Source organism: Callospermophilus lateralis, chromosome 4 (assembly GCF_048772815.1).
Source record: "Callospermophilus lateralis isolate mCalLat2 chromosome 4, mCalLat2.hap1, whole genome shotgun sequence".
NCBI lineage: Eukaryota > Metazoa > Chordata > Mammalia > Rodentia > Sciuridae > Callospermophilus > Callospermophilus lateralis.
The window spans coordinates 158,387,816-158,456,640 of NC_135308.1; the positions used below are offsets into that span (position 1 = coordinate 158,387,816).

The 68,825-nt window shown below is 55.5% G+C and overlaps 2 protein-coding genes, 4 non-coding genes and 1 pseudogene across 8 annotated transcripts in view; 2 read left to right on the forward strand and 5 right to left on the reverse strand.

Moving 5' to 3' along the window:
* Window positions 1-20,624: 20,624 nt before the first annotated feature.
* Rpl3 (ribosomal protein L3) lies at window positions 20,625-26,802 on the reverse strand. The gene is made up of 10 exons (XM_076855185.2): window positions 26,721-26,802; window positions 25,422-25,614; window positions 24,797-24,965; window positions 24,063-24,198; window positions 22,871-23,057; window positions 22,454-22,614; window positions 21,780-21,881; window positions 21,325-21,420; window positions 20,861-20,980; window positions 20,625-20,722 (listed from the first exon to the last, which is right to left on the reverse strand). The coding sequence occupies exons 1-10, from the start codon at window positions 26,721-26,723 to the stop codon at window positions 20,678-20,680; spliced, it is 1,212 nt and encodes a 403-aa protein (XP_076711300.1). The 5' UTR covers window positions 26,724-26,802; the 3' UTR covers window positions 20,625-20,677.
* On the reverse strand, window positions 21,545-21,624 carry LOC143398741 (small nucleolar RNA U83B). Its single transcript, XR_013091336.2, has one exon. It is a non-coding gene; the product is annotated as a small nucleolar RNA U83B (small nucleolar RNA).
* On the reverse strand, window positions 22,720-22,812 carry LOC143398740 (small nucleolar RNA U83B). Its single transcript, XR_013091335.1, has one exon. It is a non-coding gene; the product is annotated as a small nucleolar RNA U83B (small nucleolar RNA).
* On the reverse strand, window positions 24,199-24,253 carry LOC143398746 (small nucleolar RNA U82P). The gene has a single exon (XR_013091341.1). It is a non-coding gene; the product is annotated as a small nucleolar RNA U82P (small nucleolar RNA).
* LOC143398711 (small nucleolar RNA SNORD43) lies at window positions 26,199-26,262 on the reverse strand. Its single transcript, XR_013091311.1, has one exon. It is a non-coding gene; the product is annotated as a small nucleolar RNA SNORD43 (small nucleolar RNA).
* A 2,031-nt stretch (window positions 26,803-28,833) lies between the features above and the next one.
* On the forward strand, window positions 28,834-30,070 carry LOC143397246 (heterogeneous nuclear ribonucleoproteins A2/B1 pseudogene; annotated as a pseudogene).
* Window positions 30,071-49,708: 19,638 nt separating this feature from the next.
* Syngr1 (synaptogyrin 1) overlaps window positions 49,709-68,825 on the forward strand; it is a 23,437-nt gene continuing 4,320 nt past the window's right edge. For 2 of the 3 annotated variants that reach the window (XM_076855187.1, XM_076855188.1), the window contains exons 1-3: window positions 49,709-49,870; window positions 64,551-64,788; window positions 65,901-66,046. In XM_076855187.1, coding sequence (XP_076711302.1) covers window positions 49,772-49,870; window positions 64,551-64,788; window positions 65,901-66,046 — 483 coding nt within the window. In that variant the 5' untranslated portion in view covers window positions 49,709-49,771. Of the gene's footprint in view, window positions 49,871-64,550; window positions 64,789-65,900; window positions 66,047-67,264; window positions 67,532-68,825 lie in introns of those variants that run through there. The other variant, XM_076855189.1, reaches the window with a different exon arrangement.

Here is a 68,825-nt window from a genome sequence, read left to right on the forward strand (position 1 = left end):
GGGCCAGTGTTCTCAAGAAACGCCTGGGCTGCCCCTCGCTGTGTGAGGCTGGGCCCGTCACTCTACCTCTCTGAGCCTCAATGTCCTCAGCTGTTGAATGGAGTACCTGATGAAGCCTCCTTCACCACAGTGTTCCTGGGCTGGTGACACCTGGGCCCCAGGTGTCACCCCACCCTGCAGCTTGGCCTGGGCTGGGACTGTCCCGTGGAGCCGCCTACCCGCCCAGCCCAAGGTGCTCGGCCTGCAGCCCTGGGGCCTTCGGGGTCGGGGCTCCACTGAGCTCCACAGCGTCATGGGGTCACATCCCAAGTGGGCTACTTCCTGCTGGGGACTTTGAGCCTGTCACTCACCCTGTGTCTGGGTTTGGGCCTCCTCTCCTGTATAGGAGGACGACGGTGACTGGCACCCTCTGAGGGGACACGGTGTGAACAGGGATGGGACAGACACACTTCCGGCCCTTCGGCAGCTGGGCCCCGGACCGTGGGAGCCCCTGGGGGAGCCGGGAGGACTTCCTGAGGACAGGGCACACCTTGGGCAGCCGCTACACGGGGCGCTCTCCTGGGGGACGGGCGTCAGCTGTCCTGGGCCACAGGCGCCCCAGGCCAAGCAGGAAGGTGGAGGGCTTCCTGGGCTCCTCAAGTTGGGGGACGAGGCCAGAGCAGGGCCAGCCTGGCAGGTGGTTCCTTGTGGCCAGTGCTGGGCCTGCCCGGGAAGGCAGCCACCCAGGGCCCTCCTTGTCGCCAGCCAGCGGTCAGGCTCGGGCGGCCTGATGCCCCCTGTGCTGACTCATGTCCGCCCGGCTGGCCTTGGCGTAGGGAGGGGCCGACCCCTCTCCAGGCTTGACCTTATCAGGCCTGGCTGTGTCCAGCGCCTGGACATGGGCAGGGCCTCGGCACCTCCCCTCCCCCAGCCCTGGTTGGGCAAGGCCCGCATGAGCTCATGGGAGCCCAAGGCAAGGAAGGACAGGCAGGGCGGTGGCCCAAGAGGGACCAGAGCCACAGCCCGGCTGGGGTGTCCTGTGGGCTTGCCCGTCGGCCCCCTGCCCGCTGGGACAAGGCTGGGCACCAGCTATTTTTAGCTCCCAAATGAGGACTAGTGGGCCCTGGATGTGGCAGCTGCTACACTGCCCTGGCCCTGCCTGGCCCCGGGGCACACAGGGGCATGCGCCCAGCATGAAGCTCATGCAGGGGGACACGCCCAGGCGCAATAGCACTCACGCAGCTGCACAAGCTCATACGGGGACAGGAATGAGCCCGGGGTCTGTCCACCGCCTCACACCTGCAGTGTTCCCCCAGACGCTTCATCGAACCTCGGACAGGCAGGCACCCTAACCCCAGGAGCCTGAGTGGCCGAGCGTCACTCAGCTGTGTAAGGGTCCCCAGAGTGCCACCCATGTCTACTCACACCTGTCCCCTGCTCCACAGACTTCAACCACTAGCTGGCCCCTCTGATGGTGCCCTCCAGAAGGCCTCGGCCTGGGGCTGTGACCAGGCAAAGACTAAGAGAAGGAGCTTGGAGGAGTCAGTGCAGGCGGCTGGAGGTCAGGGAAGGCTTCCCGGAGGAGGAGCTCCCCAAAGGAAGGAGCAGCAAAGAGCTCTCTGTTTAAGAGAAGCCTGGAGTGAGGAATGTGCTGCTGCTTAGACACTAAGGGTGATGCTGGCAGCCAAGTCCTCATGCAGCACCAGCCCCGGCTACATCAGCACACCTCACCTGTCACCATCAGGCTGAGGGAGGCCTTGGCACAGCACCAGTGAGCCTGCCTCCAGCACCACCCTCCTGACCCAGCCTGCGGGCTGCTGGTGACATCGTTGGTCATGGGGTTGTTCCAGTGACCTAATTCTGTGAAGCAAATGATGCCAAAATGTAGTGGCTTAAAACAAGAGTGGCCATTAGCTTCGCTCACAGATCTGCAGTGAAGCCGGGCTTGGCAGCGAAGACACATCTTTGCTCTCTGTGGGGTCTACTGGGGCCAGTTGGTGGGGGGCTGGACCGTCTGGGAGCTCTGTGGGAGGACAGCTGCAGCCCCTGTGCCCTTGGCGTGGGCCTTTCCCCCTGGCTGTTGAGCTTCCTCACAGCATGGCGGCCGATTTCCAAGCAGCGATCCTCAGGGGGGAGGGTAAGTTGCAGTTTATTACCATAAGGGGCCAGAAACTCACAGTGTCACTGCTGCCACATGGACCAAGCATTGGCAGAGCCTGATTCCAGGGAAGGGCATGGAGACCCCCACCTCTCAATAAGAGGAATGATCAATAATTGCAGGGAAAGCTCATTCTAGACCACCCTAGTGAAGACCATGGAAGGTGGGCAGCTTGTGTCTAGCCCCCATCGCTGTGCCCTGTCCCGACCCCAGGACCCCACGGGGCCAGCCCTCGGTCCTGGTGCAGGCAGCCCCTGCCCTCTCCATTCACATTTTCTTTTGTGCCGAGCACAGAGAGGCCACTGTGTGTGGCCACAGAGCTCCACTGCACGGGCATCTGGGCTACAAACGGGCAGCCCCAGTGCTGCACAGGAACAGGGTGCCCAGGCTGGGGACTGAACTCCATCAGCCCTGCCAGAGGTCCCAAAGAAGTTCCCAGGGTTCCAGAGCCCTTGCCCTAGCTCTTGTACTTTCTCCTTACTCACCCCAGGGGATGGAAACCCAAGCAGGGTTTAGAAATTGGCATTTCCAGATCCTGTGTAAGATGCCAGAATCGATGTCTTTCCAAGGTCCTCTACCCCTAAACCCTAGAATTCCATGAGTCTGGGTGGGAGGGACCCAACACTATCAAGTCTGAGAGGCTTTTCCATGATCTTCTCCTTAATATTCTGTTTCTAACACTTTTGGGGGGTAGGAGGGTACCAGGGATTGAACTCAGGGACACGCGACCACTGAGCCCCAGCCCCAGCCCTGTTCTGTATTTTATTTAGAGACAGGTCTCACTGAGTTGCTTAATGCCTTGGCTTTGAACTTGGGATCCTCCTGCCTCAGCCTCCCTGGCTGCTGGGATGACCGGTGTGTGCCACCACACCTGGCTCTAATACATTTTGACTCAGTTTGACAACATCCATCAAATTGCAAATGAGTTTACTCTTTAAAAAAAATTTAGTTGTAGGTGGACACAATACATTTATTTTATTTACTCATTTTTATGTGGTGCTAAGGATCAAACCCAGGGCCTCTCACATGCTGGGCAACACTCTTCCACTGAGCTACAGCCCCAGCCCCAAGCTCATCCTTTTGATCCAGCAATTCTTCCAGGGACTTCCAGGCTTACATCAGGCATGGGCAAAAGAGACGATTCAAGGAGAAGCTGGGAATACCCTCCATGTCCATCAATGAGGACCCATTACCTGAGGGGTGATAGAGCCACACGTGGAGCTAACACCCTGAAAGGACAGAGTCAGCTTTGGGAGCAAAAACACGGAGCAGCCTGGAGGAGTGATGCACTCCTGTAATCCCAGTGACTCCAGAGGCTGAGGCAGGAGGATCTCAAGTTTGAGGCCAGCCTCAGCAACTTAGCAAGACCCTGCCTGGTTACAATATAGAAAGGGCTGGCTGGGTGACTCGGCGGTGGAGTGCTTGTCCAGCACTGAGGCCTTGGGTTCCATTCTCAGGTCCACCTGCAAAGAAAAAGAACACAGGTGGAGCCATCTCCCAGATAACACGCAGAAGGGGACAGAGCCCTGGTGGATGGACCAGGGTGTACACATACTGAAATTTCCAAATACACCTCTGTGTCTACGCCACAGCTGTGCCTGGCCAGCAGAGAGAACCCCCGAGGGACACACAGCTGACTGGGAAGGCTGTGGCCTCTGGGTGTGTATGGGCCTGTAGCTGCTATAACAAACGAGCACACACTGCCATCCACGCACACAGGCTGAAACAAGAGAACTTTATTCCCACAATTCTGGAGGCTAAAGTCCAAGAGCAAGATGTGGGCAGGACAGAGCATCCTGTGGGCTCTCGGGGAAAGCTCTGGCCGGTTCCGCTCCTGGCTCACCATGCTCCTGGCTGTGGGGCTCCAGTCCCGCCTTCTCTCCGGACTGTGTTCAAATATTCCTCCTCTCCCTCCTATAGGGACACTCGTGGACTTGGGGCCCACCCTAATCCAATGTGGCCTCATTCTGAGTGCCTTCCTCTAAGTACATCAGCAATAGCCATGTTCTGAAGAGCCGGGTGGACCTGGACTTGGGGGAACTGCTCACCGTGGGTAGGAGGGCAGGCACCCCTCCCCGGCCCCTGGGTCTTGCTCCAAAGCTAGTGTGTCTGCGTGTGGCACTCTGTCATCCCCTCCTTTAGGATCTTTTTAAAATTCCAAATTCCCAGGAGACACGATGTCTTCAGAGATCCTTTGCCTCACAAACCCAAGGTCTCAAGAGTCCCCTCCACCACGGGGTCACCTCTCCACACCTGCCCAGGATGACCAAGCTGGAGGTCACTGCGGTACAGTCCAGGGGCCTTGGGGGAAGGAGCTCCCTGAGTTCCTGGCAGGATGGCCCTCGACACTCACCGCGGGGCACCTGCTCTGGGGGTGGGGCGCCCTTGGGCAGCCGTGACCCACCTCCCCACGAAAGCCGAGGTCACCTCTGTCCCATCCCGTCTCAACAGGAACCTGCCCCCAAGCCCCCTCCACCTGCCAGCAGACCCTCCCTCTCCCTGGTCACCCGGTGGGGAGAGCAGGACAGGAACATCAGCCCTGATCACAGATGAGGGACACTGAGGCTCGGGTGGGTGGAGGGGGAGGGCCTGTCCTTGGTCCAGTCAGACACTCCTGGGCCCAGGCCCCCTGTCGGGCCACACTGGGCGCTGAGCCACACAGGGACAGGGAGCCCCCATTGCCCTGGGGGTCCAAACAGACCCGCGGACCCCAGCAGCCTCGCGCCCCGTCTGGCTCTGGGTTCTGCCTTCTCCCCTCTGAGGGCCCCTCCTCTCTGACTCTGCAGGCTGAGCTGCGGCCCGGGACCAGGGAGAGCAGGGTGGGCCGATGGCAATGACCAGGACTCCCCTGCTCTGTCTGGGGTCTGTCGGGTCCCGTCCCTGGGGCTCCAGCCCCTTGAAGACAGGGGTGGGGGCGGGGAGAGGGCGCCCCGGCCCAGACATCAGGTGCACTCAACTGAGCCCCCATGGGTCTTGGGCAATTAATTAATCATCAGGCTGCTTAAAGATTAACGAGGGCAGAACGGGAAAGGCTTAACCCCGATGGGTGCAGAGCGGTGCCTGTCCCTTCCCTGGACACCGCTGGCCCACGACACCACCCCTCCCTCCTCTGTCACCAGCCTTTCCTGGTCTCCAGAGAAGGAAAGCTGACCCCATGTCGGGGAGCCGCTGGGCCGTGTAAGAGGGGACAAGGAAGCTCTTCCAGGAACTGGAGCCCTGATCTCGGGGCCTGGCGTGGTGACAGGCCTGGAATCCCAGCGACTCTGGAGGCTGAGGCAGGAGGACTGAGTTCAAAGCCAGCCTCGGCAACTTAGCAAGGCCCTAAGCAACTCAGCGAGACCCTCTCTCTAAATACCCAAAAAAGGGCTGGGGCTGGGGCTCGGTGAAGCGCCCTGGGCTCCCTCCCGGGTACCACGCAGCTCCACTGGGCTGCGGGACCCTCGGTGAGGCTCCCCCCAACCTCTGTTTCACCATCCGCAAAACGAGGTCACCCGTGGCCTTGAGGACCCCAGGAGATGATGCCTGCCAAGCGGGTGGATGAGCCTGGCTCTTAGGTGCTGGGTGTCCCCTGGAGACGGGGCACTGAGTCCTTGCACCCAGTACCCTGCCCCCATGGCAAAGAAACAGTCACCTTGGGTTCAAACCCCCAGGGAAGAGAAAATGGCCCTGTCCCCAGGACCAGGTGGGGGAGGTGAGTCAAGTTCCTCACCTGGGCTGACTCACATCTGAGCAGGGGGCGGGGCCGAGAGGACACTGAGGGGACATCTTCCTTCTCTCCTCAGGTACAGCCACACCCCCAGGCCCCTGGTGGCCAGTGCCAGCAGCCCCCAGTCAGCGGGAGTGACGAGGGGGAGTTCCAGACGAGCCCCCAGAGAGGTCCAGGGGTCACCTTCATCTCAGCTCCCCAGAAGCAAGGCTGTAGCTGGGGACTGCGCCCCGTCCCCTTCCCCTGTCCCCTGCATGTCAGGTAGCGGAGGCCAGTCGTGCCCTGTGAGGCCACCAGCAGAGCCGGCCACCTCCCCTTCCTCTGAAGGTGCCGAAGGGTCAGTGAGTGAGCCGTGGTGACTCAGGTCTGGGAAAGACCCATGAGGTCATCTGGCCGCCTGGGCCACCGTGTGAGCCCAGGAGCCTGTCTCGGCCCCTGGACTCACCGGCCTGGGGGGTCCCCAGGAAGGGCAGCGTCTGTTCTGCAGGATGGAGCCCCGCCCACCAGCGTGCATGGAGACTGACCCTGAGGTTCCCAGACCCTGTGTCCACCGTGGGGCCAGGCACGAGCCCCAAGAGAACAGTCAGGCCACAGCCCCTCCCCGGCGGCCACCTGAGAGAGGAGCGCTTCTGGGCCTGGCGCAGAGCCAGGTGTGGGAGGCGTCGGGGGCAGATCGTGAAGGTGACCGTGTGCTGAGCCTTCTGCCAAGCAGACCCTGATGACCAGACGAGCTGACAGTCCCTCGCCCAGGACCACCCCAGAGGCGTGGGTGCCAAGCCCGCACCCCAGCTGCAGGCCCTGGAGCCTGGCCAGTTGCCCCTCTGGACCTCAATTGCTCATCTGGGAAATGGGGATCCTGAAGGCCGTCTGGCCCTGTGGCAGGGGACACCAAGGTGTGACTCCCCTCCTGGTCGGACACAAACTGCAGCAGGTCAGAAGACCTGGGGAGGGGCCGGGGGCCACAGCAGGGCGGGTGGCGGGGGAGGGCCCAGGGGCTGGGAGGCCCTGCAGAGGGGGCACAGGGCCTGAGGGGGCAGGAAGGCCAGAGCCACCCCTGGGCCAGGCCCACAGGGAGGGACCTGGCTGCAGGAGGCAGCCTCAGGCAGAGGATCTGGGGACAGAAGAAAGTTCTGCATGGGTAGGCTTTGTTCTGGGGACAGAGTCAGGACCAGAGCAGGCAAGTCCCGCTGCACGAGGGGGAGGAGGAGGGGAGTGAGACGTGGGGAGTCCCCTCGATGGGCTCAGAGGCCCTTCACACAGACGGGAGGGTGAGGCCCAGAGGGAGCGGGGACTCGCCCGAATCCCCCAGCAAGTCAGTGGCACAGAGAGCTGGCGCCCTTCCCCGTCAAGCTTCCCAAGCCCAGAGAGGCCGCTCAGACTTGCAGGGGGTGGCACCCAGGAAGACCTGGCCCCCGGAAACTCCCAGCCCCTGCCGTGCCAGGCTCTGACTCTGGACTGCGGTGTCAGGTGGGCAGGACGCCAGCCTCAGGCGCCCACAACAGGGGAGCCGGCCACAGGGGAGCGTCCCAGACAGGCCGGGTGCATTCCTGCCGGGTGCCATTCTGCCCCCCCAGCGCCCCACCCTGTCCCCCATACACAGTGCCCATTGTCTGCCCCAGACACTTGGAACTGCCGCTCTGGCCCCAACACCTCCCGTGCCTCCCCTTCCAGGTGGGGCCCACAAGCCAAGCGCCCCTTCCAGGTCCCCAGACCCAAGGGCAGCCGAACAGCCATGCATTTATCTGGGAACCAAACTAGGATCAGAGAGAGCCGGTGGCTTGTCCCAGGTCACACAGGCCAAGCCCAAAGCCCTGGACCTCAGCTCCTTCCTCTCCCCTAAGTGCAGGCCACGGGGCAGCCCAGCCGGCCAGCGCCAACCTGCACCCTGGTGGGCCAGGCCCTGCCCGTGAGCGTATCCCCTTCTGCGGACCAGGAGCTGCTCAGGGAGGCGGAGGCTTCCCAAGGCCACCCAGGGAGGCAGCAGCATGTTGAGAGCCAACCCCGGTCAGCGTGGTCCCCGGCCCACGCGCTTTCCACCTTCCGCAGGGCACAGCTCAGCGCAGGAGGCGGAGGCTGGATGCAGCCAGGAGAAAGCGGGTCCAGAGCCGGCCCAGCGGGCGAGGCCTGGTGCCGAGGCGGGGCAGCTCTGCTGAAGACTGAGTTTGCTCCTCCGTCCACCCAGCTGGAGATGTCCACCCCGGGTGTGGACGGACTGATGGGGCCAGATGACAAGTGCTTGCTGGGCGAAGGAGCCCAGGGAACATCAGCCCGTGAACACCCGCCCCCACCTCCACCCCCGTGGGTTTTCAGTCCCCCCGGCCTTCCGTGACCTGTGGTGCCCAGCCTCACTCTAGGAGCCCAGCATGAGTTCCCTCCCCGGGGACCCCTCTCCCCCAGGAGCCTGGAGCCCCTTCCCGAGCTCCCCTCAGGACCCTTCCGACACGTGCAGACTGGCCCCGTCCCCCCCACACCCAGCAGGCGTCCCCGGTCCCTCCCCTCCTGATGTCCATCTGACGTTTTTACCTGTTTTTCTTGTCCAATGTCTACCTGTCCCCCACCCCCCAACTAGAATGGAAAATGTAGAGTCGGGGTTTCGTGTCTTTTGCTGATGAAGAAAGACAAGCATCAGGACGAGGCTCCCATAGCTTCTCACCAGAGCACCCCAGCACCCTCCAAGGTCAGGGCAAGAACGTCCCCCCAGAAGCACCTGGTTCCTGCTCCAGTCAGTTGTACCCACCCCTGTCCCCAAGGCTGCGCACTCTCTGGCACCAAGTGCCCCTCCTGTTCTTGACCTTCATGCAACAGGACCTGTGGGTGCCCCCGCCCACACTGGCTTCTGTACCCAGTGAGATTCGGCCGTGCTGCTGAGGGTGAAGGGGTGACTCGTGGCCTCGGCTTCCGCAGCGAGGTGGAGTGGGTGCCTGCAGGGAGGCCAGGGCTCTGGACCACCAGGGAACAGTCCTGAGAGGCACGGAGCCCACGGGGCCAGGACCAGGCTAACGCAGAGCAACGCTTGAATCACCCCCACCCCCCCACCCCCGCTGATGGCATCAAACCTGCAGCCACCAGCTCCAGGGCCACCTGCTCCAGCCACCTTCTGGCCTCCTCTCCACCGTGATGAGCCTAAAGGCCCTAGTTTGGAAATTGACCCCTAGTTCAAGATAAGAGTTGATGTCCAGCAAGGGACAGTGATTTTCCCGAGGTCACACTGCTGGGTAGGGCTGAGCCCAGGCTCCTCGGTCTGCCCTGGGACCCCCGCCCTGCCCTCCGGGTGTCCAGGTGGGCTGGGGAGGCCCAGCGCTCTCCCCGTCAGACCCCATCTATGCCCAGGGTCCAGGTGAGCCAGGACGTGTCTGAAGAGGAGGGTAAGCCCACGAAGCCCCCTCCCCCAGGAAGCAGGCCTGGCCCTGGGCCTGGGGAGCCTGGGGCAGGGTAACCCCCGCCTGAAGTCACTGTCTCCCCAGGGTGACATCATCAGCGAGCCAGAGGCTCCAGGGCAACACAGCTGGGGGACCAGGCAGGCTGAGGCAGGCCAGGTGGATGTCTAGAAATACTCACCAGAAAAGAGAGAGAGGGATGTCTGCAGCCCCAGGGCCAAGCCCAACAGGGACCAGAGGCCCCACGCGCCTCGGAAACCAGAGTGAGGGGCTGTCGGGCTGCGGAAGGCCTAACAGATGGGAAAACTAAGGTCTGCAGTGTGACAGTCACCCCATGTCACAGCAAGAGGGGGCAGACAGGACAGGAGGCCCCGACCCCCAACAGGGTGCTGTCCCCTGGGGAGCTCCCTGGGACATTTCGCCCCCTGGCCCAAGGCCCTCTCCCTCACGCCTGCTGGGCCGGCTGGTCAGGGCGGCTGTGTTCGAGGATGACCAGAGTTGGCAGAGCCCCGAACCTTCCCTCAGTGGCTCCTCCCACGACTTAACTCCTTCAGCTGCTGCTAAATTTTCAGGAATTTTGCAACCAGCTTTTGAACACAGCCTTTGCCAAACATTAAAGTCTTCAAACTTACGCTTTCAGGAACTCTCCTCGCGCTGGTACCTCCCGCTCTCCTGCTGCCTGTGCTCTCGAGGTCCCAGCATCTGTTGCATCTGGATGGTGGCAATGCTGCAGGGTGATGTCACAGTGGTTTGAAACTGACCCTGACCGGCCGGCGCGGTGGCACCCGCCTGTAATCCCAGCAACTTCGGAGGTTGAGGCCGGGGAATCCAGGTTTGAGGCCACCGATTTAGCAAGGCCCTAAGCAACTCAGCAAGACCCTGCCTCAAGATAAAACAAGAAGCTCAGTGGTGCAGCCCCCGGGTTCCGTCCTCGGGACTGGGGGGGTAGGAGTATTTACACCACTGAAATTGGCACACGCTGCAACGGCTAAGCACTCATCAGCACAACTCTGCCCACACCCCACCCATGAGCCAGGCTCTCCCTCGGGGACGCCTCCAGAACCTGCCACCTTGACCCTCTGGGTCCCAGCCTGCATCCTTTCTCACTGGGACCCCGTTGCACCCCCTGCCTTGCCACTGCCCGTTCTGCGCTCAGCAGCCAGAAGCACCCTGTGGTCATCAGGGATGGCTGGTGCCCCAACTGTCCTCCTACCACCCCAGCATCAGGGTCTCCAGCTCATCTGCATGTCCCCCGGGTGGTTCTGGCCTCTGCACACCTCCACCAAGGTGTCTCCACCAAGAGCTGCTCCGGAGCCCACCAAGAAGCAGGCCGCAGCTGCCGCCTGCCCAGCACCCGCCGCTTCCTCACAGGAAACTCTCTGTTCCTCCTCTCAGGTGTCTGCGTGGAGGGGGTTTCTCTCTGCCCTTCCCAGGGCTGCAGCCCAGCGAGGGCTACTTTATTGAGCACCTACTATATGCCTGGCACAGAAGGCCTCTTGAACAGTGGCCACCTGAGCACGTGGGAGGGCTGAAATGAGAGGGCTGGGGGATGAAGCCGGACCCTGTGCCCCCTCCTCCACCGTCCCCCTGCCAGGCGCCCCTGGCCCTGTCCCTTCCCTTCCCTCCCTGTCCCGGTTCCCAGCATGTGCCGTGGCCCCTCCCACGGCAACCCGCTCCCTGGGGGCCGCGGGGAACGGCGGCAGGAATTCCTGGCCCTGAGTCAGAGGAGGTGCCCCGGCAGGCAGGAGGCAGAGCGCACGCCAGGGACCGCGCCGAATTCCAGCTCCCACGGCCGCTGGGAGCCCGCCAAGCAGGCCCCTGGGCAGCCGGAGCCCCTCCACCCAGGGAGCGGAGGAGAGGGCAGGGCAGCCGAGTGGAGGGGGCAGCCGAGGGCCCCAGGGGTCCACGCCAGCCCAACTCTTCCCAGAGATGGCGGAGGGAGGCACGGAGGGAAAAGAACGGGGAGGGGCTGCCTCGGCTGTCCCCAGGGAGCCCAGGGGTCTGGGCGCTCAGTGGGGCCGCCAAGCCCCTCCCCACGCTGTGCCCGCACCTGCCCAGCCCCGTGAGTGCAGCAGCGACAGCCAGGGCACAGAGGAGGAGGGTCCCCTGCCCGGCCCCTGGGGTCCCTATGTCGCTGTCCCCTCCTCTTCCTGGGTCAGGGCCAGTTGTGAGAGGCTCGGGCAGCGGCCTCCGCCCAGCTGTCAGCATCAGAGCTGCCGCCAGCACCCTCAGCAGCGCACCTGGCCTCCACGCCACCACCCGGGCCGCTCCTCCCCCAGCCCCCAGCACCGGGACACCCCCACCTGCCAGGTGGCCTCAGAGAGACACAAACAAGACGTCCAGGACCACCAGGACCACAGCGCCTGTGAACCGAAAACTCTAGACCCACGGGGGCTGTTGGGACATTTCCTGTTCCACTCCCAAGACATTTCAGACCCTGTCACCGCCGGGACGCAGCAGCTGGCAGACGCAGATCAGACCCCAGAAACTTGGATTTAGGGACCTTAAGGAGCAGGGGCTCTTGGGACCAGAAAACTCCTCAAATCCCAGTGTTCCACAGGATGGGAGCCCAGGAGGGGGAGGCCAGGAGGCTGGGCCTCCACAGGATGGCGGGAGGGCCGGGAGAAGCTGGGAACAAGCCCAGGAGCCTCGGCCCCCCGTCCAGGCCCCGAGGCCAAGAGAGAGAAGCAGAGGAGAAAGACCAGGTGGATGCCAGGGGTTGGCGGCAAGCTGTGGTCACCGGGGGTGGCAGGCTCGCTCCCTCCTGGCTGCAGGAGCCTGGAATTTTCTCCGCAGGAAGGGCCCACCCTCCTAAGGATGGAAAACAATCCTTGGCATCTGGTCCCTGCGGCGGGAAGGCCTGCCACAATCGACCATTATCATCCTCCCTGCTCTACCCGCAGCCTGTCACCGGGGAAACCGAGGCATGTGGGGTCTCAGGCTAGATCAGGGACCTGAGCTGGGCATGGTGGCTCCTGCCCTTAATCTCAGCCACTCAGGAGGCTGAGATAGGAGGATGGAAAGTTCGAGGCCAGCCTCAGTTATTGGGGGAGGTCCTAAGCAACTCAGTGAGATCCAGACTCAAAATTTAAAAAAAAAAAATCTGAATTAGCCCCCGGCAGACTCCCAGCCCTGACTGCCCAGTGTGAGCTGAGACCCCAGGGAGGGCCCTGGCCGGGCAGGTGGGAGCTGAGACACAGAGGGCAGCGGTTTGCCCGAGGTCAGCTGCTGCCTGCTGCTCTCATGCCCCGTCCAGGCTCACTGGCCCCTCCTCCAGGACGCCCTCAGGGCTTCCACAGCTCGGCCTGCGGCCCCTCGGCCGCCAGCCTCTATCACTGCGCCAGCCGAGTCCTCTAACTGCTCATCTAACGGCCCTGGACTTGGATGCTGGGTGCTGTGTGTGACAGTGTCCTCTTCACAGCCCCCGTCCCGCTGATGCTCCTGCTCAGACACCTCCCGTGGCTCCCCACTGCCCAGGACCAGGTCTAAGAGGCTTTCACGAGAGCTGGGGCTGTGGCCGCCCTCGGCCTCCCGCCAGGCAGATCCTCGCAGCCCCAGCGCCCCCTCCCCTGGAGGCTTCGTCCCCTGGCCCAGCCGGGCTGCCCCTCCCTCCGCCCTCTCCACCGGCCAGTTCTTCTGCACCTTCCTGGGAGCGGCCTCCTCTGGGGACTCGGGCCTCCCCCTCTGCACTAGACGCCCCTTCCTCCGCTGGCCTGGCCTCCCCGGTCTGGACCCTGGGCCGGGGAGGTTGACAAGGGCCTCCCCGCCTCCGTTCACCGCAGTCAGCCACGGCACCAGGAAGTGACTGGCTAATTCCCATTTTCCAGGTTCTGAGACTGAGGCCCGGGGTGGTTGAAGGCTTCTCCAGGTCACGTGGCTGGTGGCAGAGCCGGGGTTGGGACCCAGCCAGGAGCTGCAGGCTGTGACCTCAGGCGTCCACCAGGGGCAGGACAGCAGCCCAGAGCCTCGGCACCGTGGAGTCTCAGGACAGCCAGCGCCAAGGACCCAGAACTGTCAGGCTGGAGCCCCCCAGCGCACCCACCTGGACCACCGGCCACCCCCCACCATGCCCGGACGCATACGGTCACACCAACACGGACGGACGCGGCCTGGCCCGGGACCCGCAGGAAACGCTCGGCCGCCCAGGCCTGTCTCACTTCCGCTTTCCCTCAATTTGCTGGGGAAGTGGCCGCGGCCTCCTCCCGCGCGCTCCACGCCACGTTCTTCCCACCCCCACTTGTCTGGCAGCCTGGAGGACAGTGGCCAAAAGAAAGGGTCCCGCCCTGCCCTACTGGGAGCAGGACAGTGAAGTGACGGGGCCGGCGAGGGGCAGGGGACAGAAGAGCCGAGGGGCTGGCGTGGCTGAACGTCCAGGGCACAGCAGGCCAGGGACCAAGCAGAGACAGTGCAAAGGCCCTGGGGTGGAGTCAAGCTGCCGAGCTAGAGCAACAGGAGGAGGTGGCTTGGCTGGGGCTGAGGGCAGGGACCACAGGGAGGTGAGATGGGGAGGCCGCAGGGCCAGGTGCTGACTTGGGCCTTTGCTCTGCATCCAGCAGACGCTCTGCAGGGCTGGGAGCAGAGGAGGGAAACAGTTTGCCCTGGTTCTGGAATTTGCTTTGCTGGGCATGGAACCCAGGGTTGGGCCAGGCTGAGCCAGGGCTCTGTCCCGAGCTGCATCCAGCCCTTTCTTATTTTCTGTCTGGGGACAGGATCTCGCCAGAGTGCCCAGGCTGGCCTCGAACTTGAGGTTACCCAGCCTCCCAAGGAGCCGGGATGACAGGCACACACCGCTGTGCCCGGCTCTGACGCGGGTGCTGGCGGCTGGGTGAAAAGATGTGGGGTCCAGAGCAGAGGTGAAGGGGCCAGCCAGGAGGCCAGAGAGGGTGGCACTGCAGCCGCACCACAGCCACACTGCCGAGGCCCCTGGGTCACCCTGGGCAGACACAGCACTCACCCTGCCTCACTCCTTGGGCTGATGGGTCTTCCAACAGGAACTACTCTTCCTGCAGTCCCGGGTCAGACCCCAGGGATGCTCGACCACCGAGCCACATCCCCAGCCCTATTTTGTATTTCATTTAGAGACAGGGTCTCACTGAGTGGCTGAGCGCCTCACTTTTGCGGAGGCTGACTGTGAACTCATGTTCCTCCTGCCTCAGCCTCCTGAGCCACTACGCCTGGCCCCAGCCCATTTTTTAAATTTTGATGCAGGATCTCACTAAGTTGCTTAGGGCCCTGTAAGTTGCCAAGGCTGGCCTCCAACTTTTGATCCTCCTGCCTCAGCCTCCTGAGCTGCTGGGATTATAGGCAATAAATGTGTCTTGAACGGTGACCATGTGCTCCGCACTGTGCTAGAGCAGGCGGTCAGAAGAGCAGGACAGATGCTAACCTGGCTCAAGAAGATCTCCTGTGGCCGGGAAGATGGTCACGGAGCTGAAAGCAGCAAAAGTGGTGTTGGGGACAGGGAAAGGCAGAGGGCGAAAGGCCACATCAGGGGACCTTGGCACAGGAGCCTGGAGAGGCTTCCAAGAGGAGGCGACTGAAGCCAGGTCAGGAGGCTAGCAGGGTAGGGACGCCCGCTCCAGAAGAGAAGGAAAGGCACCAGCTCCGGGCACTGGCCCCTGCCTCCTGACCCTCCCCTCTCCCCTCCCTCCCCCGCCCAGCCTGGCCGCTGTCCATACCCCACAGCCCTCGGGTTGACCCTTTGCGTATTTTCTTCCCTCTTTTAAACTTTTCACCTTGAGACAGGTGTCCCTCGGCTGCTCGGGCTGACCTTGAATTCCTGGGCTCGGGGTCCTCTGGCCCCAGCCTCCCCGTAGCTGGGACTTCAGGTGCGCCCCACCGTATCCAGGGTGTCCTGAGGGGATCATGCAATAGTTCCCACAAACCAAAGGACGTGGGAAGGTCTCTCCATGTCCCGGGTGTCTCCCTGTGGCCTGCTCTTTTGCTTGGTGACACGGTAGGGGTGAGGGGAGGTCCTTGGTCCCTCCTGTGGGGCACAGGAGGCTCCACCTTGGTCTGTCCCAGGATGAAGCTCCCAGGCCCGGGAGGCCGCGCTGTCCTGTATCACTTCTGGCGTCCGGGACCTTCCGGATCCTTCCTGGAACGGTGCCGTGGATCAGGCTTTCAAAGATAAGAGCCGGCCAGCTCCTGAGGCCGAGGCCCCGCGTAACACAAGCTCACGGGGCGGGTTCAGGGGACGCCCAGGGACCCACGCTCATCCCTCTGCCCTGCCTTTGCCCCCACCCCCCTGTCCCTCGGTGAGCACCTACTTTGTGCTGGACCCTGCTGACCTCTGGGACCACAGCACTCAGGTGGGAGGACAGCCTGCAGGTCGGAGGGAGGTGCCCGGGTGAAGGGCAGCAGCAGCACAGCTCCAGGCCGTCGCCCCAGCTCGCGGGAAGACGGACATTTGAGTTTCATGTGAAAGCTCCTGATTTTTCTTTTTCTTTTCTTAGTGCTGGGGATTGAACCCCGGGGTGCTTTACCACTGCGCTACAGCACCACGCTTTTCAGTTTTTATTTATTTATTTTTAATTTTATTTATTTATTTATGCCTTTGGGGTTTTTAAATTTTTTTTTTTTTTTTTTGGTAGTTTGTAGGAGGACACCATGTCTTTATATCATTTGTTTAGTTATTTCTTTAATATGGCGCTGAGGATCGAACCCAGTGCCTCACACGTGCTAGGCAAGTGCTCTGCCACCGAGCCCCACCCCCGGCCCCTATTTTATTTTTATTTTGAGACAGGCTCTCACCAAGTTGCTTAGGGCCTCACCAAGTTGCCCAGGCTGGCCTTCAACTTCTGCCTCCTGCCTCAGCCTCCCAGTTTGGGCACTTTGGATTTGGGAATTAGGAAATCTCAATCTTTCTGGTTACTAGTCTATGCAAATATTCAAAAATCTGAAAAACTCCCAAATCTGAGACAGACACCCCTAGGCCCCAGCACTTCAGATCAGAGATGCTGTAGCTATCCGCCACTTAATCTCCAGCACGGCCCTGGGCCCTGGGTTGGAGGCCCAGCAGGGCCCAAACATCACACAATTCATTAATCAACCACGAGCTCAGCCCTGAGAGCGGGAGTTTGGAGCTAGGAGGAGACTGAGCCCTCCAGCCCTGGCCAGCTCTCTCCCACACTCCGGGCCAGGACTGCCGACAGGTCCTCGCGGCACAGCCTGGCGGGCCATCTGCTGTCTGTGTGGCCGAGGCACAGCAGCCTGGGGTGAGCTGGGAGGCAGATGGGCCGAGGCCGGTCGCATAGTAGGTGCTTCATAAACGTTGCTGACATGAGTCATCGAATGTGCGGTGCAGCCAGGGAGGCCGCCGGGCCAGGGAGGGCCCTGCTCTGGACGAGGGGCACACATGGGCGCTTAGAGGACGGTGTCAGGGGGCCTGTCTGTCCCTCCAGATCCTCGGGCTGCCCTCCCAGCCCCTGCTCTGTGCCCCCGAACACTGACCTCCAGGGATGATGGGTGACCTCCACCGGCTACTGTGCTGCCCCAGTGGGGGCTGGAGGTGGGGCCAGCAGTGTGCTGGTAGGTGTCCAATAGCCCCCTCGGGAGGAAAGGCCCTGGTGGGAGGTGAACCAGCTTCCCTGGTATATGCGTCTGCCACAGCGTGGGCATGGTGTCCTGACGGGCCCGGGTGTCCCCAGGCTGGTGTGTCCCCAGGCTGGTGTGTCCCCAGGCTCTGGGCCGTGGTGGAAACGGGGGTCCTGCTGACGTTGGGTGTCTCTGGAGCCGTGTGCTCACAGGAGCCGGTGCCTCTCTGAGCTCAGACCTCGGTGGAGGGGCCTCGTGGGACGAGGGACCCTGCCTGGCCCAAGCCTGAGGTTGTGGCAAGGCTCAGGGACAGTCACCATCGTGACCACCACCTGGGCCCCTGCGCTCTGCCCTGGGCTGGGTGACCAGGCTCTGCAGTCTGGCTGGGTGCGGATGTCTGGGTGGAGGCCTTCTGGGGTGGCCACTGGCTCTGAGGTGGTGGCCAACGGGATGGGGAAGTGGCCAGCGGCTATCTTTAGCGCCTTGGCTCACAGCCTTCTCCCCTGCCTGGCCGAGGGGGACTTGGCGGGGAGGGCCAGGGAAGCAGCCCTGCACCCCCTTCTGAGGAGAAAGCAGGGGCCGTGAGGTGTCCTGAGACAGGGGCAGAGAACACAGGGTGCTGCGGGCACCCCTCCCTCAGGCTCTCCAGGGAGGGTGGAGCCGGGGGTGCTCGGAGCCTGGATTCGAATCCTGGCCTCCCTCTCCTGCAGTCTGCCCTGAGGGAACCATGCTTCATCTCTGTGCCTCAGTTTCCTCCTGTGGACTGTTGGGCTCATTCAGTGAGAAGGAGCACCTAAGGAGCCTACTGTGATCTAGGGGTTGTCTCTGGACCAGCCAGGCCTCACTCCACCTGTGAAGTGGGAATGGCGGTCATGGGATTGATGAGACAACTCTGAGTCTAGCATGAGGCATGGCACATAGTAGGTGTTCAATAAATGAGTCAAGATATGCCTTCTGTCCCCTCATGGTACAGGTGGGGGTGAGACGCTGCACCTCGGGCGAGTTAACTGCCTTCCCTCAGCCTCAGCTTCTTCCCGGCAAGCTGCACGGTAGAACCTGCCCGAGGGACAACCCTGCAGTCTCGGTGCCTGCTGCAGACACGCCATTCACAGCTAGGACCGCCTGTCCCTAGAGCGGCCTCAGTCAGCGTGAGGCTGGGCCCTGGAAGGTTCTGGATGCTTCCCCCCAACTGTACTCCGGAGAGCCTGTGGGTGCTCCTGTCCTGCCTCCCCTGGGTTTGGGGGCTTCCTCTCCATGGTCCAGCCTGGGCTGCTGGGCCTGCTCCTGAAGGGAAGGGGAAGCTGTTTGGGCTCCTGGAAGCTGACCAGAGACTGGGCTTAGGAAGGGACTGTGATACTGGGTGGGTGGGCAGTTGGGGGGCATTGCCTGAAGGACAGGGAGGCAGGGCCGGGGACCCACAGAGGCCTCTGACGAGCAGCTGCCTGCCGAGAGCCATGGAGCAGGGGACGGCCGACTGCCCTGGCAAGGCCTCACCAAGCTCCAGGTTGGGAGCACTTAGGGGTGAGCCACCAGGTGCGGCCAGCTGGCCTCGGCTCTGCCCCCGGGGCCGTCCCCTGTGAGCTCTGCAGACTCTGGCTCTGCCGCACCTTTTAAGGCAATGGCGGCTCCTGCCACCACCTCCCTGTCCCCACTTGCTCAGAAATTCCCAGCAGGTTTTTTGTTTTTTTTCCTTTTCAGGGGGATTGGAATGAGACTGTGTTCTGTCGCCACAGATTCCAGAGGCAGGTCTGGGAGTTCAGAGCGTGACAGGAAGTGCATGCCATGCCACCTGGAGGTGCAAGGCACAGGAGCCAACGACCCACCCACTAGTCCCAGGGACTGCTGCAGGCCCGACCTGCCCAGGGCCCATTCTATTCCCCAAGCAGGCAGAGCTCCGAGGCCAGGGCGCTCCCCCTCCTGGAGCTCTGAGGTCAGGGAGGCCTCATCCTGCCCCAGGGCCTTTGTGCTGCTCCTCGCCTGGGTGTTGTCCCCACAGAGCTTCGCAGGCTAGATCCCCCGGCCCCCCAGGCCCAGGCCTTCCTCCTTTGCATCCCAGTGTCCTGTTACTTCACAGTTTATGTCTTCTAAAGCCACCCACCCCCTTTATTGTTCATCATCTGCCTCCCGGAGTGGAACAGAGGCCCCTGGGAAGCTGGAGGTCCCTGCCATGTCCAGACAGCAGACTGTGCATCACAAAAACAAAACCCTGTGCCCCACCAGGCGGAGCCAGCGCTCTGCACTTGGCCTTCACAGCCCCAGCTGGACAGCAGAACTTGGGGTCCCTTCAGAGGAACCATCCTGGCAGAAGGCCTGCCTTCCAGAAGCTGGGACTTGAGGAGACCTAGGCTTGGAACTGCTGTGGAATGTGACCACAGTCACCCCAAGGGGGGGGGGGTTAAGGAAGGGATGTGGGGATGGTCAGTAGTGAGGGCCCTGCCCTGCTCACCAAGGCTGCCAAAGGCACCCTGTAACTTGGACAGGTGTACCTGCGGGGTGGCAGCCTCCACTGACGGCCTGCAAGTGCCCTCAAGCCACCCTAGGGGTCTTTGTTCTCAGGACCCCACATCCCCATCCAGACATAACCACAACTGGACACCTAGCCCTGGGCAGGGGACGAGGAGCAGCTACAGTGCCCCAGACCAGCAAAGCCTTCCCTCCCCAAGCAGGAAAGGAGGTTCCAGAAGCCAAGGGTGGCCGCAGTGGGAAGGGGTCCTGCCACATCCCCAGCAGGCCTGGCTGAGCCAGGAAGACCCAGAGGACCCAGAGGAAAGGCCCTAGCCTTGGACAGTTTCTTGCCAAACTCTGCAACCCAAGGTACTGGTGACCTAGGGCCTGGAGCCCAACACCCTTTGCTGTGCAGTCAAGTTCCTGGACTGTGGGATGAGATCCTACCGCCCCCCATACCTGCAGCACAACTGAGGGGTTCCCCCTGGCGGCCAAAGACTTAAGTGCAGCGACAGCTAGGACTCTCACCCACCACTGGGCTCCCAGGGTACCAGAACCTCAGGTAGAGCCACCTGCAGCCTGCTCCCCACCCATAGGTCACCCACTAGGCTGCCTGCAGTTCACAGGTCTCAGCACTTAATGTAATGTAATGGGGGTTTAGCCTGAAGGCCACCTGATTTGAGAGCTACCAGGACTCAAGTAAGTGGGGCTGAGCTGTGCAGAGAAAGGTAGGAATCCCTGTTAACACATAAATGGCTCATAATCTGGGGGGCAAGCTCCTACAAGGGGTAGAGGTGGCACTCAATCCAAAACCCAGCTATAACATCAGGGTCTGTCCCAAAGGGAAAGACCTCAGCCCAGAATGGTCACTTTTAAGGACCTGGGTGTTGCTGCACCTCTAGGCCACATCATGCCTGTATTGAACCCTTCTAATTACTCCAGAAGCCATGAGGCACCACTCCTGTGTGACATGGCCTCTCCCACTGCCATGTCTTGGATAAGGAACCTGAGCAAGCCACAACTGGAAGACGCCCTGCGTGGATTAGCAGGATCACTGTGCACTGGATGGACCTTGTTTTGCCTCAGGCAGGAGAACATCAAGTGCTCCTTCCCTCTCCAAAGCCCTGGCATCACCCAAGCTGTGCAAACAGAACAATTTCTATAGCTAAGGCTCAGCTGCCTCACCCTGGTGACAAACATTGACACAAAGCACTCCCCCCCCACACACACACACAGGCTGGCTTTCCCAGGTGTGGCCTTAGCTTCCCTCACATCTTGTCTGCTCCAGAGATGGGGCCAGGTGGGCAGAAGGTCAGAGCCAACCAAAGCCCCAGAGAGAGGGGCAGAAACCCCTCTGGCCACTGTGCACACAAGGCCTCTGTCTCTGAGGCCTCGCTACTCCCAAGAAAAAAACAGAGGCAAATGTCACTAAGAAGGCTTTATTTTGGCCACAGCCAGTTGCTCAGGATCCAGACATCAAGCACCTTCCTCCTTGGCAATGCGGTCTTTCTTAAGTGGTCCCTGTGGAGACAGGAAGGCCAGAGATGAAGCAGGCGGCGGCAGGAGTAAGCACTCCCTAGGGGACGGAGGAGGGGAGCACCCAGGATGGGCCACCAGAGCCCCTAACCCCAGAGGGAGGTAGCTGGCAAAAGGGCTCACCATGAATGCTTTCTTCTCCTCCATAGTCTGGAAGCGGCCATGGCCAAACTTGGAGGTGGTGTCGATGAACTTAAGGTCAATCTTCTCCAGAGCGCGCCGTTTGGTCTGTACCAGCAAGGACTGTGGCAAGAGGGAGGGGGCTGTGACTTAGAGAATCCCCAGCATCTCAGCTCAAGGCCCACTGAGGCCAAGAACCCAGACAGCACCATCTAGTGGCTCAAGCTCTGAACCTGTCCCATCAGGCAGAGGAGCAAGAAGACTGAGAGCAGGATGACCCATGAACACAGGAGCCCAACTAGCCAGACTAGGAATTTCCTCCTCCAGACTTCAAAGCTGGTGTCAAAGGGAAACCTACGCCCTCCCCTTCCTCAACCCTCCCACCCTGGCTCAGCACCAAAGGCTGAGCCTGTGATTCTCCATAGGGGGGAGATCCTGAAAGGATGCGGGAGGTCACCCAGTCTTACCTTGCGGAGAGTGAGCACCCGCTTCTTGGTCCCCACCACACAGCCTTTCAGCATGACGAAGTCATTGGTCACTTCACCATAGTGGACAAAACCACCCTGGGGAAAAAGCAAGGCCACGGGGTCAGCAGATTAAGCATAGAGGCAGCTGGTCTGCAGACCTGTGAGCTCTGCAGATATGGCAGACCTTTGGGGTCAGGTTGTCCCTGGCCATCTGACTGCAGGGTTTCTCAGAAGGAAGGCAACAGGGAATGGTTCCTTGTCTGACTCCAGCACCCGGTACACATTCTAGGCCTGAACCCCTACCTTTTTAGCCAGCCCCATCTAGAGGGCCTACACACATGACTTCCAAGGCACACAACAGGGTGCTGTGCAGGCCCCTCACCCCACAGCCAAGGCCTGGGCAGCTCCACAGGTTACCAGGGAATCTTTGCAGGTGGAGTCAGTCCAGCACTCACCAGAGGGTTGATGCTCTTGTCAGACAGGTCGTAGTCAGTGGAAGCATTATTCTTGATTAGTTTGCCATCCTTGATGAGGTAGCCCTGGCCAATCTTATAGATCTGAAAGAGATGTGTGAGGATCAGCACCTGGGAAGACAGGTCTGAGTGCCTCGGGGTGGGGTGTCAAGGGGGAGTCGCCCCTCCGCAAAAAAAAAAAAAATCACTAGGGGCAAGGTTAGAGCACTTGCTCAGCACATGTGAAACATTGGATGTGATCCTCAGCACCATATAAAAATAATAAAATAAAGGTACTGTATTCATATTCATCTATAAAGCTCAGGCAGGAGGATCTAAAGTCCAAAGAAGTCTCAGCAACTTGGTGAGAACCTGTCTCAGAAGACTGGGGATGTATGTAGCTCAGTAGTCAAGCACCAAGCACCCCCGACTCAGGCCCTATCCCAAACAAAAGGACACTACTAGAAAAAAATGCCCAGGTGCCCAGGACAGGCCTATAAACAGAGGGCCACTGCATCACACCAAGAGTCGTCCTTCCTGGAACCACCTGATGGCATCCTGCAATTACCCTGACCCCTAAGAACCAGAACCATCCAAGACCAGTGAAGATCTGAGGCCCATTGACACAACACAGGCTGCCACCCAACCAGTGACTACAGCCCCTCAGGGTTTCTCACCTTCTTATTGATCTCCGTGCGGTGATGGTAGCCTTTCTGGCCAGCCCGAGCCACAGAGAAGGCCACACGGGCAGGATGCCAGGCTCCAATACAGGCGACCTTACGCAGCCCTCGGTGGGTCTTGCGGGGAAGCTTCTTGGTGTGCCAGCGACTGGTGACCCCTGGGGAGAACAAGCACTGCTGCACCAGAGGCCTGGCACTCACACCACTGGCCCTTTCCTGCTGGGAGTGCCCAAGGGCAGAACCCCAGCCAGGCTGACCACAGGGCTGTTCTCAGAAGGAAGGCAACAGGGAATGGTTCCTCAGTCTGACTCGGGCGCTGTACCCAGCGCACATTCCAGGCTTCATCACAGAACAGCTGGGCCTGACGCCACCTCCCCCCAGGATCAGCACAACGTGAGCCTCTGCACAGCTTACCTTTGTAGCCTTTGCCCTTGGTCACTCCTATGACGTCAATCATCTCATCCTGCCCAAACACCTGGTTCACAGGGACCTGCTGCTCTAGTCTCTCCCGGGCCCAGTCCAGTTTCTCAGCCACGGTGCCTCCATTCACCTGGATCTCCATCAGGTGGGCTTTCTTCTGGCGCAGAGGAAGCAGCCGCATCTAGGAAAGAGCAGGCACAGCTCAGCTCAGGATTGGAGTCCCTCTGGTAGTAGATCAACGGAGGCTGAGACAGCCCTGTCCCCATTACTGTCTTTTTATCCAGTTCATCTACCCTTGCTCTACTAACAAAGTTGATTTGGACAGGAAGGCCTGGTAAAGAGCAGACAGCAGGGGTGTGGCTCAGTAGCTGGCTAGTGCTCAAGGCCCTGGGTTCCATCCCCAGTGCCAAAAAAACAAACAAAAAACCTACACAAAATGTTAAGGATTAGAAAAAAATGCACCGAAGCACAAGCTGAGGGTTGCTGGCAAAGGTGCTTATCCTGTATCCCAGCTAAGCTTGGCCTCACATTCCTATAATCCTAGCTACTCCTTAAGGTAGGAGATCCCATGTTCAAGGTCAGCCTGGGGAACTTAGCCAAGACGCTGGGGATGTGGCTCCGTGGTCGTCTTCTGGTTCAATCCCAGTTTTAAAAAAAACAAAAAACAACCTCTACTGTCCATCCATTCACCCATCTAGTGATCTCTAACCTCAAAGGGCTATAGAGGCCCTGAAGCTAGGACTGCACCAGACAAGAGGTGCCTATTTTACCAAGCCAACAAAGGACCCACTCAGTTCACATCAATGCAGCATTCCACAACTAACTTAACCAGTTGGGTCAACAAATTTGAAAGGGATTTTCCCAAATGAGGTATGGTTTCCTCACTCACAGTGAGGACACAGTGCCCTCTGCTGGAAAGAGAAAGACCTACGCATATGGGGACCCTCCTGTCGATACCATATGTCCTTGAAGGGACCTCAAAAGGAATCTGAGTCTTAAACTCAACCAATCCTGGTTGGGCACAAAACCCTTGTGAGCTGACATCTGAGCAGCACTTTTTTGGAAAGCTCAAACCCTTACATGCTTGCCTACCATGCAAGAGGCCCAGGGTTCAATCCCCAGCATGAAAAATAAAGTCTTACTTGATCAGGTACATCACCAACAAGATGACACAGCACATGCTTACCTGGGTGTGGGCGATAATGCGGATGACCTGGCAATATTTCTTCATGCTATTGAAGTCCTTCTCCAGTTGCTTCTTGCCCATGTCATCCTGCCACTTCTTGCAGTATTTGGTAAAGGCCTTCTTCTTAGATTTATGCCTTCAGGAGCAGAGGAGAGTTGGGGAAGGGGCCGGGCGCAGACCTTCATCACCCTTGAGGGGTGAGCGGAAGGCATACTGGCACCACCAGGGGATGGGGCTCATTGCCAGCTTCTAAGGAGCCTTTTCCACTGGCAAGCGGAGCCTGGATGAAGCTCATCGGGCAAAGCCGAGCGGAGCTAAGCAGAGTTCCAACAAGGTTAATATAAGTCACAGATATTCAAAGCACCATTCTTGCTCCAGGGTACCAGAAAGCTCCCTTTCTCTACCTTAGCAGGTACTATTCTCAGTTACTATTAAGAAACCAGGGTGCTAAGCCAGGGCTAGAAGCCCAACACTACCACTGCCTTATCTTTCCTATTTCAGGGAGTTACAAACAGCCAAAGGAACACAGTCAACCAACTGCACTAGGCTGACCAGAATTAAGATGCCAGTTCTTAGATCAAGAACCAGTGCTGCTAAAGTTGACCTCCAGGTTTGGTTCTATTCAAGAGGCCAACTTAAAAAAGGAAACAACTTCCCACCACTAGAATACAGGCTCTGTACAGGGTTTCCCTGCTCTTCAGCCCAATGCTGGAACTGCATGTTCTGGCTCTTACCAGTTCTTATAGAAGCGCCTTTTGCACTCATCACTGATATGCTCAGCAAAGATGGTCTTGAAGGTTCGGAGGCCTCGAGGGGTTTCCACGTAGCCCACAATGCCTACAACCACCATGGGCGGTGTCTCCACTATGGTCACAGCCTCCACAACCTCCTTCTTGTTCACCTCTGAAGACAGAAAATAGGACAGGAGTGAGCTGACACGAATGCCCACACAAGGTGGCCACACAACCTTCTCCTTCAAATGTTTACATTTAACTTAAACCCAACATCAGGACTCTAACACGGCTTCAGTTCTCTCTAGAAACCTAAGCAATCTCTAGGAACAGACAAATTTGTGGCCTGGACAAGAGTCCCAAGTACAATGGGGTGTAATAACAAATCTAAATTTACTCAGGGTAGACAATATAAACTAAGTGCTAAAAGCTAGTGCTATGGGCCAACCAAGTGTAAATAAAGGCAGTGTATATTCCAGCCTTGATAGTGAAAGGTCACACTCTATGCTGTGGCTCTTCACAAATTTACTCAGCACATTCCCTGCCTCCATAAGTACACTTAAACATCAGTCCTAAAATTTAACATTCCCATCCCCCAACTTAAGACAACACAGTAGCATATACGTACTGGATCCTGGCCTATCAACTTCCCGCACGATGTGAGTCATGCCAGCCTTGTAGCCCAGAAAGGCTGTGAGGTGGACAGGCTTTGAAGGGTCATCCTTCGGGAAGCTCTTCACCTTCCCTCGATGCCTGCTGCTACGCTTTCGAGGCAAGAAGCCTAAGGATCCATGTCTGGGAGCGGAGAACTTCCTGTGAGACTGGGGAAAAAAAAATATATATATATATATATATATATATCGGCACCCAAACAAGAGGCAGCTCTCATTTCACTGCTTCCCAGCTGCTGACCTATACTCAACCATGAGTTTCTTTTTTTTTTTTTTTTTGGTACCAGGGATCGAACCCAACTGTGAGCCACATCCCCAGCTTTTTCATTTTTTATCCCAAGAAAGGGTGAAAGTTGCTCAGGGTCTCGATAAGACGAGGAGGCTGCCCTAGAACTTTTGTTCCTCCTGTGTCAGCCTTCAGAGGGGCTGGGATTACAAATGTGCCCCAGCACACTCATCCCACAATGTTGAGTGTTAACTAGACACCCAGCAAGGCCAGGATCACCCACATCACACTGCCTCCTTCTGAATGTTGATTGGGAACTATCTTTACAAGAAAAAAAGCCATCCAATGTGCTCTAAGAGAACTAGAATATTAAAAACCGTGTTAACAGATGATTTGTCACCAAGATTCTCACCAGTGAACCGACTCATGGGACAATAGCTGGGCACTAATAATGGAACCATAGTACTCTCCAGCGTGGTACACAGTAGGCCAACAGGACTCACAGAGCCAAATCAGAACATGACAATCAGCACACAGATTCTGTCCGCCCGTCAGTAAGTTCATCATGTGAGGTTTCTGGCGAGTCTAGAGGCCTTCAAGTTGCACCAAGGAATTTCCAAAGGGACCCTTTACGCATGCGCCGGCCCCCGTTTACCAGAACACCGGGGGTCCCACTCAAGACCCTCCTGGCCCGGCAAATTGCTTTTGAGGATTAATAACAACTATCGCTAAAATCTGGCGAGGTCGGAGCCCAGAAACCATCTACTGCTTCAAGTGGCCGTCCAGGCCAGCTTCCGCCCCAAGGCCGCTCGGTGGCCGACTCGCAATCCCAGGGTATTCCTCCACAACTCCCTTCCCCACAGGCCTCGCAAGTTTCCAGAAAAATAGGCCTCACTGCAGTCCCTACTGTGTTCCCTGCGCTCCTAGAACGAGCTCCCGGGACCGGCCAAGCCGAGATGGCGACGATGCGCGACGGATCCCACCACGCCGACTTTGAAGCCAAGAGGAAAGAAGCCATTAGGAAACTCACCATCGCGCCGCCAAATCCCGCCGGTAGAGGCCGACTGGGCCTTGGTACACGATATATAAAGAGCCTCTTGACTCCGCCCCTTCCGGCGTGCGAGCGCGCGCCCGCGGCGGACGTCTGGTCGGAGGGACGTACGGGGCGCCATTTCCACGCACGCTTTCCCACACCTAGCGTAAATTCTGAGAGGACGTATGTTTCAGGAAAAAAAAAGAAAATCTACTTAGCGGCCCTACGGCGAGCGGAAAAGTTCAGACTTATTTAAAAAATACTGAAACGCTGGGTGACCGCGCGGACTGCGACAGGTCTACGGTGTTCTGCAGCAGCCAAACTTTATGATGAGAGAGAAAAATGGCTGTAGTCGTCTGGGGTTGAATAACCCGACTGTAGGCTTCTTTCACATGTGGTAGCCAGTTTTAAGCCTAACCACATGGGCGTTGTTGCCATTTTGTTTCGGAGTTGAAGCAGCAGCTCGATGGGGTGAGCTAGTTGCACGGCTTTCGTGAGCTCCTTCAAGCCTGCCTGGGTCGTTCCGGTATCCAGCTGCAGGGTTCCGCGTCCCGAGCCCGCGCCACGACCTCGGGTCCTGCCCTCCAGATCTTCCCAGGAATCTGAGGTTTCCTCGGGTTCTGCATTACCCCCGAGGCTGCCCCCCAAGACTGCCACGCCTGGCCTCGCTCGTGCCCCGACCTCCTCCTTCCCACCCGGGCATCGTGATCCTGGGCACGGCCTTGGCACCCACTGTGGTGTGAAAACCTTTCTCTCATTTAACCCTCACAGCTTCCCTGAGAGGCAGCATCTGATAGGTCCTCAATCTATTACTGGAAATCTTTGGAGTCAGTGGTTTTGAAATCCAGCACTTTGGGGATCTTTCGAAAGGAAACATGAGGCCAGGCGCGATGGCGCACGCCTATAATCCTAAACTGCAGAGGCTGAGGGAGGCCGAGGCAGGAGGATCGCGAGTTCAAAGCCAGCCCAGTGCCCCTGGGTTCAATCCCCAGTACCCAGGGGAAAAAGAAAGAAAGTTAATATGATGCACATACTGTGTACTGTGTTATCTATCCTCTCTGCACTCTTGACTGAGACATTAGCATTTCTACAAGGAAATGTGACTCCCTATAGTTGCTTTTTATCTGAGGGAGATATATTCCAAGACATTCCTCTCCCTTGTCTGAGGCTGCAGATAGCATTGAATGCTGTATACACCATGTTTTTCATCTACACATGATACACACACAAACACACACCCCTTTGGTAAAGTTTAACATCAATTGAGCGTTATGAGATTATCAACCATGGCAAGTAATATAATAGAACAACTATTGCTTCAGGAGGTGGGGAGCACCCTCAGAGGCTGGTGCAGGAGGATCACAAGCTTGAGGGCACCCTGGGCAGCTTATTGAGATCCTGTCTCAAAAAATAAAAAGCGTTTGGATTTGAGTTCAGTGGTAGAGCCCCCATGGGTGGTTCAATCCCCAGTCTTGTTATTTGGGTAAATAGCAGGGGAAAAAAAAGTGTGTGTGTGTGTATACTGTATATACACTATAGTAAAGACCACTTAAAACTTATGAACTTTTGAATCCCATTTCCCCGAGATTAGGGAGGGTTAGAGATTAGGGAGGAGCTGGGAGAGAGAAGAAAAGAAAGAACCAAGTCCATTTTAAAAGTCAATTGGATGGGGCTGGGGATGTGGCTCAAGCAGTAGCGCACCGGCCTGGCATGCATGCTGCCCGGGTTCGATCCTCAGCACCACATACAAACACAAGATATTGTGTCCGCTGAAGACTAAAACAAATGAATATTGAAATTCTCTCTCCCTCTCTCACTCTCTCTTAAAAAAAAAAAAAAAAAAAAAAGATTGTCATTGTCTTCATTATGAACCTATAAAGTTGTATTAATAATTTGAGTGAATCAAGAATTGAAAGCAGGAGAAACACGTGGACATTCTTTATAAAAAAAATAATAATAAATAAATAAATAAAAGTAAATTGGAGTTATTCAGAGGAAGGTTCTAGAAAAGCAGCGGCAGCGCTGGTCCTGTGTGGAGGTGCTCTTCAGCGGCAGTTCTCACTACAGCACCAGGACAAGTCCAGTTCGTGTTTGCAGAGATCTTTCTTATCTCACTTGCCTGCGGGAAATCGAGCTGAAGCGACTGAGTTCGCGATGGAGAGAGAAAGGGTACAGTCCGGCAAACTCTTTATTGGTGGCTTAAGTTTTAACACCACAGAAGAAAATTTAAGAAACTACTTCGAGCAATGGGGAAAACTTACAGATTGTGTGGTTACGAGGAATCCTGCAAGCAAAAGATCAAGAGGATTTGGATTTGTAACCTTCTCATCCAAGGCTGAGGTTGATGCTGCCATCGCTGCAAGACCTCATTCCATTGATGGGAGAGTGGTTGAGCCAAAACGAGCTGTAGCAAGAGAGGAATCTGGAAAATCAGGGGCTCATGTGACTGTGAAGAAGCTGTTTGTTGGCGGAATTAAAGAAAATACCGAGGAACACCACCTTAGAGATTATTTTGAAGAATATGGGAAAATCGACACCATTGAGATAATTACGGATAGGCAGTCTGGAAAGAAAAGAGGCTTTGGTTTTGTTACTTTTGATGACCATGATCCTGTGGACAAAATGGTATTGCAAAAATACCACACCATCAATGGTCATAATGCAGAAGTGAGAAAGGCTTTGTCTAGACAAGAAATGCAAAAAGTCCAAAGTTCCAGGGGTGGAAGAGGAGGCAACTTTAGAGGAAGATCTGATGGATATGGAAGCGGACGTGGATTTGGGGATAGCTCTAATGGATCTGGAGGAGGACCTGGAAGTGGTGATTTGGGAGGTAGCCCTGGTTATGGAGGAGGAAGAGGAGGCTATGGTGGTAGAGGATCTGGATATGGAAACTGGGGTGGGGGCTATGGAGGTGGTTATGACAACTACGGCGGAGGAAATTATGGAAGTGGAAGTTATAATGATTTTGGAAACTATAACCAGCAACCTTCTAAATATAGTCTAATGAAGAGTGGAAACTTGGGTGGCAGGAACATGGGGCGACCACGTGGTAGAGGAAATTATGGTCCTGGAGGAAGTGAGGGTTTTGGTGGGAGGAGCCGATACTGAGCTTCATCCTATTTGCCTTGAGCTTCATTGTATAAATAGGAGAGGATGAGAGCCCAAAGGTAACCGAACAGCTTCAGGTTATCAAAATAACAATGTTAAGGAAATTCTTATCTCATCATACATAAATATGCAATGATATGGCAGAAGACACCAGAGCAGATGCAGAGAGCCATTTTGGGAATGGATTAGATTATTTAATAACGTTACCTTACTGTGGGGGAAGGATTGTAAAAAATAAAAATAATAAAAGCCTTTGAGACAGTTTCTTGGCTTTTTAATTGTTGTTTCTTTCTAGCGGTCTTTGTAAGAGTGTAGAAGCATTCCTGCTTTGATATGTTAAATTTGTAAGTTTCAAGTGACATGTGAAAACTTTAAGATTTTTCTCAAAGTTTTGAAAAGCTATTAGCCAGGATCATGATGTAATAAGACATAACATTTTCCTTTAAAAAATTTAAGTGGGGGCTGGGGATGTGGCTCAAGCCATAGCGCGCTCGCCTGGCGTGTGCGCGGCCCGGGTTCGATCCTCAGCACCACATACAAACAAAGATGTTGTGTCCGCCGAGAATTAAAAAATAAATATTAAAAAAAATTCTCTCTCTCTCTCCCCCTCTCTCACTCTCTCTTTAAAAAAAAAAAAAATTTTAAGTGCATGTGTAGAGTTAAGAAGCTGTTGTACATTTATGATTTAATAAAATCTAAAGAAAAAAATTTTAAAAAACTTATGAATTTTTAGTGCTGGCAATATACCTTATTGGTAAAGCATGTGCTTTAACATACACAACACTCTGAATTCAATCCCCAGCACCAAAACAACAACAACGAGATCTTATTAATTGTTTATTTCTGCAATTTTCCATTTAATATTTTCAAACTGCAGATTACAAACCTTGGAAAGCAAAACTGCAGATGGGAGGGACGACAAGTCACAGAGAGCAGGATTTTAAATATAAATAGCCGCACATTTGTCCCATGACCTTGGGTCCTGCCCTCCAGATCTTCCCAAGAACCAGATGTTTCCTCAAGTTCCGCAACAACGCTGCCTAATGATTTCAGATTAGTTTAGTTTTTGCTGCCAAATTATTTAAGAAGTTTTTTGGTTTTGTTTTTGTGTTGAGATGTTATTCCCTTTTTACAGAGAAAATTAAGCTTAAGGCCAAGATATTGATAACTTGACAAAAGTCACACAATTAATGGAGGATGGAGCCCAAGTCTATTTGATTCTAGTTTTGGATTTTCACCATGTCTGACTTGGGAACCAAGAACACCCCCATCATTAGTGTGGTGGCACATGCCTATGGTCCTAGCTTCTAGGGAGGCTGAGGCTGAAGAATCACTTCAGCCCAGAAGTTCAAGACCAACTTGGACAATATAGCAAGTCCCTGTCTCAAAAAGTAACAATACACAAAAAAACTTCTGGGGTTCTAAGCCACTCATTGACTCAAGAAGAAATTCTTACTGAAGCCTGCTCTTTGCCACACGCTGCTCTGACTGCAGAGCTAAAGAGTGGAATGTTCAGGTTTAAGAAGAGCCAGGCGTGATGGCGCACACCTGTAATCCAAGCTACTTGGGAAGCTGAGGCAGGAGGATCACAAGTTGGAGGTTAGACTGGGCAACTTTGTGAGATCCTATCTCAAAATAAAAAAGGGGACTGGGGCTGTAGCTTAGTGGCAGAGCGCTTGCCTAGCATGTGTGATGCACTGGGTTCGATCTTCAGCACCACAAAAACTAAATAAATAAAATAAAGGTATTTGTTCACCTAGAACTTAAAAAAATAAAATTAAATTAAAAAGAAGAGGTTTAAGGCTACTTACCAAGATGTATGCAACCCATCAAGGTTTTGGGGGTGTAGCTCAGGGGTGGCACACTTGCCTAGTATGCGCAGACCTTGGGTTCCATCCTCACTACTGCCAAAGTAAGTAAAGAAAAAAGTTATACGGCATGGTGGCCATGCCTATGATCCCAGTGACTCAGGAGGCTGAGGCACGAGGATTGAAAGTCTGAGGACTTATTAACTTAGGGAAACTCTGTCTCAAAAGGGGCCAAGGTGTAGCTTAATGGCAGAGTGCTGCTGGATTCAATCAGAGACAGAGAGAGAAAGAGAGATCCATCGAGATGTAGGATCACATTCAAAATATACATTTTCAAAATCAAGAGATCTCTGTGTTTATGCCAAAGGTAAGTCGCCCTGACATTCAGTTCTGAACCTCCACGTAGCCAAACAAAAAAATGAACGTTATTAACGTGATTCACAGCATCCTCATGATGAAAACGAACAAAGAGCCAAAGGAGTCCACTGTGCCTGAAATAAGGCATTAGTGTTTGTTTGTTTTTTTGTTTGTTACTGGGGATTGAACTCGGGGGCACTCAACCACTGAGCCACATCCCCAGCCCTATTTTTTATTTTATTTAGAGACAGGGTCTCGCTGAGTTGCTTAGTGCCTTGCTTTTGCTGCGGCTGGCTTTGAACCCACAATCCTCCTGCCTCGGCCTCCTGAGTCACTGGGATGGATTACAAGTGTGCACCACTGCGCCCGGCTCCAAGGGTTTAGATATTTCTCCTGGGCAGGGGGTTTCCTCCTAAAGGAGCCAGAGTGGAATTCAGCTGATGGTCCCCGGAATACCTCCCAGTGATGCAGAGAGACTGTGCACACTCAGCCCAGACCAAAGAGCTCACAGCAATTCCTAACAAGGCACTTGGGTTGTGTGATTGCTGATTGCTAACTTAATTCAAAAGCGAAATCCAAAGTCTGGAAAGAAATGGATCGACTGTTTGCTGTGATCCTCCATCAATACTGTTTTTCAAAAAGGAGCTTCTTGCAAGCAGTGGGAAAGGTCCAAGGTTTGGCTCTAGTACCTGTAGGACGGAGGTTCTCTGCTGCCAGGTAAAACCAGAGGTGTGTGCTTCAGCTGCAGTGGAAGGTTCACAGGACCCAGGAGGACGGGAATGGAGAGACCAGGAGGGCCACAGAGGAGCTGAGTGAGGCAGGTCATCGCCTCGCACAGACAAGACTGAGTCTCGTTTGTCAGGAGAGGAATGGGCACAGACACCCCAACACTCCCTATGGCAGCCTGCCTCGCCCGTGAAGCAACAATGCCCCTCTTGACAGGAGCTCCCACCCGCATCTTTTGTGCTGTCATTGGTTGTTGCAAAACCACTCAGCCCAATTGACAGGCAGGGCGCTTGATGCCGAGGTCAGTTAATATGGGCTTGTGGTATGAGTGCAGCCCCATTCTGCAGGGGCAGGAGCCTGGACCCAGAGCCTCCAGGTTATGAAAGCCCCTCACCCTGCTCCTCCGCCACCAGCTGTGGGGGAGAGGCCCTAGGGGGCGGGGCAGGCAGGAGAATCTGGCAGCTCCTGCTCCTGCTCCTGCTCCTGCTCAGCTTGGGCCTGGCGAACTTCTATGTGCCCCTCCTGGCGCTGCAGGCACAGATGACCAGCCCGGCCTCGCACTGTGTCTCTGTCTCCATCCTGGGCCTCTGCCTCCTGTGGTGCAGCAGCCTGCCGGTGGCAGGGGCGCTCACCTTCATCCTGGTCCACAGGCTGTGCATGGAGAGGCTGCTGCCCGTGCAGCGGATCCTGTGGCGACGCCTGACCATCGCCAGGATCTGGAGTCTCCGGCTGCTCTCCACGCTGATCCGCGGAACCTGCCAAGGCACCCTGCACCTCCTGCGGCACCTGCAGTGGGAGGCCAGCCTGACCCTGTTCTCCATGGCGCAGTGGGCCTTCTACAGCCTGGTCGACTCCCAGCACGAGAGCGACAAGGCCTTGGAGCTGCTGCTGCGGGTCGTGCTGCAGCCCGTGGTCATGGCCCTGCTGGCCCGCTGCCAGGACAGGCTGTGGGCTGCCGCGGCATGGGTGGCCCGGGCCATCCGGGGTGGTGGCCTGAAACTCCTGGGGCCAGCCAGGCTGTGCTGGGCAGGCTCCAAAGATCTGGATGCCGTCACCACCAGCCTCCCTGCCACCACGGTCCCTTTCAGCCAGCGCTTCCCTGGGCCTGACCCAGCCGCAATGAGCAAGCTGCCATCAGCCTCCATCAGCCTGTGCGTTGTGAATGGGGACACAAACACCAGGCAGGGAGAAGGAGGCTGTGGTTTTGGGGCGACCAACATACCCCTCAGCACCAGGTTCCAGAGCAGCAGGCCGAGCCGCAGGGCCGCCAGGTGGTCAGCCAGGCAGGCCCTGGCCCAGCAGGTCAAGGCCTCCTGCGTCCTCGTAGTCCTTCTCTATATCTACGCCGCGTCCGTCTTCGTGCAGATCTTAAAATAAAGTGATCTGATGTGGGCCAGCCCCGGCCGCCTCTCCTGCCTGGCTTTGTCGTGAGCAATTGAGCCATCCGTCCACTGAGGCGCATGCCCGGTTCAGGGGCAAGGAGGGGGTGCCTGGAGTGCACACTAGGGTCTGGGCTGGGGCCTGGGTCTCAACTTGTCACCACTATGTCCTTGGGGGGGTTCTTTCCCCTTCTCAGCCTCAGTTCCTTTTTCTGTAAAATACAGGTCATAGGGCTCCAAGGGGAGGGGGGATGGAGAGAATTTGTAAACTGTGGAGTCCTGGTCCCTCTTTAGGCACCCCAAAAGAGTACACGAAGCCTCTCTGGCCAACAGTTTTATGTCCTGCCATAAATGGAAGGACACGACCAATTCATGAATAGAGTGTTTTAATGTCTTTGAAATGTCAGTTATGCTGGGTGCCATGGTGCACACCTGTAATCCCAGCAGCTGGGGAGGCTGAGGCAGGAGGATCAGGAGTTCAAAGCAGCCTCAGCAAAAGTGAGGCACTAAGCAATTCAGTGAGACCCTGTCTCTAAATAAATACAAAATAGGACTGGGGAGGTGGCTCAGTGGTTGAGAACCCTGAATTCAATCCCTAGTACCCACCCAAAATGTCAATTGTTTCTATATTGATCTATAAAGTCACTAGAGTTCCAACCAGAATCCTGGAGGATTTTTTTTTCCAGCAGGGTTGGGGGATTCAAAGGGATACTAATATGGTATGGAAAAATCAAGGCCCTCAGAGCCAAGATGTGGATTGTCTACCAGATTTTAAGATATGTTACAAAATCCCAGTAGTGAAATAGTGGGGCAGTGGCAGAAATAACAGAAAAATGGAATAGAATGCAGAGCCCAATGGAGGCCAAGATGGGAGCTTGGTACCCAAAGAGGCGACTTCCCAAATCAGCAGGGAGGCAAGGGCCATTTAACAGGTGAGATCGGAGAAATCTGGTCACTACGTGAAGAAATAGAGAAATACCTAGTGGGGTGACTGGTGCTCCCTAGGGGTAAGGCTACTGAGCACTGGCATGGGGGCACACACCTGCAGTCCTAGCAACTTGGGAGCCTGAGGCAGGAGGATGGCAAGTCTGAGCAGCCTCGGCAACAGTAAGACCCTGTCTCAGAATTTAAAATGAGGGCTGGTGTATAGCTCAGTGGTAGAGCACCCCTGGGTTCAGTCCCCAGTACCAAAAGGGGGGAAAAGGATAAAAATACACCTAGAACCTGTGGATGTGGGTGGCCGTATTTGGAAAAAGGATCTTTGCAGGTAGAATTAGGCTAAGGATTTTGAGATCAGACCATTTTGGATTAGGAGGAGCCCTAAACCCAACATTACAAGAAAAGTGAAGCTGGGTACAATGGTGCTCACCTGTTATTTCAGAAGCTTGGGAGGCTGAGGCCGGAGGATCGCAGATTTGAAGCCAATCTCAGTAACTTAGGCTGTAAGCAACCTAGTGAGACCCTGTCTAAAATAATAAGTCTGGGGATGTGGCTCAGTAGTTAAGAGCCCTTGGGTTCAATCTCTGGTACCGAATCAATCAATAAATAAAAAGAAGGAGAAGAAACAAAAAGTGAAGAGGAGGAGAAAACACAGAGAGGCCACATGAAGATGGTCACAGGTTAGCAATGTGACTAAGCCAAGGCAGGCTAAGGGTTGTGGCAGCCACCGGAAGTTGAGGGGGAGGCCTGGAATAGGTTGTCAGAGCCTCCAGTAGGAACCAACCTGCAACAACCTGATATTGGACCTTCTGCATCAGAACTATGAGAGAGTGAATTCTCTACTGTTCTAAGCCACAAGTACTAGGTAGTTTGTTATAGCAGCTACAGGAAACTAACACTGATTCCTACCTTATATCACAACTGTGAACCTAAGTTCCAAAAAATGTTTTGTAAAGTGTTACATCAATGTAAAGGTCATTTTGTATGCCAAAGACATTTATTATTTTGGGGAAATAATACTAGCCACATTTTTTCTTGGTGCTGGGATCAAACCCAGGGCCCACGCATGCTAAGCAACCCTCTGCCAAGAGCTACACACCCGACCCCTCAGCTGCCATTTTTATTTATTTATTTTTTGGTGGTGCTGGGATTGAACCCAGGGCCTTGTGCACCCGAGGCAAGCACTCTACCAACTGAGCTACATCCCCAGCCCCCTGCCATTTTTGAAGGCAGAATAATCCTTTATCTCATTTTCTCATCCCAGCAACTCTTTGAGGAAAGCACAGTTCTGTTGATCTGTTTTATATCTAAGGAAACTAAGTTTGAAAAACTTATAAATTCCTGAAGTCACAGAGGAGCTCTGGCCTTGAACCACAGGCCTTGCAGCCCCTCCAGGGTTCCTCTCACGCCCCTTTCCTACTCTTCCCTCTCTAGTAGCGGAGTTCCCAGTGTCCCTCCAGGCCTAGGGCAGTGCCTGCCCCGCTTGAGCAGCGGATGACAAGCTCCAAGGCCAGAGGCCCTCCTAGGCCCCTCCCCCATCGCGCCCATTCACTTGCTGCTCAGGGAAACTGGTGGCTTCCTCACTTGGCCCACCACACCAAAGCCCTGTCCTCCTCCCCCTGGACTCCTGCGCCAGCCCCTGACCTGCCATCAGGGGAGAGAACCATTCTTCTCTCCCAGGGTCCAGTGACTGCCGGCAACCACTGTGCTCCTCCCCCCGCCCCCATCCTGACCCAGCCCCCAGAGAGGTTTTGTTTATTTATCTATTTATTTATTTATTTGTTAGTTATTGATGGGCCTTTATTTATTTGTTTAGATGTGGTGCTGAGAATCAAACCCAGTGCCTCACACATGCTAGGCAAGTGCTGTACCACTGAGCCACAACCTCAGTCCCCAGAGAGGTTTTATTGACACTGTAAATCAGACCGCAGCCATTCCACCAATTAGTTCCCTCCAGTGACTTCCAGGAGTTTGAGGACCCTAGGGACTTCGAGCTACATCCAGGCACATTGCTGGGCTTCCCAGCATGGCTGACTCTTATTTTAAAAGTACATTTTGAAAGAAGATTAAGTTGATTCGTTTTTGGGGAGCAGGGGGAGTACTGGGGTTGAACTCAGGGGCACACAACCACTGAGCCACTCCCCTGTGTGTGTGTGTGTTTATTTAGAGACAGGGTCTCACTGAGTTGCTTAGTGCCTCACTTTTGCTGAGGCTGGCTTTGAACTCCTGATCCTCCTGCTCAGCCTCCAGAGCTGCTGGGATAACAGGTGTGCGCCACTGTATCTGGTCAGTTTTTTGACTCTTGGTGGCGGGGCGCCTGCCCAGGCTTTGGGGCCAGTTCCCTAGTTTCCTTTCTCAGCATGAGGAAACTTTGTTGCAGGGGAAAAAAAAAATTGATCAGGAAACTGGGGAGATGGAGACTTTAATTTTCTTTTTCTTTCTTATTTGTTTTGTGTGTGGTACTGGGGATTGAACCCAAGCGTGATCTACCACTGAGCTTCACCCCCAGCATTTTAAAATCTGTTTTTTAAATTCTTTTAAAGATTTCTTTTTTAGTTGTAGATGGACACAATATCTTTACTTTTTAATTTTTTTTATATGGTGCTGAGGCTGGAACCCAGCCTCACACATGCTAGGTGAGCACTCTACCCCTGAGTCACAGCCCCAGCCTGTTTTTCAAATTTTGAGGCAGAGTCTTGCTAATCGCTGAGCCTGGCCTCCAGTTTTCTGTCCTTTGCCACCATGTCCCTCTGGGGCTTACATTTTTCTTTATTCTTTCTTGGTGTTTATAATTTTAAAGGCTCTGTGACAACACCCACTGACTGGGATCTATTTGCAGGTATATAGATCAGGTTCCTTGCATCACTCTTCTTTATTGGCAACGTACAGAGCCTTCGAATAGTCTAAGGGAAAGAAGAGCCTGTCGGGGACACAGGACCAGACAATCCCTGGGTGCCAGCATGTCATTGAAAGGAGTGTCAATCATCTCTTTGGTTTATTCCAAAATCTTCCCATCTTCCTTGCCCTCCTCTCATCCTCTCTCCTCCTCTGTCCCCCTCCCCTCCCTGTCCTCTTCTCAGCCCTGATCCTCCTCTTGAGATTCTAAATTGTCACTGTCAGCTCCACCAGAGATAGGGTCACCTCTGTGATGCCCAGTACCGAGCACACAGTAGGGCTTCATGAGCATGTGTGGAGGAACGCCAGGTGAGCATGTTTGTCTGTGGGATTGTCAACAGCACCGGGTCCCCTCCCTCCCTCGAAGCTAAGTGGTGTCCTGTGGGAGGCTGGGCCACCCTTCCTCTTGGAATGGCCGTTTTGTGTCCTGGCCTTCAAGTCTCTAGGAACCTCCTCTTTGCCCTCCCCAAACACCGTGGGGGTGCCCCCAGCACTTTGCTATTCTAACAAAGTGACCAAATAGCCTGAGACTTGGTTTCCTCTGGTGTAAGGAGGGAAAGGCCTTGTCTAGGGCGGTCACGTGCCGGGGTCTGTTATAGACGTTGCATACTGTTCATTATATAGTTTTAGTAGAAGTTTAAGATTGACGGTCTCATCAATCTTCAAAGTCCCCAGAGCAGTGCTCTTAAACCTGTGTTGTTTTTGCAGTGCTGGGTTCTAACCCCGGGCTTTGTGCCTGCTAGGCAAGGGGTCCGCTACTGAGCTACCTGCCCAGGCACAGTCTCCATAAATCACCCTCCAGCAGCTTAATACGTGGGTTCTGATCCCAGTGGCTAGGGAAGCTGAGGCAGGAGGATCACGAGTTCAAAGCCAGCCTCAGCAACTTATCAGGGCACTTAGCAACTCAGCCAGACCCCGTCTCAAAATAAAATACTAAAAAAGGGCTGGGGGTGTTGCTCAGTGGTTAAGCACCCCGGATTCAATTTTAGTACCCCCCCCCAAAAAAAGTGTGTTCTGGCCCAGGAGGACTGGGATGCTGAGGTTGCGGGTCGGCACACTCTTTAAGTAGCAAGGTCCTAAGTAGATCTTATTGTCCCCATTTTGCAGCCCAGATTACTAAGGCTCAGAGAGGTTGAGGGCCCCACAGCTGAAAGAGGTCAACAGGAGATTCAGGAACAGAGTAAAGCAGAAGTCATCAGCCTTGGCTGCCCATTAAAGTCACCCGAGGGGATCTTAAAAATTCTGACTCCCAAGATAAATCTCAGAACAACTAAATTACAATTTCCAGGGGCAAGAAGCAGGTGTAGAGTTTTGTTTGTTTGCTTACTTGTTCATTTTTTGTTTTGTTTTTGTAGTGCTGGGGGTCACATCCAGGGTCACACACATGCTAGGCAAGTGCTCTACACTAAGCAGCATCCCCATACTCCTTATTTTATGACAGGATCTTTCCAAGTTTCCCAGGATGGCCTCAAACTGTGATCCTCCTGCCTCAGCCTCCCAGTGGCTGGGATCACAGGCCTGTTCACACTCCTGGCCGCCATTGAGCATTTTTAAAAGCTCTCTAGTAATTGCAAGGTGGAGTAAAAACTGAGAAGTACTGGACTAAAGAACCCAGTTTGCTGGGGTTAGGGCACATCCTAGCCCTTTTTTTTTTTTTTATTTTGAGACAGGTCTTGCTAAATTGCTTAGGCCTTTCTAAGTTGCTGAGGCTGGCCTCAACCTTATGATCCTCCTGCCTCAGCCTCTGAGCTCACGCCCACCTCTTTTAATTTAAAGTGTATTTTTATTTTGACAAAGGATCTCACTAAGTTGCCCAGGCTGGCCTTAAATCTGAGATTCCCCTGCCTCAGTGTCTGGAGTCACTGGGATTATAGGTGTGTGCCACCACACCTGGTATAAGAGATATTCTCAGTTTAAAGGTTGAACAAAAGCTGGCAGCAAGCTGAATTTGGTGACCCAAAGGAAGAATACAGCCACCCACCTGGAAAATTATTTGCTGGTAAGGGCTGTGTAGAAAGACTAAAAAGAACTACAGATCAACAAGAAAAATACAGAAAGACTTCATTTCCCAGGCTCCTTTGCAGCTAGGAGTGGCCCGTGACTGCATTAGGCCAATGGAAAGCAGGCTGAGGAATGGGCCCAGCCCTGCTGCCTGGGTCACATCGCCAGCACCTGATCCCTCAACTTTTCTCTTTGCTTCCCCCCACCCCACCTGTGGATTGAACAACCCTGGGCCTTGTGCTCTATCACTGAGTTATCCCCAGCCCCATCACTTTTTTTTTTTTTTTTTTTTTGGTAATAGAGATTGAACCCAGGGGCTGGGGATGTGGCTCAAGTGGTAGCGCGCTCGCCTGGCATGCGTGCGGCCCGGGTTGGATTCTCAGCACCATGTACAAACAAAGATGTTGTGTTTGCCGATAACTAAAAAAAAAATAAATAAATATAAAAAAAAAGAGAGAGAGAGAGAGAGATTGAAGCCAGGGGTGCTCTGCCACTGAGCTATATCCCCAGTTCTTTTTATTTTATTTTCAGACAGGGTCTAAATTGCTGAGGGTCTTGCTAAACTGCCAAGGCTGGCCTCAAACTTTCGATCCTCCTCCCTCAGCCTTCCAAGTTGCTGGGATTACAAGCACGTGCCACTCTGCCCAGTTTCACTCTTTTTTTTTTTTTTTTTTTTGGTACCAGGGATTGAACTCAAGGGCACCTGACTACTGAGCCACATCCCCAGCCCTATTTTGTATTTTATTTAGTTGCTTAGCACCTCACTTTTTGCTGAGGCTGTCTTTGAACTCGTCATCCTCCTGCCTCAGCCTCCTACGCACCCAGCCACTCTTTCTTTTTCCAATATGTTCTGCAGTATCATCAAAAAACCACACACTGAAGCCAAGCATGATGGTGCACACCTGTAATCCCAGTGACTCCAGAGGCTGAGACAGGAGGGTCACAGAGGCCAGCCCCCACAATTTTGTGAGAACTCGTCTCAAAATAAAAAAATATAAAGGGCTGGGAATGCGGGCATGTAGCTCAGTGGAAGAGTGCCTCTGAGTTTAATCCCCAGTACCACAAAAAAGGGGTGAGGCCAGGAGACGGAAGCTGGATGGTTTCAGTGGGAAAGTGGTTGCCTGGCATGTGTGAGGTCCAGGGTTTTTATCCACAGCACCACAAAAACAAAGACATGGTATCAAGGGGAAGTCCTTTTTTTTTTTTTTTAATTGTATTTGGACACTATACTTTAATTTTATCTATTTTTATGTGGTGCTGAGGATGGAACCCTGTGCCTCACATATGCTAGGCAAGTGCTGTACCTCTGAGCTACAACCCAGCCCCAAGGGGAAGTCTTTAAAGGCCAAACTGGGGAGGATTACACAAGATACTTTGAACTGATAATCTCTCTAGCCTCAGCGATCATGACAGGTGACGGTGATGTGAGGTTGAACTGACAGTTTCGGGGTGGACGTCCTTGTGGAAGTACTTTTGCCCAAGACTGAAGTGGCTTTTTTGTACTGGTTAGTTCTGGCAGACTCAGGTGGTGGTTAGTAGCAGGCAATCGTGTGTCAGACCCTTCCTCACAACCTCCTGGCTTTCGTTACATCTTTGTCAGGGTTGACCAAAGCGACTCCATCTTTTTTTTTTTTTTTTTTTTTTTTTTTTTGGTGCTGGAGATTGAACCCAGGGCCTTGTGCATGCAAGGAAAGCACTCGACCAACTGAACTATATCTCCAGCCCCCTGCGACTCCGTCTTGATCCTGGCAACTCTCTTATTTCATTCCCACGGATACCAGCTGGGTAAACTACAGCTGAACTCTAACACTGCCTCCCGGGAACTAGTGCAGACCTCCCAGGTGAAGGGCCCAGCCTCCCGGGACTGCCCCTTGCTGCAGATGCCAGTCTCAAGTCCAGGTGGTCAGCTGTCTTCTGACCATCCCACTATAAATCAGAGCTCCCACACCCCACCGGGGGCTCTGTCACTTGTTAGGGGGGCTCACGATGTCATGCTTTGTTCCACTGCGTGGCTTATTATAAAAGATATTTCAGAATAGGAATGAAGAGACACGTGAAAAGGGACACCAAGTAAGGACCTGAAAGGTGCTGTGGGCAGGAGCATCTGTCTCCTTGGAGTTGGCATGTGCCACCCGGATCCATTCCCTAACCAGGATCCTCTGAGCCCTGATTGGCTAAATCATTGATCATCATCGGTGACCACCTTAACCTTCAGTCCCTCTCCCTCTCTGGAGGTCAAGGCTGGGGCTGAGAATCCAACCTGGTATGCCCTGGTTGCCATTCTCTTGGTTACTCTAGGAGCCCCCGGCTCCCAGTGATGTCGGTAGCACACAGAAAGATTTTATCAACAGGACGTTCCAAGAGCGCCGGGAGCTGCGGGCCAGGAGACAGGACCCAGACGTTCTTATTTTCTGGTTATTTCACGATGCCCATGGACACAGAATGAGTATTCCATGGAGAGCTGACTGAAGGGGGCTCACCAATGGTGGGCATGGGGGTAGGTGCAAAAGCAACCTTCCAGATGGTTCTGTATACCCTGCTATATTCTTCACAGTGAGAATGTATGCAGCATTAATTACTTGTGCAATTAAAAAAAAATGTGTTCTGAAAAGAAACAAAACAAGGGAATCATCTGGGATTTTTTGAATTATAAATAAATACCTCCTGGCACCTTCTGAATCAGAAGCTGGGGGAAGGGGAAACAGGGGTGATCGTGAAGACCCCAGGTAGCACTACAGGCACAGGGCTCTACACCACTCAGCTGGGGTTCGCAAACCAACCAAGCTTAGAACCCAACTCCGCTGTCCCATGGCACCCGCCAGCAACCCCAGCTACTCAGGAGGCCAAGGCAGGAGGATTGCAAGTTCAAATCCAGGCTCAGTAACTTAGCAAGGCCTTAAACAACTTAGTGAGACCCTGTCTTTAAATAAAATATTTTTTAAAAGGCTGGGGATGTGCCTGAGAGGTTGAGTGTCCCTGGGTTCAATCCCCAGGATCAAAAAAAAAAAAAAAAAAAAAACCTGAAACTGGTGGCTGTGCAGACCCTGAGTCCAGACCCCAGCCCAGGGAGGCAGTGTCCCTCTGCTTTCTACCCATGGAGTTGTTGGCTTCTGAGCCTGGCTCAGTCTGTTTTATTTTCCCCTTCTTATGTTTTATCCACTGTCTCTCTGGGCATGCACCAGAGGCCTCTGGTGGCTTATTCTTATGCTGTTCCAAGTGCTGGTGACTCAAAACCCCTGCCATTTCACTCACTACCTGTCATGATGTTGTGCTGCAGGCGTTGGGGCTCAGAGAGTCTTCTAAGAGGTGCCAACTGAGGTCCCCTGGAGGCATTGGGTTGATTCCATGGGTTAGTCTGGAGGGTGACAGCAGGGGATGACTGGAAGCTGGTGTCCCCTGGGACCCTTGGCAGGAGTATTTATAGGAGGTCTCCGTGGTCTCAGGACTTCTTGCTTGAAAGCTCAGGCTTAGAGAGTTCCAGTGAAAGCTGGTATTGTCTGTCATTCTGTCAATCAACCAATCACCAGCTGGTTTACATTCAAGGGTAGGAGACATAGACCCCTCCTCTGCGCCACAGAAGTTTTTCTTTTTTTCCTTTTTTTTTTTTTTTTGGTACCAGGGATTGAACCCAGAAGCACTTAACCACTGAGCCACATCCCCAGCCATTTTCATTTTTTATTTTGAGACAGGGTCTTGCTAAATTGCATAGATCCTCACTAAATTGCTGAGGTTGACTTTGAATTTGCAGTCCTCCTGCCCCAGCCTCCCACACTTCTGGGATTAGAGGGTTGTGCCACCGAGGCTGGCCTCAGAAGTTCTGACGAATATGCGTCCATACTTCATTTGCCACCTTGCTTATTTTTTTAAATATGTTTTTTAGTTGTAGATGGACACCATACCTTTATTTTATTTATTTATTTTTATGTGGTGCTGAGGATCAAACTCAGTGCCTCACATGTGCTAGGCGAGCCCAGCCCAGAATACCTTGCTTATTTTCACTCCCTGGACCCTGAGATCCTTATAGGGCAGAGATCATGCAAATGTCACTGCTGGATCCCTGGAGTCTTCGATTTCCTGGCCATCCGCACTGTTCCATAGGTATTGAAGAAGTGACTGGCTGAGTGTGAGACACACAGGCTTGGCTTTAACCTCACCTGTGTGAATGTCCTTGAGAAAAGAATGGGCTCGCTGGGTTTGATGAGAGAAATATTGTTGAGTTGTGCTAAATTTCATTTCAAGGACCAGAGGATTGAGTAGGGAAGAAATGGAAAAATTTATCAGTTAAAATGAATCAGTAAGGGGGCTGGGGTTGGGGCTCGGAGGTACAGAGCTTGCCTCCCAGTTGAGGCTCTGGGTTCGATCCTCAGCACCACATCAAAATAAATCAACAAAACAAAGGTATTGTGTCCATCTACAACTAAAATAAATAAATAAATAAATAAATAAAACAAGAATTAATGATCGGCTCACATTACTGAATATTTGTTAAACCTTACTCAGATCCGTTGGCACCCATTGCCACCCTGAACGGCCACCACATCCTGCTAACAACCCCCAACCAACCCAGAAGCAGCGAGTCCTTCCCGTGGTCTAACCGCCCACCCCAAGCTTCTCTGATTCGCATCATCCCACCCCCTTATCCGTAGCCGATGAAGGCTTAGGGTGCTTTCTTTCTCCCAAGTCTACCTTATAGAAACCGTTTAGCTCTAGATCCAGCAGACATTTCCCAGCTGCTATTTAGTCCTGGAACTTGTCCCAGACCTGGTCTTTCTCTAGCGAGCTCCGGAACAGTGCATCAGCCATCTCTGGGTGTCGAGACAGTTGAACACATCGGAAAACAGCAATCCTGAAAGGTCCCCGGGGATTGCGTTACCAGATTGCAGTTCTGCCGAGGTGCTCCCCGCGCCGGGACCGCCCCGCCTCCGCCCAGGCAACTCCACCTCCGACCCGCACCGAAAACACCGCGGACGCGTCGATGCCAAACCGGCCTCGGGGGGGCAGGAGAGAGGCGGCGCGGCCGTCGGCGCCTCGGCGGGCGGGGAAGGTGAACTCCGGCAGAGTGGGACGCGATCCAGGCAGCCCCGGATTTGCAAAAGCCTGACTTGCAAAACCAGCCTGACTTCCTTCTTTGGCCTCATCACTAGCATGGAACACATCAGCACAGATGGTCGGGGGATGTTTCCACACTGTGCAATGAGAGATCAAAAGTAGAGGTTCACGCGCAGGAGCGCGCCAACCTCCCCACTATCCATAGCTTGGAGTTCTAAGAAAACGCCTGGTGTGTTATTTCATTTAATTCCGACCATAATCCCCAGAGGCAGGTACTATCCTTATTTCCATTTTTCAGATGAGAAGTAAGGTCAGAGAGGTGAAGACGATTGCCCAAGATCACACAGTAGATGTGCGGGGGGGGGGGGGGGGGGGGAGCCAGGACCTCCACCCATCCCCCCAAATATCTGCAAATATCTGATCTTGAAGCTCAGGATCCTAAACCCTTTCATTCCTTTGTATGATCAAGTCTTAATGCCAGTGGATTAAGGACACTCTTAATTCTTCACCCAATGCCCCTATGACTAGCACAAAGCCTGATGCAAATAAATAATTATTGAATAAAAAAGGAGTGATATTACTCATTGATCTGCAGCACATTCTATGTGCACATTTTTTTCTCCATTAAAAAAAATTAATGTATTCCCTTGTTTTCTTTTGTTTGGTACCAGCATTGGAACCCAGGGGCACTTAACCCCTGACCCACATCCCCAGCCCTTTTTTATTTTTATTTAGAGATAGGGTGTTTCTGAGTTGTTCAGGGCCTCACTGAATTGCTGGGGCTGGCTTTGAACTCATGATCTCCCTACCTCAGCCTCCCAAGCTCCTGGGATTACAGGCATGTACCACCACTGCACCCAGCTCAAGGTGTACACCTATAATCTCAGCTACTTGGGAAGCTGAAGCAGGAGGATCACAAGTTCAAGACCACCCTGGTGTTAGACTGCAGCACCCTGGTTCAAAAAAATAAAAATAAAAAGGGTTGGGGATGTAGCTCAGTGGTAAAGCACCCCTGGGTTCAATCCTCAGTACTCAAAAAAAAAAAAAAAAAATTAAGGTATAATTTACATTCAATGAAAATCATCCCTTTTAATGGGAAATCGTGCAAATTTTAACACACATTTTACATTTTATTAATAAAATATACTTGCTAGGTGCAGTGGCACATACCTGTAATCCCAGCTACTTGAGAGGCTAAGGCAAGAGGATGAAAGTTCAAGGCCAGTCTTAGCAACTTAGTGAGGCTCTGTCTCAATAAATAAATGCATAAATGAAATTAAAATAGGTATAATAATAAAAATATAAGAAGGGCTGAGGGTATAGCTCAAAGGGAGATTGGCATTCAGTTCAATCCCCATTACTACCATAAATAAATAAATATGCTTTATTTTCTTACTAAAATAAATAAGCAACTTTATTGTGTATCATCAACAGAGTTCCCTCTTCCCCCTAGTAGTAAATCTTTTCCAGGCCCATAGCCCCTAGGAACCACTGATCTTTTTTCTGTCCTGATACTTTTACCTTTACAAGAATGTCCCATAACACCAAGCCAAGTGCAGAGCACCTGGAGTCCCACTGCTTACTTGGAAGACTGCAGCAGGAGGATTGCTTAAGCTCATAAAGCTGGTTTGGTTTGGTTTGGTTTGGTTTTGGTACTGGGGGATTGAATTCACTCAGCTACATACCCAGCCCCTTTTATTTTTCAATTTTAAGACAGAGTATTCCTAAATTGCTGAGGCTGACCTCAAACTTGTGATCCTCCTGCAGAGGCCCTGGGATTCTGGGCATGTGTCACTATGCCCTGCTGATCATTGCTTTTGCCCCTAAGTGGAACTGTAGTCTAGTCAACACAGATTGGTTACAGCTTCCCTATTTGCAGGATGTTTAGATTGTTTCCTGGTTTGGGCTACTACAAATAAAACTTCTACAAATATTTCTGTACTGGTTTTCAATTCTCTAGGGTATATCTAGGAATGAGATTGCAGGACCATATGGTAAATGAATAATTTACTTTATAAAGAACTGCTACAGTATTTCCTGAAGAAGCTATCCATTTTGTCTTTCCATTGGTGTTGATAAAAGTTCCAGTTGCGATGTGTCTCATTGGCATTCAATAGGTGTTGATAAGAGTTCCAGTTGCGATGTGTCTCATTGGCATTCAATATTGTCAATTTTTAAAAATATTTAGCCATCTTAATAGGTTTGTGGTGGTATCTCATTCTGGCTTTTTAGTTTTGGGCAGTGCTAGGGATGGAACCCAGGGCCTTGAGCCTGCTAGGCAAGCTGCCTACCATTGAGCTACATCCCTAGCCCTCATTCTGGTTTTAATTTGCATTTCTTTTTGGGGGGGATTGAATGCAGGAGCACTTGACCACTGAGCCACATCTCCAGCCCTATTCTGTATTTTATTTAGAGACAGGGTCTCACTGAGTTGCTTAGCACCTCCCTTTTGCTGAGGCTGGCTCCAAACTCGCAATCCTCCTGCCTCAGGCTCCTGAGCCCTTGGGATTACAGGTGTGGGCAACTGTGCCTGGTCTTAATTTGCATTTCTTTAATGGCTATTGATGTTGAACATCTTTTTATGTGCTTAGTTACCATTTGAAGGCTGGGGTTGGTGACATATGCCTGTAATTCCAGTGGCTCAGAAGGCTGAGGCAGGAGGATAGAGAGTTCAAAGCCAGCCTCAGCAATTTAGTGAGACCCTAAGCAACTTAGTGAGAACCTGTCTCTAAATAAAATCTGAAAAAATGGGCTGGGGATGTGGCTCAGTGGTTAAGTACTCCTGGGTTTCAATCCCTGGTACCAAAAAAAAAAAAAAAAAAAAAAAGTTGCCATTTTTATGTCTTTGGTGAGTGCATGTCTGTTCAAATCACTTACCCACTTTTTAAAAAGTGTGTCGTTTTCTTATCATTGAGTTTTGACAGTTCTTTGTATATTGGGGATGCAAGTTCCTTATCAAATATACGCTTTACAAATATTTCTCTCAGACTGTGATTTCTCTTTTCATTCATTCTCTTGTTTCTTCTCCCCCCACCTTTTTTTTTCCTCCAGGGGGGTTCTCCCTGCTGGCTAAGTTGACTAGGTCTTCTTGCTCAGCCCCCTGAGTTGCAGGGATACAGGTGCCCACCACCTTCGGCGGCTTCATTCCTTCCCTTAGCAGTGCCTTCAAGGAACAAGGTCCAATTTATTGATCGATTGTTCTTTTGATGGAATCTACTCTTGGTATCTACTAAGAACTCTTTGCCTAATCCCCAAGTCACAAAGATTTTTTCTTGTTCTACAATATTTTTTTGTTTTGTTTTTGTTTTTGGTACTTGGGATTGAACCTGGGGTGCTCTGCCTCAGAGCTATTCCCCAGCGCGCTCGCTTGCTCGCTCTCTCTCTCTCTCTCTCTCTCTCTCTGTGAGTGTATATATATATATATATATATATATATTTTTAATTTCATTTTTAAAATTTTATTTTTTAAATTTTGGGACATAGCCTTGGTAATTTGCCCAGGCTTGCCTTAAACTCGAGACGTCCTCCTCCTGAGTAGCTTCTAGAAGTTTTCTATAATGTGAGTTGCTACTTCATAAATTTGCTAGACTAAATGTGATAGTTAATGATAACCCCTTAGCACAGACCAGGTAGAAAGTAAACAATAAATTGAGTCTAAGATGGACATTGACCTACTCAACGTTAGAGGTGCCCTCAGCCCCACCACGCATTTCCTCTGCACAGATCTTTCTGGGGTGACCCGACACCAGGGTGGCAAAAGTCTCTGCAGACATTCTTGTCCAAACTGCTCTGGAATCAGAAGGTCGGGAAAGGCAGAGACCGGGTCCGCAGGGCGCCAGACCTGGGAGGCGGCCCTTTCCACTGCACCCAGAACTGTTCCTTCCAGCCTCTGTTTCCATAAAACCCGGAGCTGCAGCCCAAGCTGTGATAGCGTGATGGGGACTAGGGTGTGTTTATTGAGCACCTACTGTGTGCCAGGCCCTTGGAGACAGCAGTGAATAAGACACAAAAACCTGAGCATCGGCAGCACAGAGACCAGCAGAGAAAGCGAAAAATAATTACATAATTAATCACGAATTAAGGAAGGGGGCCGGGTGATGGGGACGAGGACGGAAGTCTGACAAAGAATTTATTGTCCTTTCCCAGTCTCTGCCCCTGGGCCAGGTCGCTCCAGGAGCGGGTGGAGGTGGCGCTGGGACTCGCATGACGTCACCTAGGAGCCAGGTGCAGAGGTGGTCCCGGGAGGCGGGGCTGCCTTGGGGGCTCTGGGGGGAGGTTACTCATTCCCGGCTCACTGACTCACGCGGTGAATGTCCCTGCGGCGCCTACTGTGTGCCACACACTCTGTGACGGGGACGGAGGCGCCCCCTTTCCTCTCTATATTTGGGGCAGACGGTGACAGGAAAAGGGCAAACCTATGCATAATCACGGAGTTGGTTTCAGGCAGAGCCAAGGGCTCTAGGGCGCCCGGGATGGGACGCGTCCATACGGGCTGCACACTCCACTCCTCCCCCTCACTTTGCAAAGAGGTCACCGAGCTAGCGACGAGCAAGTCCTCCGCCCGGGGCCGCAGCACGCGCGCCCCCAGCACGCGCGTCCCCCGCGAGCCGGGCGCGCGCCACCCAGACCCCGCCGGCGCCCGCGAGCTGGGCCCGTCGCGCACGACGCCCCCTGGCGGGAGCCCTGGGCCGCGCCGGCCGCGCGCAGGGGAGGGGGCGGGGGCGCCGCGCACGCGCACGGGCCGGCGGCGCGCGCCGAGCGGGGGGCGCCGCGCGGTGCAGCCACGATGGAAGGGGGTGCGTACGGAGCGGGCAAAGCCGGGGGCGCCTTCGACCCCCACACCCTGGTCCGGCAGCCGCACACCATCCTGCGCGTCGTGTCTTGGGTAAGGACAGGCGGGTGGCAGGGCCAGGCCGGTGGGGTGTGGAGGGCGGCGCGCCGGGACCGACCCCGACCCCACCGGGCCCCGCGGAGACGCGGCCCCGGGCGGGAGCTGCCCTGCTGGCCGCGCTGGCGCCGCCGTCCCCCATTCCCCGGCCCGTGCGTGGGGCGCTGGCTCCCGAGGACCCCGTTTCCCGGGGCCCCCGGCTTGTGCGCCCCGCGCCCCCATCGCGTGACCTCGCACCGCGGCTCTGCAGCTAGCTGCTCCGGTGGCGCGCGACCGTGGGGACCCCGCGCGGGTCAGGTGGCCTCAGGAGGGGAGCGGATCAGGGCGTGGATCACCTCGCCGGGGCGCACGCTGCGCCTGCCCTGGACGCTCTAGTAGAGGACAGGGGACCGGGATTTTGTGGCCCGGCTGGGAAGGTGCGGAGCGAGGGGTCTGGAGCTGAGCCGGATACCTGGCTTCCACCAGGATCGGCATCTCCTTCGCGGCGTGACCTTGGGCAGGGAACCACCCAGGAAATGTTAACTGGAAAGGAGAAATTCAGATCCGAGGTGCGGAGAGCTACCGCTTCTGTCATGCCTCAGTTTCCCTATTTATAGAGCAGGTGGGCGGAGCCTCCTTGAGGCCCCCTTGCCGCTTACATTTTATGAATCCCTAACCCCGCCTAGTGTACACCTGGATGTCTCTGGGGCGCATGTGTCTGGGAGGAAGATCCCCTCCCCACAGTGAAAACAGGGGCCCATTCTGGACCTGCAGCCCAGTGAAGCCCAGGACCCCCAGTGCTGAGTGGGTTCTTAATCAGATCTGGGGATCTGAATCCCCAAACAGTGAGCAGAGTGGGGGTTCAACATCCCAGGGAAAGAAGGCTGGGGGGGGTGCTTGGGGCTCCCTGAGGTTGGTTGGTCATTGTGAAACACACTCAGGGAAGGTCTTGCCTCTGTAGTCTTGGGGCACATTACTGCTGGGCCCAGACAAGACGAGCTTGGATTGGGGATTCTGGGCCTGGAGACTGTCAGGGGACTGTTTGTGACCCTGACCGTTCGGAAGTGCCTTTCTTTCTGGGGTTTTTTGGGGCCATATTAGGATCTGGTAGGTGGGACAGCTTGGGTACTTACTTATCTCTGGCCTCCCAAAGTGGAAGCAACTCTTTATCTAAAAAAGTTAAAGCCCCCTCCTGAGGCCATAGGAAGGGTGGCCCACCAGATGGGGAGCGTTTTAAGGGTAGAGAAGCCCAGTTCTGTTTGTCTTTGTGTCCTGGCACCCCAGGCATAGCCACAAGGGTTTGTGGCATGAATTCATCTGGGGCTCCTAGAGACCCCAGCAGGCCTGCGGCAAGATGCGGGCCCTGGGGACCTGTCTGGTCAAGTTGGCTGGCTGTGTGCACTGCTCCCACTTGCCAGTCCTAGGGCCTCTGGCCTGGGAGGCTTGGCTTGTGGGGGGTGCTGTTTTATCTGCTTGGGTCATTTCGCCTGTGATGGCTTCATTTAGCTTTACTGAGTCTGTGAGGCCCTGAGGGAACCAGGGCCGCATGACTCAGACACAGCCCTTGTGCTGGGGAGCCCACATCCCACTGGGGAGAGGGCCAGGTGCCCCAGGCCGAGGTCACGGGAGGCAGGGGAGTCTCCCTGCCCCGGAACTGGTGGCCTACATGGAGAAGGGGGTGTCAAGTTGGCAGGAGGAGGAGGGTTTGCACTGTGCACATCGGGGTGACAGAAGGACATTCCAAGCAGGAGAAAGGAAAATAGCTGGATGGAGTACCCATCGTGGGCAGGCTCAGCAGCTCCCCAACACCTGAGGAGCTGAGGCAGTCCCAGCCCCAGGTTACTGAGCATGAAAGTGGCAGAGGAAGCCTGGCGTGGTGGCGCGTGCCTGTAATCCAGAGACTCCGGAAACTGAGACAGGAAGATGGCGAGTTCACAGTCAGCCTGGGCAACTTAGCAAGACTGACTCAAAAGCAAGAACTGGTGCTGGGGATATAGCTCTCAGTTGGTAGAGTGCTTGCCTTGCATGCACAAGGCCCTGGGTTCAATCCCCAGCACCACCAAAAAAAAAAAAAAAAAAAAAAAAGAAAGAAAGAAAGAAAGAACTGGGCTGTAGCTCAGGGGTAAAGTGCCCTTGGGTTCAAGCCCCAGTACCAAAAAATAATACTCAATAAAGGAAGAGTGCAGAATCCTGGAAGTTTGGGGTTGGAAAGGACATAAGGGTATCAAGCAATCCCCATCCAATGCCCAGATTTCTCCCTCCACCTCCCAGCAATGCTCACACACCTAGATACAAAGTGCTCCTCACCTTTGTTGGGGCAGAGACATCTGATACAGGCTCATTGACACCTTTTTTGGAGTGGGGGATTGAACCCAGGGACACTTTACCTTTAAACTCCATCTCCAGACCTTTTTATTTTTCATTTTGAGGCAGGATCTCACTGAGTTGCCCAGGCTGGCCTCAAACTTGTGATCCTCCTGCCTCAGTCTCCCGGGTCTCTGGCATTGCAGGTGTGCACCTGTAAATAAGCTTTGCAAGAAATAAATAGTTCTCTTTTCTGGTCATCATAATAATACCTGCTGATTATTGGAAAATATAGAAATCACACACGATGTTTGCACAGGAACATGAACGTGCTTCATACCACTCAACTGTCCATTTAGAAGTGGTGAAGTTGGGGTAGGGGTGCAGGTCAGTGATAGAGCACTTGCCTGGCATGCACAGGGTCCTGGCTGTATCCCCAACGCTACAAAAAAGAAAAAGAAGAAAAGAAACAATGAAGATGGCAAATTTCATGTGACATGTATTTTACCACAATAGAGAAAACTGGGCAAAAACACCCATGTGAAGGGTCTAGGAGGAGCTGCTGTTCGGCAGTCTGTGCTGTGCTGAGACATCTTAGTGCACTCGGGGCTGGGGGCAGATGCAGCTACCTAAGGGCCCTCAGAGCTCCCAGTCCCCCTGCACCCAGAGGGCTTCTCTGCGAAGCTGATGGAGCTTGAACTCTGAGATGCAGGTGATGATGCATCCTGGCTTGCCAGAACTTTCCTGGGTTTGGCACTGGAAGTCCTGTATCCTGGGAGCCCCTCAGTTCCAGAGAACTGAGCTAGTACTCCAGTACTACCCAGGCCCCCACCGCAGCTCTGAAGGTGCCCACCAGTATGTGCACCTAGACTTGTGGTTTTCTAAAATCTTAGAAGAAAGGTGGTTTTCTGTTGTTTTTCTTAAGGAGGGCCCCTAAACCAGGCAAACTGCTGGACCTCCCCAGAGCAGGACCCGCCCTGGACCCTGAGCCACAGGCGCCCTCAGCCTGGTTGTCCCTTGACCAAGGCTCTTCTGTGTCACTGTTCCCCCAGGCTGGGCAAGGCCAGACCTGGGTTTTATCAACCCACCATCATCCCCAGTGGATCCTGACTGGAGAAGCCGGGCTCGCTTTGCAGATGCAGCAGCCTCCGGGGGAGCCCCCTCACCTGTTCCCCACCAGGCTATGTCGGGGCGTCCTGCAGAGAAATTCTGGAGCCTACTTACTGCAGCAGGAAGAGGTCTCGGGGGAAGGCAGAGCCCCCTGGCCAGCTGACTTATTCATTCCACAAATACCAAGTCCCCTGCTCTGTGCCAGCTTATGTCCCACTCAGGGGCACTTGGTCCAGTGAGGAGGACAGAGTTGAGCTGGCAAGCACTGCCCAGGAGGCTCAGATCACTAAGAAAAGGAAGCCCTGAGGGTAGTAGACCCCTCTGCCTAGAGTGTCTTGTCGTGGAGGGCTTTCAGGGGAGGTGACAACTGAGCTGTTAAAATAGTAGGAAGGCCAGATGGCACACAGTGGCACACGCCTGTATCCCAGCAGCTCTGGAGGCTGAGCCAGGAAGGTCACAAATTTGAGGCTGGCCTCAGAAATTTAGCAAGGCCCTAAGCGAGACTCTGTCTCTAAAGGGCTGGAGATATGGCTTGTCACTAAGCCTGGTACCAAACAAAGGTAGGAGGGACGTTCCTGGCAGAGGAGGAATGCCCGGAGGCATGAGGTGAGGCTGGGTTTTAGAAATGATGAGGAGCCACTGGGGCCCCAGGGAGTGTAGGTAACAGTGACAGGGGTCAAGAGGTTGCCTGGTGGCTCTGGCGGGGTCGTGGTTGACACCAGCTGGACTTCATCTGAGGGCATGGGGAGCTGGAGAGAGGGCTCCGGGCGGGGGGGGGGGTGGCTGTCTCAGGGGCACTGGGCCTGGAGAGGCCTCTGGGGGCTGATGTCCTTGCTGGAAAGGTGTGGTCAAGTTTGGTCTGCCCTTTCCCACACCAGGCATGACCCTGTCACCTAGGCAGAGGTGGGTCCATGGCTTGTTTGGCGTTCATGGCCGACTGTCTCGGCTTCCTCCTGGCCTGCCTGCGCCGACTCCTGAGCGGCCCCTCTCCGGCCTCTGTTGGGGTCACCCCCTGCAGGAGACGTGGGCTCTTGGGTTTTTGCCTTGTGTCTTGAGCAGCTGGGGGTTGGGAAGCCTGGGGAGTCTTGGGGTTTAGCTCAAGGACCATCGTGGGGACTGAGGAAGACCCCTGCCTCTCCTGGCCTTGACCAGGGATTGGAGGCCACTTTGGCCCGGGTGTCGGGAGGGTGGTGAGCTCCTGGAGGGCCCTGTTGTCCCCCTGCAGATGGAAGCTGAGACCTTGAGAGGAAGACTGAGTGCTGGGTGGAGGGAGCCGCGGCCCTGCCTGAGGGAGCCCCCAGCCACGCGGAAACCGCACCTGACCAGCCCCACATGACCTGCCTGGGCAAAGCCGCGGGGCAAGTCTTGGCTGGAGAAGAAAGAACAGAGGCTGCGAGGGGGGAGATCCCACAGGAGGCAGATGGCGGGGCTTGGAGGAGCCACACTTGGCATCTAGACCTGAAGAACTGGCTGTCCTGGGGGGGAGGCAGGCGGGGCGTGGGAGTGTCTGTCACAGCCCCGTCCAGCCCTCGATGAGTGAGTGACCTGAGCAAGATGCCAGCGCTCCCTGGCCTCAGTCTCCCCATCTGTCAATCGAAAAGAGGCCAGATGGAGCGGGCGGCGGTTCCAAGCCTTCTGGCCTCGCAGAACCCCACTCCTGCTTCTAGAGGGTTCCAGGCAGGCAATTTAGGATTGGCCTGTCCATCTTTAAATAACAAATCAAGAATGTCCCCCCATGCTCTTGGGTGGCCTGCAGCACAGCTCCCTGGGGGGGTCCTCGTGTGTGGCAGAGCATGTTTCTGGAGTCTGGGAAGGTGGCCGTGTCCCCGTGTTTCTGGGGGAGCTCCCTCTTCCAGAGATGGAGTTTGCCCAGCTCCTCTCGGCTGGGAAGGCAGGCGCCAGGTGAAGGGGACTTCAAGGGACCCGGTAGCTGGTTAGCTAGGATGGCCTCAAGCCATCAAGCCCACGCTGTGCTGGTGGCCAGAACCCCAGTTAGCTGAGGCTCCCCAAGTAACTCGTAGCCCATGGGGTGGGACGCGGCCTGTGTCCTCGAGTCTTCCCAGTAGCTGTGGCCTTGACGTTGACTGCCTTGTAACCTGGCCTGTCCCCCACCCTCTGGTCAGCCAGCTGGGTGGGGCCTAGAGGTGAGGGTCTCCTCTTGGCTTCTGAGGCCACCAGGGGCCATTCTTCTGAAGCATCAGGTAGGAAGCCCCTTCCCTCCAAATAGACAGCCCAGGACATGTCCCCTGATGCTACTCCTGCCCTCAGTCCTGGTTCTTGTCATGCCCACTCCATGGTCCTTCCCACACCCAGACGCTCTCCTCCCACAGTCTTCCTGTCACCTGCCTCAGCCACTGTCACAGCCAAACCTGGGCTGTTCACGGCCTCCTCCCGGTACCCAGCCCTCCCCTCCCCCTCCAGCTCCCCATGCTCACCCTGATTCCAGGGCTCCTTGGGCCTGGACCACTGCTGACCACCTGCTGACCACCCTCAGCCCTGGTCCACCTGGGGCCTCGGCTGGTCACGGAGCCCCAGCTCTGGCCCTTCTGACGGGGCACTCCCGGCACAGCTCAGCTGGCCTGCCGCCCTCCCCCTCCTCCTAGGTCATTGCTCCTGTTCTTGGACCAGCCACTCGTCCTCAAGGCCGCGGATCCAGAGCTGCTCCCCCTCCCTCCCCGCTCACCCTCTGCTCTTGGCTCTTCCTCAACTTACGATGGGCGAAGCCCCCTCTTAGGAAGACCCCCCTCGTGTCTCTGGCCCCGCCCAGGGGCTGTGTGTCCACGGCCTCCTGCTTTCCGTCACACACCCCCAGCAGGCTCTCCCGGCTGTCCCATCTTGTCAGGGTCATCTGTGACCTTCACCTTGCCAAATCCGGTGGCTGATTGTCATTAGCGGATCTCTGAGCAGCATCAGGTGGCAGTGAGGGCTTTCTCCTGTCCTCCCATCGGATCCCAGCCGTGCAGGACAGGACCCTGTGGGCTTGTTTGACGTTGGCCTAGAGTAGGCCCTGGGTGCCCCACGCTGGCCAGGGAGGGCTCACTTCTAGTGGAGGGAACCAGGAACCCAGGTAAAATATGGGGGCGAGCATGTATCTGAGTGAGGTGACACTAGCTCAGGCCCAGGGACAGGGAGGTGACACTGGAGTTGGGAAACTGGAGCCTGTCAGGCAGAAAAGGGGGTGGTGCGTGGGCAGAGGTGGGGCGGTGCGTGGGCAGAGGTGAGGCGGTGCGTGGGCAGAGGTGAGGCGTGGCAGGGGCTGCAGGTCACTGTCCCAGGCTAGGGACCCTGGCTGCCCTGCCTCCCTCCCTCCACCACTGTCCCCATCCAGGTCTCCTGCCCCACTTCAATTCACTTTCCCTGGCTGGTGGGGTGAAGCCTCCTGGATCCCCCACCTGCGCCCACTCCCCGTGGGCCCTGTGCCCAGGGTGATGGCTGCGGGAACCCTCAGAGCAGGGGCTCCCCTCCTGGCGCCGGTCTCTCCAGGAGGGGAGGCAGGCCCGGGTCTGGGTCTCCCTCTGAGCTGGCCTTGTTGGGTGGGGGCCGGCCGGCAGGCGGACCCGGACGAGGAGAGCAGATAGACTTGGTGAGGGAGCCACGGGCCTTGCTGCCCACCTCGTGAGCCCCTGGGGCCAGGGGCCGGGAGTGCTAGTTGACAGCCCTTCCCCGGGCCGTGACCCCCGCCTCCCTGCTTCCCAAGGGCCTGGGCTGGCGGAGGTTCTGGCTGGAGGTTCAGTTTGGGGCAGGAGTGCAGGTAATTCTGCCACCGAGGGGCCCTGGGCCAGTCAGGTGAGCCCTCCCTGGGCTCAGTCCCTTTCTGATGAGACCTCAGGGCCCCTGTGGTTCCACAGCCCCCGGAGGGTGAAGAAGGGTCAGTCTGCACCACATCTCAGCATCTGGAGCTGGGCCCTGCTGGTCAGCTAGATGCCTATGTGAAGATTACCACCTAATCCCCTGCAGGTCCCTCCCAGGCTGCAGGGCAGGGCAGGGAGGAGGGAGCCAGGTGTCATGCGTAGCCATTTGTCCCTGTGCTGGCCTTTCTACCACAGACCTGGGGTCAGCCCTGCCTGTGGAGTTGTGAAAGGGGCCCTCCCAGCACCCGGCCTTTCCCAGGCCCAGGAGGGGGATCAGGCCTGGGGCAGGTGCCTCCGGCAGGCAGGGCCCAGCTCCCAGGAGGTGAGGCCTGGGCCAGGCGCAGGCCCAAGCCGGGGCACTAGCGGGGAGCCCTTTCTCCTGGCTCCCTGGTGGCTGCCTGGGCCTCTGTCAACCGGCTTTCACTCCCCTTGCCCTTGAGGGTCTTCCCTCAGTCTGGGAAGGGACTTACACCCAGCAACAGGGAGGAGCCGCGTTGTCAAGGAGAGCACTGGGGGACTAGGGGACACTGTTGATCTGGAGTCTGCGGAGGGCTTTTCGGAGGACTTCTCAGAGGAGGGACCTCAGGAGGGAAGTTAGGTATCCCAGGGAGCAGCCAAGACAAAGGTCCTGAGGCCGCAGTAGGGGAGGGGATGGAAGAAGACCTTCATGGGATCTGGGGTTCATAGGGGAGGGGGTTGTAATTCAGGGAAGGATGAGCCTCAGGGGAAGGGCTTCCACAGGGTAGTGACATAATTTGGCTGCTGTGAGGGGCAAGACTGCTGTCCTTGCTGGAGCAGGGTGGCCAGGAGTGGCTGGGAGGGTTGAGGAGGCTGAAGGAAGGATGGAGGTCAAGGGCAGAGCCAGGACTGGGCCTGGGCTGCAGCAGTTGGGGAGCCAGCGTGTGGATGAGGGGGCAGCTTGAGGTCCTGGGGAGGCCAGGAGTGGCCAGAGGCAAGATCGGTGGCTCAAGCCGGGCCTCTGAGCTGTCTAGAGAGTAGACTCCATCCTTAGCTGGGTGGGGTGGCAAGATTGGAGGGCGGCAGGATGAGCCCCGCTGTTGCCAGGGCCTCCTTGGAGGAGGCAAGGAAGCCCAGGGGGAGGCTGAGACGGTATCAGGCATCTGGATGTGGGCAGTAGCCAAGGCCACAGATGGAGGGCTATTGGGCAGGCCGCCCGGCTGCCTGCAGTGAAGGGCAGGGACCATGGGCTCCTTCCTCCCAGCTGCCTGGCTTGGGGACAGATATCTCTGTGCAGAACCGGAGATGGTGCTGGAGGATGGGGTACCACGGCCTCCAGGTGTCGTTTTCTGCAGCTTATCTGGGACAACCCCTGCACTTGTCCATGGGTGTGGCAGTGACCTCTGCACCCTCGGCCACTGCTCGCGGCTCCCCAGCAGCCTGGGTCATCAAGTGGGCAGCGAGCCCCTGGCACGCCTGAAGCCTCCATCTGAAGTGGAGACATCCTCTGGTCCCTCAAGACGGGAGGCCAGGGCCTCCTTTTGCCCTATAGGGCGGGGCCTAGGGATGGACCAGGGCCGCTCCTTGGTTTCCTGCTGATCTTGGAGTGGGGTCTGAGTCTGCTCCTTCATGGGGAGGGAGCTGATCACAGAGGTCACAGCTGTCATCTGGAATGGGCTTAATGGACAGACCCCATTGGACACTGTGCTTCTACTTCCTGCTGCAGCGCCTGCCAGGGGCCTCTCTGACCTCAGGGTCCCCCTCTATGCAGTGGCCTGAGGCTACGCCATGCAGATGTGTTTACCTTTATTTTTCTTTCTGAGGGTCTTGGCAAGGGTTAGAGGGATTTCTTCCCCTCGTGCCCAGCCCACGCGGGCCCAGGTCTCACGGGGAAAACAGATGGGTAAATAAGTCCCAACCAGGAGTGCTGACCTGGGGGAGAGTGACTGGGAAGGTGGGTGTCCCAGAAGGTGGCCAGGATGTCACCACAACCCAGCAAGGTCTCCAAGGCTCCTATCTGACAAACAGAAAGGTGGGACACACCCTGGGCAGGGGACAGCAGGCGCACAGCTTCTTGACAGCCTGTGTCTGCGCCATCCCCTCCCTATGGAGTGGTGGAACAGGCCAGGGGCAGGGACAGAGGCCCGCAGGCCACAGAGACCTAGTCCATCCCTGGGTCTCTGATTCTCTGTGTTTTTTAATTCATAAGCCCCAAATCCTGGAATTTGGGTCTGGGGTTGTGGCTCAGCGGTGGAGCGCCCACCTAGTGCAAGCGAGGCCCTGGGTTCGATCCTCAGCACCGCGTAAAAATAAAGAAATAAAATAAAGGTATTGTGTCCATCTACAACTAAATAATTTTTTAAAAAAGATAATAATAATAAAAAAAAGAAAAGATCCTGAGATTCCAGGAACCCAAGCTTCCTGCAGATTTGTTTTTCTGAGTCTGACGCGGACCAGCACCGAGCGCCATCTGGAGCTGTTTCTAAAAAGACTCCGGATGGGATTCAAAAGAGGGTGGGAGCCGCGGGAGAGTCCTGGCTGATGGCTTGGTGCTTGTTCTTTGTGTTTTTCTTTAGCTCAAGGGAAAGAGGCAATTTTTCCTGGGCCTATGGGTGCCCAGCGGCCTCCCTGGGTCCTGCCTGGCTGTCACCCGAGGTCTCAGGCCCCTGGTTCTGTCTCCATAGGCCCCTCTCCTCCCCCCGCAGGTCTGCTGTTGTGTGAACTTCCCCCAGGTCTTGGCCACTGGTGTCACATCCCGTTCTCCGGTGGCTCCTGGGGTGCCCTGGGCGTGCCTCGCTGTCCCTGCAGAAACAGCCTTAACGAGTCACTCATGGCGGCTGCCTGGCCCGTAGAACCTTGGCTTCAGAGGGACTCTGGTTCAGGTGCCGACTCGCCTGACCCAGAGCGAATGTCCCAGGGACACCCAGTGGCCCGAGCGAGTCCCCCTTCCTCCTGCCTCCTACTGTGGGGGACCCAGCGGTGGAAACCCGAGGCCTGGCCTGTTCTTGGGGGGCTGCTCCTGGAGACGTTCCCTCCCATCCTGAACCTGGTCTTCATGTTGGACCCCTGGCCTTCAGGGACGTGGCATCTTGGGGTGTGCGCCATCTGTTCCCAAGCCCGCCTTCTTCGCACCCCCCTCGTCCCCTGGCAGGGTCTGTTGGCAGGTTCCGGGGGCTGCCCCTCCTACCTGTTCTGCGCAGCCCCTCCCCCGCCAGCTTCCCCCCCACACCACCCCCTTAGGTTCTTTTCAAACCTAAGTCAGATCTGGTCTCTCAACAGCTCTTAAGTCTGCAGTGGCTCCTGGAGTCGCCTGAGAGAGGTTAAGTCGCTGCCTGGGGCCACCCGCTGGGCAAGCGGCTGGACTCCTGCCCCACTGGTAGCTCCCCACAGCAGGGTCTCAGCAGGCCAGCCTTGGTGGCCCTCCCAGCACAGGGCCACTGCAGCCTGCTGGGGCGGGAGGCGTGTCCTGAGCTGGGCTGCCCTGTCCCTCCCAGGAGTCCCCTCTTGGGGACTCTCATGCAGCTCTTTCCTTCTGGCCTCTCTTTCCTTCTGGACTGCCTGCTTTATTCCCCCAAGAGGACCCAGTCTTACCGCTCCTCCTCTGCTGTCCCAAGGCCCGGTGCCGCCTTCTGCTTTCCCTCCCAGGCTCTCCTCTTGGCCTTTGGGAGCCTGAGTTTTCCTGCTGTGGGAGGGGTCCTCTCAGGCAGCAGTGTCTTTTTTCCAGCCGCAGGGAATGTGGGTCTGTTAGGAAGTATTGCCCCAAAGGGGTCCTTCTTTCCTGGGCCTTTGGAGAAGGAAGTGAGCCCTTACTGACTGCCTACGGGATGCTGCCTGGCTCTTGGTATTTGTGTGTCTAAGTCTCCCCAGAGGAGAGGTTCATTTAAACTGTTTGTGTGCTGGGGACGGAACCAAGGGCTGCACATGCCGGGCAAGTGCTCTACCACTGAGCTACACTCCAGCCAAGAAATTGATTTATTTTTTTTTTAGAAGAAAATCACATTTATTAAATTTCTAACCTATGATAGGCAATATACTGTGTTTCATATTTTATTCCCTTTTTTATACTTTTATTTATAGATGACAGAAGAATGCATTGCCATTCTTATTACACAGATAGAGCAGAATTTTTCACATCTTTGGTTATATACAAAGTACATTCACACCAAAATTGTGTCTTCATACATGTACTTTGGATAATAATGATCACCACATTCCACCATCCATTAACCCCATGCCACCTCCCTTTCCCTCCAACCCCTCTGCCCTATTTAGAGTTCATCTATTCCTCCCATGCTCCCTCTCCCTATCCAACTATGAATCAGCCTTCTTTTATCAAAGAAAACATTTGGCATTTGTTTTTTTGGGATTGGCTAACTTCACTTAGTATTATCTTCTCTAAATCCATCTACTTATCTGCAAATGCCATGATTTTATTCTCTTTTATTGCTGAGTAATATTCCATTGTTTTTTTTATCCATTCATCCATTGAAGGGCATCTAGATTGGCTCCACAGTTTAGCTATTGTGAATTGTGCTGCTATAAACATTGATGTGGCTGTGTCCCTGCGACATGCTGTTTTTAAGTCCTTTGGGTATAGTCAGAGGAGAGAGATAGCTGGGTCAAATGGTGGTTCCATTCCCAATTTTCCAAGAAATCTCATACTGCTTTCCATATTAAGAAGTTAATTTTTATAAAGGACCAATCTGAGGCTCAAATTACTTGCCCAGGACCACACAGTGTGAGCAGCAGGCCTCATTTTTGGGTCTGACAGGTCTGTGTGAAAAATCTTCTCTAACCAAGAATTTTTATTTTTATTTTTTTAACGTTGATGGACCTTTATTTTATTAATTTATTTATATGAGGTGCTGAGAATCAAACCCAGTGCCTCACACGTGCTAGGCAAGTGCTCTACCTCTGAGCCAAGACCTCAGCCCCCCCAAGAGTCTTGTCTTTTCTGATGGTTTGTTGACATCTGGCGACATGCAGGACGAGACCTCAGACTCCTGCCCTGGCAGTTTTTGGTTGCAAACTGGAGCTTGTCGCAGTGCCAGGGTTCAAAGTCACAATTCATAGGAGCCCACCTTTCCCTGCAGTGTGGGGCGTCTGCTTTGCCTGAGGGGTGGCCAGGAGCTCCTTTGACAGTTGTTTTGAAGCCTGGCTTCTTGTCACTCTATTTCTGCTTCTGAGCCGCAGACTTGGACTCGGGTCCAGCTGCCTGATCCAGTCGCACTGATGCCGCTCCAAGCCTTTCTCCCTGCTGGTCCCTCTGATGCCACGCCTTTTTCAGATGTCCTGAGGCTGAGCACCTGCTTGGCCAGGTGAAAGGAGCTCTGGCGGGAATCCGGAGACCTGGGCCCTCTCCCGCTTGTGCTGCCGATGCCAGGACATCTGCCCTTTGGGGCTTCACCTGTTGCCCTGTTAGTTTGGGACCTGATGGAGAGGAGGCGGAGCCGCGGTGGGCGGAGCCGCGGTGGGCGGAGCTACGGTGGGCGGAGCCACGAGCCAGGACGCCCTGCCTCCGCCAGAGGCCACGTGTGGCCTCCCAACCAGGCCTGGCAGATGGGTGCTGTGGCCAATCCAGGACACGCCTCGGGTCCTTTTTTTTTTTTTATTGCAGCCAACTTCGCGCAGCTTGCCTGACTCGGTGGTGGGGGCGCACTCTCCCTGCTGCCCGCCGATGCTCACCACCTCTTCCTGGTTCTCCCTGGTTTCCACACCTTTCATCACCCCATAAAAATACTCCGTGCCCATTAAATCACCCCACGCCATCCAGCAATCCAGCCGCCTCCACCTGCTCTCTCTCTCCACTTGCCTTTCATGAGCAGAGCGCATAAGAGAAATCATACGATGTGGCCTGACTTTTTTGTGTGTGTGCTGGGGTGAACTCAGGGCCGTGGGCACCGGACCCTCCACCACTGGCCAGTGCCCTGCCCCCACGTCCTGCTTTCCATTGCTTATTTTTCCTTCACTTGTTCTCCAGGCTTGTCCCCTATCGTGCCTATCAGTGCTCTGTCCCTCCGTATGGCTGAACGACGACCCTAGTGCGGCCGAGCCATTGCTTGTTTCTCTCGGTCCCTCCACCAGTGCGCATTCGGGTGGGGATCATGTCCTGGTCCAGGGTCTTCACTTTTGATCATGCCCTCCTTTCAGGAAAAAATGGAAAGTAAAGACAAGTGGACCTGGACCATAGCAATCCCTGCCAGGTCTGCCACCAGGGGCCACACTTGGGGCCAAATCTTCTGGAGTGTATGTGCCTCAGCTCTGGGTCCCCTCGTGGTTTCCAGGGAGGCAGGCAGCCCAGGGAGAAAGCATGGACTTTGGTGTCGGGTCCCCTGGGCTTAGAGCCCAGCTGTGCCACATCCGAGGCTGTGTCTCTGGGCACGTTCACTAATACCCATGCCTTCATCACCACATTGGTAGAATGCTGGTGGTACTGATGTATTCAACAGCTACTGCTGTGTAATGAACTGCCCCCAAACTCAGGTCTTAAGGCAACAAACACGGCTGCCTCACAGTTTCTGTGGGGCAGGGCTCTGCCTTGCTGGGTGCTGCTGCCTCCAGGGCTGTCACAGGGCCATACCCACAGCACCCGCCAGGGGCCCTGGTCTCATCTGACGGCCCCCCAGGGGCAGATCCAGTCTCAACTTCACTAACGCTGTGTTGGAGGAATCCAGCCTGTGGGGGGACTCAGTTCCCGGGGGCTCTTGGCTGTTTCTTTCTGGAGCTCAGAATACCATGCTGGCTTCCACCATTGGTGCAGGGACAAGCTGGGGGTGGGCAGGGCTTCTTGTGACCTGTACCCAGGAGAGAGACCTTATCACCTTTGCCATATTTTTTATCTGTTAGAAGTAAATTGCTAGGTCCAGCACTCTCAAGGGACCTTAGGGACACAAGGTCATGCACTGCTGGATGCAGGGTCATTGGGGCCACCTCAGCTGCTGCCTACCCAGCTGAAACATGCCTGTCTGGGGGCCGTTGAGGATCTACATGAGGTGGCACATGTGGTGCTGCAGTTGGCCCTGGCAACAGGGCAGGGACTGAACACAGCCTGAGACCCCAGAGGGAAGGGTGGGGTGGGGCTGGGCATGTTCACACTAGGAGGGCCAAAGGCTTCCCATTCTGGGGCTAGTCCAGCCTTGATGCTGTGTAACAAACTGCCCCCTTAAGACTCAGGTCTTAAGGCAACAAACACGTTTGTTGTTGTCCTGGGCCCTGACTAGGGGACCTTGGTGTCAGGGCCCAGGACAACTTCTCTGGCTAGGGGTTAGCGCTTGCAGCTCAGGAAGGAAGCAGTTGACCCTACTTGCGCTGTGTGACCCCAGGCAAGCTGCCCTCGTGGTGGGCATCTCTGGGCCTCTCTCTGAAATGCCCACTCACCGCCTGCCCCATGGCTCAGAGAGGTCAGAGGGGTGGGGGCAGGTTCCGGGGCTGGGGCTGGGGCAGCGCCCCCCCAGGCTCACCCCGCACCCCTGCAGGTGTTCTCCATTGTGGTGTTCGGCTCCATCGTGAACGAGGGCTACCTCAACAGCCCCTCGGAGGGCGAGGAGTTCTGCATCTACAACCGAAACGCCAACGCCTGCAGCTACGGCGTGGCCGTGGGCGTGCTGGCCTTCCTCACCTGCCTGCTCTACCTGGCCCTGGACGTCTACTTCCCCCAGATCAGCAGCGTCAAGGACCGCAAGAAGGCTGTCCTGTCCGACATCGGCGTCTCGGGTGAGCCCTGCTGGGGGATGTGGCCGCCGCCCCCTCCCCATTTTCCAAGGAGGAAACCTAGGTGAAGGCGGGTGAGGGGACAGACTCAGGGTCACATGGCTGGCAAGGCCTGAGACCCCAGAGCAGCCCTGCTGCGCCCCCTCCTGGCGGAGCCCATGAAAATTAAGCCAGGGCCATGGGACCCTGGCACACAGTGGGTCCCTGGAGCCCGACCCCCTTCCTCTGGTATTAGCATGACATGACCTGCCACCCTTTGCCCTTCAGAAGTGACCTTCAGCCCAGGCCCCCTGACCCTGTCCTGTGAGTTCCAGAATCTGCTCAGTGGAGGGAACTCCCCCTGTTTCCAGGCCTGGGGCTCCCTAGGCCTTCTAGAAGGAACTACAAGCAAATCAATGCTTCTCAAGCTCCCGCAGAGCCCCAGGGGTCCCCAGGGGAGGTGGCTGGGCCCGGCCACCCCACCCTTGCTCAAGTACACATTCTCCCGAGTGGCTCTGGGCTCCGGCAGACCTGGGACCCCCAGATCTGTTACCACAGACCCCTCTGAGCCCCACCCCGGGTCTCAGAGGGCCCCATTCTGAACTAGGGGCTTTGTGAGGCTCCACCCCCGGAGCTGCCCCCACACCAGCCTCTTCCCCCAAATCCCCACTAGTTTTCTGGAAGCCTGAGCAGGGGCGCCACAGCCTTCCTCCCTGGACAGTGGCTGGCCTCAGGTGGACCTAGTCAGGGACGCGGCTATAAATTGGTGTCTGGCGGTTAGAGAAACACTGGCCCGAGCTGACTGCTCTCTCTCCCTCTCTCCCTCTCTCCCCCTCCCCCCTCTCTCCCCCTCCCCCTCTCTCCCCCTCCCCCCTGCTGTGGCCCTCCCTCTCTGCCCCACCCTGCCCTGTCCACTTGATCCTGGCTTGACCTCCTGTGGCCTCCCCCTCTGCATCTGACTGAATCCTCCCGCTCCTCCTCCTCCCTTCCCCCTGCACCTTCTCCTGCTCCCCTCCCCCTGGCCTTGCCCTCTGCTCGTGAACTTGCCCTTTCCTCGGTTTCCCTGTTTGCTTTCCACACACCCTGTCCCTCACGCTCTGCACCCTCACTGTTCTGCCTGGCCCCCGGGACCCCAGCCTTCTGGGCCTTCCTCTGGTTTGTGGGCTTCTGCTACCTGGCCAACCAGTGGCAGGTCTCCAAGCCCAAGGACAACCCACTGAACGAGGGTACGGACGCCGCCCGGGCCGCCATCGCCTTCTCCTTCTTCTCCATCTTCACCTGGGTGAGTACAGCACCCACCGGCCCAGCCCCCAGGGGGCAGCCTTCCCGCAGGACCTCTGGCTGCCTCTGGAGCTCCCCCTGCAGGCCCAGCCTCACAGCCCTGGGCACCGCCAAGGCCTTCACTTTGGTGCAGAGCAGCCTGGATAGTTTATGACCCCAAGATCATAAACTCTTGGGCTCTCTGGATGGTATTTATCATCCCATTTTACAGATGGGAAGGTGGAGCCCTAGACAGGGAGGTGGGGCCTCAAGGTTCCCAGGCTCAGGAGACCAGGTTCACACGGTGGGGCTGCCTCTGATTCCCCAGCTTCTGTCTTCCCATCTGGAGAATGAGGGGATTGGAGATGGCCGGTGGGGTGGGGGGATCACAAACCCTGGTGTCCAGGCAGGGCCGAGAGCAGGTGAGTGGCCAGGTGGCGTGTGCACTCTGTCTAAGGGGCCCCTCTGCAAAGCGCCTGTGGCCATGCAGAAATTTTTCCAGAGAAACAAGAAATCTGAATTTTCACATGAAATCCGATCTTCACGTGTTGGTAATTCATTCACATTTTTAAAAATATATATCCTGTGAGTCAAAGAGAGCAGGCCCCTGAGAACCAGGCTGGAGACCGGGTCTTTGTGGGCACCCTGCATGGCCTCCGGCAAGTCTAGGAACTCTCTCTCTCTTCTCCCCGAGCTCCGTCCTGCAGAGATCCAGGGTCACCCCAGCTCCAGGCCCCCCTCAAGGGCTCTCCCTTCCCCACTGCGCAGCCCCTGCCCAGCCTCCTGCCAGGAGACCTTCGAGGCTGTGTGCACCCAGCCCTCCCTGCTCCTCCACCCTCTTGCGGTGACTTCTGCCTCTTCTCGAGGGTCCCTGGACTGGAACTTTCTTTGGGGACACCCAACCCACAGCACAATATCTGGAGCTGGAGTTTGGAGAGGAAACCGGTAGCCCCGTCCCCGTGGGCCAGCCAGGGCCACTCTAGGCTTTGATGTCTTCAAGTCTGGGTGGGAGACGGGATCTCAGTCCAGACGGGCACCCAGAACTGGGCCCCGCCGCCTGCAGGCAGAGCTTGGAGGCAGCTAGCCCAGAGGGGGGCCCACAGAGGAGCGGAGGTGAGGGGACACCAGCATTTCCGGGCTATCTGAAGCACCTGGCCGAAGTGCCAAGGCCTCCCTCCCTGCTAGCACCGCTGCTCTCCGGCTCCGCTCCAGCGGCCTCACCCCTGCTCTCTCCTGGCAGAGCCTGACTGCAGCCCTGGCCGTGCGCAGATTCAAGGACCTTACCTTCCAGGAGGAATACAGCACACTGTTCCCCGCCTCGGCACAGCCATAGCCCCAACCTGCAGAGCAGGGAGCCCCGTGCCCACCTAGTGCCAAAGATGCCTGGGACCCCAGGACAGGGCACGGCTGGAAGAGTCAGACCCTCCCTGGCTGATTCCTTCACTCCTTGCCCCTTTGTCCGTTCTTTGTCTGTTCATTCATTAAGTAAACGTTTATTGAGCAGCTATCTTGTGCCTAGTGCTGAGTTAGACAGGGATCCTGCTCCCCAGGAACCCCCAGGCTGGGAGGGGAAGACAGACATCAGAACCTCCCCAATGGGCTACAGGCTGTTAGAAGGCTGGAGGTTACTCCATCCACGGGCTTGCCAAGGGTGTCCATGGTCCAAGGTGCTGAGCTGCAGGCACCATATGATCTCTGTGTCCACAGTTGTAGCATGAAGGATGGTCTTACTGTCTCCCTGGAGGCTGGCTGCCGAGAGGGGCCTGGCCTGGACTGTCAGAGGCCTTTTGATTTGGTACTGCTCTAGTGTGCTGTGTGACCTGGAGCAATCCCTGTACCTCTCTGAGCCTCAGTCCCTATTCCTGGACTGACAGGTAATAATGGACCAGCCTTTCAAGGTGGTTGGTCATGCAGATGAAATAAAGGCCACACAGGGTTTGGCACAGGAATGCTCAATAAATGTCAGCTTCTGTATTCATCATTCATTCACTCATTCACTCACTCACTCACTCACTCACTCACTCATCCTCCTGAAAGTCAGGGGCGATTCCATCCGTGCTTTGGGAGGGAGCCTCTTGTGAATCCTCATTCTGCTGAAGGCTTGGCCTCCCTGGGGCCCTCAGCTGCCTGGACAGGAGCCTGCCTCTTGCTCCCCTCTAGGGCAGCAGAAGGCAGTGGTGCACCCAGGCCTCAGGGCAGGGCCTCGGCTTGGTGAGCTGAGCCCAGGTGGCTCCTGGCCGGGGGCGCTGCAGGTGGACGTGGCTGCTGCCCCGTGGGCGTGCTGCAGGGATGTGCCTGTTCTGAGGAAGAGGGCCAGGTGTCCACGGACCCCAGCCACCTACTGCGGCCTGGATAGTGGGAGCCCAGGCCTGGCCTCTGCTCCCGACTTGTGGCCCATTGAAGTGGTGACCAGATGGGGCCTTGAGCCCACAGGGTGGGGGGCTGACCACAGCCACAGTCCTCGCTGCCTAGGGCCAGAGCCTCTCTGGGAAAGGGTTCACCGAGGTCATCTGGGCCAGCCCTCTGCCTCTCTGAAGGAGACCAGACTCCACAGTGGGAGTGGAAGTGCCGGACGGGCCAGGACCGTAGGCCTTGTCCCTTTAGGAGTCCCATTGCATGTCCCCTGTGAGCTCTTAGGGCTGCTGACAGCTCAAGGCCCAGTCTCCGAGCCCCAGCAGCCAGGACCCCAGGCCAGCACCGAGGGCAACCCCAGAGGCCACCTGACACCTCAGCCCAGCTTCTGCGGGTCTGCTCCGCCCTCCTCGGACCGTGGTGCTTTGTGGCGACACCTGCTTCCCAGC

Excerpts from the sequence above, each read along its gene's own strand:
- Rpl3 (XM_076855185.2), bottom strand. Across the intron at positions 21,882-22,453 it reads GCACGGAGATCAATAAGAAG|ATCTATAAGATTGGCCAGGG; the intron begins GTGAGAAACCCT and ends CATCTCTTTCAG. Across the intron at positions 20,981-21,324 it reads GGGTGCTCACTCTCCGCAAG|TCCTTGCTGGTACAGACCAA; the intron begins GTAAGACTGGGT and ends CTCTTGCCACAG.